The sequence below is a fragment of the Cornus florida genome, unplaced genomic scaffold, assembly GCF_030987335.1.
Source record: "Cornus florida cultivar Cherokee Brave unplaced genomic scaffold, ASM3098733v1 CherokeeBrave_3.0.0_Hap2_Chr08, whole genome shotgun sequence".
NCBI classification, from domain to species: Eukaryota; Viridiplantae; Streptophyta; class Magnoliopsida; order Cornales; family Cornaceae; genus Cornus; species Cornus florida.
The window spans coordinates 78,810,127-78,882,215 of NW_026775578.1; the positions used below are offsets into that span (position 1 = coordinate 78,810,127).

Here is a 72,089-nt window from a genome sequence, read left to right on the forward strand (position 1 = left end):
AGGTGTTTTGCACTGTCATACTACCGTGCTAGGCCTGCTATTGTACAGCTCAGACAAAGTCGGTGTAGGCTTTTGTTTTGATAGGCGTAGTCCTTTTGGTCGGTGATTGGTGGTCGTTTTGGGGATGATTCTTGAGATTGATTTAGTTGTCTGATTATATGGCTAGAGTAGCCATTTCGTTTGAGTTCTCCTTGCGTGATGATGTGTTTGGGATCAAGTAGATTGATTAATGTTTCGGATAGAGAGAGCATTACATTGTTAGTGTCACTTGTAATGTCACCTCTAGATTCAGAGATGGATTGTTAGAGTCTTACCGTTGTGGTAAGGGTTCATGTTTGTTTGGAGACAGGTTGTTGTCACATTAGTTTTTGGAGTCAGATTATGGCTAGGACTAGTCTTTTCTTTTACATTGACACTCTAAGACACGATGTCCATAGTTCATTATTGCATCATTTTTATCTTCTGCAGTTTCGTTTACTGTAATACCCTTAAATTCAAAAGGATAATTCTGGTATTTTATTAATTATTTTTATTGCATTTTTTTAAATTGTTTAAATGTGTATTTTCATTAATTGTTGAATTGTTTGATTTAATTTGAATTTTTTTGAATTAATTGTGATTATTTGAATTACTTGAATTAATTGTTTTTCTTTTTATTATTATTGCTTTAATTGAATTATTTTTAAGTTTAATATTTTCTTTAAATGCATTTATTAACCAGTTGGGAACTACCCTAACGACCACTATACAAATGGGAAGCCCGAGCTCACCCGTGAAAGCCAACCCTCACGTTCTCAAGTAATAATGTCCCAAGTATCTCCCAAAAATTGTTAAATAAATCCACAAAGTGTTACATATACATACAATATAATCAAGTTTAAACACTTCACAACCACACAAAAACCTCATGATCAAGCATCTCATGTGATGAGCACTGAAAAGTGCGTATTTAAACCACTTAAGCTTGAGTATTCTAGAACCATTATCTATCTTATTTTTTTGTTTTAGAATAATTTCATGTTATTGCCCTTTTCAGGTGCTTATCCCTAAAATAAGTCAATTCAGCCAAATTAAAGGATAAAAGAAGCAATCTCAAGTTGAATGGAAGAATGGAGCAAAATTGAAGCAAAGTGGTGGAAAACAGCAAGCTTCAATCGATCAGAAATACTTTCGATCGATCTCACATTGATCGATCTAGCCTCACCAAGATGGATCAAACCCCTTGTCCTTATCTTCAAGAAATTTCATCTTCGATTGATCTAACTTTCTTCAGATCGATCGAACTTCCTTGATCTTATCCCCACCTACCACTTTTGTCTTTTTCCCAAAATATTCCAAAAATATCTCAAATTTGTCTTATTCCAAAAGGAGCAGCCAAGGATTAATCGATATGGCCTTACTTTGATGGATCTAGCCACAGTTCGATCGATCTCATCTGAATTCGATCGATCGAACCTTTTCAAGTCCAAAATAAAACAGAGTCCAACTCATTAAAAGATGGCTCTTGGTGCAATCATTGAAGGGACCCTAGTGCACGAGACCTGACCATTGGATGTGACACTTAAGCTACCTATATAAGGGTTTTGAGCCATTTTTACATCATATCATATCATAACTCACATATCTCATATCATATACTATATGGGAGAGGAGGCTAGAGATTAAAGTGACATACACTATTTTGGGAGTTCTTCCATTCTTCGAGGGTTTCCATCAAGAAGAAGATCATTCCTACCATAGAGATGGCCCTTGAGGGTTGGACGACAACATCAATGAGTGGCTAAACATCTTCTTGGGGATAGAGTTAGCCCTAAGCATGCCTTTTAGACCTTGATATTTTGTATTTTGAGGGGATTTGTGTTATAATCTTGTCTTGACATTTGATTTATATATGAATCTTATTTTTACAATGATTTATGTTAATTAATACTTCCAATTGATCATTTCATTCTATCCATATATCTATGTATGCTAGAATAGATCTTCATGTGTTTATCTCTTGGTTTTGTGATATTGATGCACGTCTATGTGTATTGATGCAATAAATCTAGAAATTGTCAAGGCATAGTGCTTAAATAGTATACTCTTGTGATTTGTTTGATGGTTCATACTCATTTCTTGATGGATTGTGCCTCTACCTTAGTTTAATTAGTTTAATTTTTATGTCTTTAGCTTAGATGTAGTGTAGTTGCCTTATTTTCCTAGATGTAAGGACAATCCATGCTTGTTGTTTAATGTTCCATACTTATGAATGCAAGTAGTATAATTCTTTAACTTATTAGTGATAAACGCCAAATATTGCATATTCAAGCGCCCTTATTTGCATTAGTTAAGTCCATTAGTTGATCATAATATATAGTTTAGCTTTATTTGTTTGTTTTCTACTACTTTCAGGTTGGTTCCTCTAAATATGGTTAAAGGAACGGTTTTGACAATCTCTTGAAGAATCAAAGGAAGCCATTGCTGGGAACCATTTTTTGGGCCAAGTTTCTTTAGTCATCATCCATGTGAGTTTTGCAGCATTGTATTCAGAAAGACGATCATGTCATCGGGCCAATCCATGTGATTCAAAGAAAAGGTGATTTGTGTTGAAGATAAGTCTTCGAGGGCACCTGCGGTGGCGCGCGGGCGCCCACTAATCACCCCAGTAGCAAGCCTTCCTTCGCGGGGCCCCGCAGTGTCTCGCGGGCCCCCGTCGCATGCCTCCGCGGGCGCCCGTAGCACCACCGCGGGTGCCCGCCGTTTTGTCCAGTAAGCTCCCTCGGATGTTGAGAACCCGCCGGTGCCTCGCGGGCCCCCACCGATTTGCAGGTAGCAGATCACCTGCTCCTATTTTTGTGTTGAATCTTATTCCCTATGCAATTTTTGTGGTCCAGATTGCTTCTAAGGTGGTTGGAGCTCGAAATTGAGTGGTTGGAGGGAGGATTTTGCCTAGATAAGAGGTTGGAAGCTTGTATTATTGGATATCTCATATTTTTACTAAGTTTTAGAGAGAGAAAAGAGTGTTCTTGAGGGTTTTGAGTTCTAGCTTGCTCAAGGTGCGAAAATGGAGGAACTCTTCATCCTTTCTCTTTCCTCTAGTGCATCCATGAGCAACTAACTCCCTATCTAGGGAGGTGATGAAGCCCTCTCTAGTAAGTATGTTCTAGCTTTTGGTTTATTTTGGGGAAAATGATATATATATGTGGGTGTTCCATAATCTAGAGTCTACACTTGCTGTAATGAACTGAATTTAATATAAATGATCATGTTGAATTTATTTTCTTATCTTAGAATGTATGTTCTCATGGTTTTATTACTTGATTTTTCATAGTGACAATGAAAATGAGATTGTGGAATGGTTTTAATGGCATGTTGTGTGAGAACCTTGAGAACCTGAGAACGTGAGGGTTGATGGCTTGATAACGTGAGAACGTGAGAACGCAACATTGCTACATTCCTTTGATGGATTAATCTTGATTATTAACTTCATGTGCTCTTATCATGTGATTGATGGCTTGATAATCTCTAGCTTAGCAAGCATGTCTAAGTCTACACACTAGTTTAGGTAGTTCAAGCATGTGTAACTTTGATAGGTTATTCTTGCCATTGATTTCATGAATTTCTTGAAGGAATGTAGCAATGTTGCGTTGTAGCATTTCATGGTCACATATTTATGTTGTTTCCCCTAAATTTACCTCAACTAGCATGTTTATAGGGTAGGTAGTGGATTCACTTCCCTAGTCCCCTTTAAATTATCTTTATCTCTTTAATTCTTCACAAATTACCGTTTATGCATTTTTCAATCCCTAATTTTAGTGACAACCCAAACAAAACTCTATACCCCTTCATCATTCTAAAAGTGATTTTAGACACCTTGGTTGCTATAAACTAGCAGTCCCAGTGGTTCGACTTACCCGACCAATAGCCCTATTTTACAATGATTTGTGCTATTGCAAAGGTTGATATATAATTGACAACCGATCAATTAGTGTGTTGATTGTGAGCTTAAAGGAAGGAATAATAACTTAGTTTGATATATTGTGCTATTCACTAGGTTGTCTAGACAATGTATACTTAATTAGTCAATCCATACTTGTTGATTCAATCAATCACATATCTTTGTATTGCAACACATATTTCCCCTCATTCATTACACATTGAGTGTCTTGAAAGGTGGTGTTTAGTGGTGACCTTTAGATCCCAAGACCTTTCTCTTTTGTTCTCTACCCTTTATTTATTTTAATTGTTTTACATTGAATTTGTTTACATTATAGCTTGATTAACTAAACAAACAATCTTTTGATCACTCGACCTACTAATCCGACTTTGTTTCCATTCCAAGCATGCACCCAATCCCTTGGGACGATCCCTACTCACCCTAGCTATAGTAATAGTTAGAGGTAGTAGTGGCACTTTATAAATTTAAACTTGGCCACACTTTTATTGCAACTTTGGTGCACACATGACAACACACACCAAGTTTTGGCGCCGTTGCCTGGGATTGATTTGGCAACACCGTGTTTTGGAAACAATTAAGAATTAGTACTCTTTAGATCATGTTTTAACTTTATTTTTTTTTTAGTTACTTATTGTGTTTGTTCTTGATTAGCTAGGTGCATTGAGCCAAAAAAGGCAAAGCAAAGGGAATTAAAGAAGCAAAGAAGCCAAGTGAAGCTAAGAAAGAGCATAAAAAGCTCAAAAATAAAAAAATTTGCAAAGCAAACAAGGCATAGAAAAATTGAAAAATCATTTGAAGTTGCTTAAGGACCCTTTGTGAGCTTTTCTAAACTCAATCTCTAGTTAAATCGTGAGCCCGCGTGGAGGCAAGTTTTTCATTTCTTAGATAGATCGTGAGCCCGCATGGAGGCAATTTACTTTTCTTTGCATATTGTTCAAATATGGGAGTATGGGATCAATGTATGTGGAGGATATTTGTTGATTGATTTGTTGCGGGAGCGAAGTGCTTGCTTTGTTGATTTTGTTGTTGTGTTGCTTGATTTTTGTGTGGTCTTAATTAACCTTTCATCATTATAATGGAAAATCTATAGAGTCGTCTTGGTTATTTAGACCTGAATTTCATGGAACATCTGCCTTTCAACCAATTTCCTCCCGGAGTTCAAGCTCCAATTCCTCCAATGATCCTTCATGATCATTACAACCTTCATGAATATCATTCACCAACTTGCATCTTGCTTTCTAATTTTGGGGCCAATCATTATGAAATTAAGCCCAAGACTATTCAAATGTGTCCACTTTTCTATGGCTTAAATGATGAAGAGCCTTACAAACATCTTGATAAATTTCTTAAGATATGTTCCACCGTGAAATACATGAATGTCCCAAAGAAATTTTTTAGGTTACTTCTCTTCCCATTTACTCTTAAAAATAAGTTGAAACATTGGTTCAACAATTTGGGGGCAAATTCAATAACTTCTTGGATACAAATGCAAAATAAATTTTTGAAAAAACTTTACCCCATAAGTTTGACTAATTCAATGAGAACCGTTATTAGAAAATTTTCTCAAGGGGAAGAAGAACTTTTACATGAGGCTTGGGAAAGATTGAATGACTTGCTAAGGAAATGCCCACACCATAGCATTCCTAAATGGCAAGTAGTTCAATATTTCTATAAAAGTCTATCCGACACTCATAAAGACATTGTTGATACATCATGTGAAGGTTCATATTTCGGAAAACATGAGGATAATGTTTGGCACCTTTTTGAGAAAATGAGTGAAAATTCATTGCATAAGTTTCATACTTCTCGATTGAGTCATGATTTGATTAACAAAAAGAGAAATTTGAAAGTATGTCAAATAGAGAGTCTAATGGAGATTGTTGCCGAGGTTAAAACTCTTACTCAAAAACTTGATCAATTTTTATTAAGTCAAAATCGGTAACTCAATCATCTCCTCTTCTTAATCATCATTTTCATCATTCTTGTGAGCCATGCATGACTTGTTCAAGTGTATTGCACACTACTTCTAATTGTCCCCATGGACATGTGCTTGATGAACGCTATGAACAAGTCAATGCCGCATTTGCTCACCCTCTTCCAAATGCTTATGTTCCGGTGTAGAATGAACATTCAAATCCTTTTCAAACTAAAAATTTTCAAAATCGATATATTCCTCCTCATCAAAGAAATAAAGGTCCAAAATGATTTATTTCATCATCTTCTTATCATCAAAGAATGAATCATTTCTCTCATCCTCAAGTTTATTATTCTCAAAGTAGCTCTAATCATCCTCATGCACTTTCTAGCAATTCCACATTTGAAGATAAGGTCTTAGTGACTTTGAGTAGTTTGGAAATGAACACCAATTTGTTGCATTCTCATTCTCAATCGATATCAAAGCCTGAGTCTCAAATCGGGATGATAGCTAATGCATTGAATGCGAAAGAAATTGGTAAATTGCCTATCCAACCCGAAAGGAACCCAAAAGCCCAATATCTTGTGGAAGCAAACTCTACATCAGGGTGCCCCTCCCAAGAGCAAGTGCAAGTAATTACCACTTTGAGAAGTGGAAGGCAATTTGACAATAGGGTTAAACAACCAAGTGAAGATAGTGAACCGGTGCAATCAAAAGTTGACACCTGTCCCATTTCCAATCCTACTCTTACTTCCTTGGAGGAAAATGTTCCAAATAAGAATTTTCAACCCTCTTCATCATCCCCTCAAGTTGCAAGGTCTTATGAGCCAAAAGCTCAATTTCCTTATGCTTTGAACGAGACTTCACCTTTCGGAAGGCAAGAAGGAAAAATCCATGACATGATGGAAGTCTTTAAACAAGTAAACATAAATCTCCCTCTCTTGGATGCAATTAGGAAAATTCCGCCTTATGCAAAATTTTTGAAAGATCTTTACACGCAAAAGAGGAAGAGCAAGGGACAGGGCCCTAAAAAGTGTTCCTAATGGAGCAAGTGAGGTCTATCATTCAACATAACACTCCACCTAAGTTCAAAGATCCCGGTGCTCCGACCATCTCATGTGTAATTAAAAACCATGAAGTTCGTAGAGCTCTTCTTGACTTAGGGGCGAGTGTTAATTTGATTCCTTACTCCATGTATGTCCAACTAGGCTTGAATGAATTGAAGAAAACCTCGGTGGTGTGTCAATTAGCCGATAGATCCAACAAAACTCCTAAGGGCATGGTTGAGGACATTCTCATTAAGGTTGACAAGTTCTATTTCCCAGTTAATTTTGTGGTTCTTGATATTGAACTAGTTGCTAATCCTACCAATCACTTCCCAATCATCTTGGGAAGGCCATTTCTTGCCACCGCAAATGCAACTATCAATTGTAGATCTAGGGTTATGGACCTTTCTTCTGGTAATATGAAGGTTAAACTTAATGTATTCAATGCAAGTCGACATCCCATAGATGAAGACGAGTGTTGTCTCATAGATGTCTTGGATGAGATTGTGGAAGAGTCCATTCCTTCCATGGTTATAAAAAAACCAACTAAGGACAATCTTTCATTTCTTCTATCCAAGGATCCTCTTACATCTTGTCTCCTTGAAATGTATGAAAGTTGTGGGTTTGATAATGAAGGATCAATGAACAAGGTTGATGACCTAATGGAATCCGTAGCAAGTTTGGATTTCCCCCATTGGAAAGCTCTAAAAGAACCTCTTCCTCCACTCTTTAGCACTCCACCGGTCCCATCTTTAGTCTCTCCACCCACTCTTGAGCTAAAAACCCTTCCTTCCAATCTTAAGTATGCCTTTCTAGGCCCGAAAGAGACTCTTCCAGTCATCATCTCTTCAAATCTTGAAAAAGATCAAGAGAATGCTCTTTTGAATATGCTTAAAGAAAATAAGGAAGCTATTGGATGGAATGTGGCGGATCTAAAGGGAATTGACCCTTTCATTTGCATGTATCGCATTCTTATGGAAGAGGATGCAAAACCTTTTAGAGATGCCCAGAGGAGATTAAATCCAAACATGAAAGAAGTAGTTAAGAAAGAAGTTGTTAAGCTCTTAGATACCGATATCATTTATCCAATCTCTGATAGCAAATGGGTGAATCCAACTCAAGTAGTTCCCAAGAAATCAGGGATTACGGTGGTTGAAAATTTGAAAGGTGAGGCAATTTCTAAGCGTACCACCAATTTATGGCATGTATGTATTGATTACCGCAAATTAAATGCCGCCACTAGAAAAGATCACTTCCCTTTGCCATTTATTGATCAAATTCTAGAGATATTAGCCGGGCAACAATATTATTGCTTTCTTGATGGCTATTTGTGTTACAATCAAGTAGCCCTAGACCATTTAGACCAAGAGAAAACCACATTTACTTGTCCTTTTGGCAAATTTTCTTATAGATGGATGCCATTTGGTTTGTGCAATGCTCCCGCAACATTCCAACAGTGTATGATGTCAATTTTTTCAGATATGGTGGAAGAGTATCTAGAGGTCTTTATGAATGATTTTTTTGTCTTTGGGTCTTCATTTGATGCATGCCTTAAAAATATATATTTAGTGCTTAAAAGATGTCGTGAAACAAACCTTGTTCTTAGTTGGGAAAAGAGCCATTTTATGGTTCAAGAAGATATTGTTTTGGGTCATGTCATCTCGAAAAAAGGAATTAAGGTTGATAAAGCAAAAGTTGAGCTCATCTCTGGATTGCCTCCACCTTCTACGGTGCGAGAGGTTCGCTCCTTTTTAGGTCATGCTGGCTTCTATCGCTATTTCATCAAGGACTTTAGCAAAATTGCTAGACCCTTGTGCATTCTTCTTATCAAGGAAACTCCGGCCATTTGTCTTCAATCAAGCATGTCTTGATGCTTTTCATAAACTGCGTGACTTATTGTCATCTGCTCATATTATACAACCTCCCAATTGGTTATTACCGTTTGAAATCATGTATGATGCCTCTGATTATGCCATGGGAGCCTTTTTAGGGCAAAGGCTAGAAAAACTTCCATACACTGTATACTATGCAAGCAAGACCCTCTCGGGAGCTCAATTGAATTACTCCACTACCGAGAATGAATTACTTACTGTAGTGTATGCTGTTGATAAATTCTGATCTTATCTCTTAGGGTCAAAAGCCATTGTCTATTCTGATCATGCTACTTTGAGGCACCTTTTGACTAAGAAGGAAACAAAGCCTCATTTGATAAGATGGATTTTGCATTTTCAAAAATTTTATTTAATTTGAAATCAAAGATAAGAAAGGCACCGAAAATGTGGTTGCCAATCATCTTTCAAGGTTAGCGGTAGAATCTTCCCCGAGCCCACCAATTTATGATTCATTTCCGGATGAACAACTCTTCCAAGTTTCTAATGGACAAATGCCTTGGTTTACCGACATCGTGAATTTTCTTACAATTGGCAAGCTTCTAACTAATTGGTCAAAGCAAGCAAAGAATCGTTTCTTTACTAACATCTGGAATTACTATTGGGATGATCCTGTCTTGTTTCGATATTATCCAGATCAAATTGTGAGAAGATGCATTCCAGAGAGTGAAATTCCAAGTGTGCTTATGTTTTGCCATACCCCTGCATACGGTGGGCATTTTAGTGCAAAGAAAACTACTTTAAATGTGCTTCAAAGTGGGCTATTTTGGCCCACCATCCATAGTGCCTACAATTTTTGCAAGGAGTGTGAGAGATGTCAAAAAATGGGATCAATGTCGAGAAGAGACATGATGCCCTTGACAAATATTCTTGTTATTGAAATATTTGATATTTGGGGCATTGATTTTATGGGTCATTTTCCTATGTCTTATGGATTTCAATATATTTTGTTTGCCATTGATTATGTTTCTAAATGGGTGGAGGCTTGTGCTACTAAAACCAATTACCACTCTGTGGTTGTTCAATTCATTAAATCTAACATATTCACTTGTTTTGGTATGCCAAGAGCCATGATTAGTAATGGAGGAAAGCATTTTTGCAATCAATTCTTAAAGCAATTATTTCTTAAGTACTCCGTTACTCATAAATTCGTCACTCCTTACCATCCTCAAACAAGTGGGCAAGTAAAAGTTTCAAATCGAGAAATTAAACATATTCTTGAGAAAACGGTTAACACAACCCGGAAGGATTGGTCACATAAGTTGAATGATGCTTTGTGGGCTTACCGAACGGCATATAAGACTCCCATCGGCATGTCTCCTTATAAACTTGTTTATGGAAAGCCTTGCCATCTTCCGGTTGAGCTAGAACACAAAGCTATGTGGGCAATTAGAAAGCTCAATCTTGACCTTAACAAAGCCGGAGAGAATCGGTTACTCCAATTGAGTGAGTTGGAAGAGTTGAGACACAATACCTATGATAATGCCAAACTCTACAAAGAGAGAACTAAATTTTTTCATGACAAACACATTGTGAAGAAATCTTTTGAACCTAGTCAAAAAGCTTGGCTTTTTAACTCTAGATTAAAACTCTTTCCCAGAAAGTTGCAAACCAAATGGGAAGGTCCTCATAAAATCATTTCTGTTGCGCCTCATGGGGTGGTTGAAATTCAATAAAGAATGGCAACACATTCAAGGTTAATGAGTAAAGGTTGAAACCCTATATTAAGGGACAAGTGATGAGCACTGAAAAGTGCGCGTTTAAACACCTTAAGCTTGAGCATTCTAGGACCTTAATCTATCTTATTTCCCCGTTTTATTCTAATTTCGTGTTATTGCCCTTTTTAGGTGCTTATCCCAAAAATAAGTTAATTCAGCCAAATAAGAGCATTAAAGAAGTTAACTCAAGCTGAATGGAAGAAAGGAGCAAAGTGGGAGCAAAACGAAGTAAAGTGTGGAAATTCAGCATATTCGATCGATCTCAGTATTTCTTCGATCAATTGAAAGTTCATCGATCTAAACAGTTTAAGATGGATCCAAGCCTTTGTCCTTATCCAAAAGAATCCAACAAGTTTGATCGATCCAACATTTCCCAGATTGATCGAAATGATTCAATCTTATCCACACCTACCACCCACCTACCACTTTAGTCTTCTTCCCAAAAATATCCCAAAATATCTTAGAGATTTATCTTTATTCAAAAAGGCGCTGCCAAGGATGATCGATCTCTACAGCATTCAATGGATCTCAGCCAAGTTCGATCGACCTCAACATAGTTCGATCGATTGAACTTCCTCAAGTCCGAAAAAAGACAAATTCCAGCTCATTAAAAGTTGGTTGATGGTGCAATCATTGGAGGGACCTCGATGCACGAATCTAGACCATTGGTGTGACATTTGACCTACCTATATAAGGATTACGAGCCACTTTTAGAGCATAATTCATGTAGGTTAGATATTATTCATAATTCATCATATCTCATATCTTGGAAAGGAGGCTAGAGATTAGAGACCTTTACACATTTTGGGAGTTCTTCCATTCTTTTAGGGTTTCCATCAAGAAGGAGGTCATTCCTACCATGGAGATAGCCCTTGAGGGTTGGATGACTACTTCAATGAGTGGCTAGACATCTACTTGGGGCTAGAGTAGCCCCTAAGTTTGCTTCTTAGACTTAGTTCTTTGTATATTTTTGGGGATTTATTTGTAACAATGTTTTGATCTTGGATTTATATATATATCTTGTGGTTTCTACTTGATGTGTATGGATTAATGCTTTTAATTGATTATCTACTTCTAACCATATGTCTGTGTATGCTAGAATGGATGATTCATGTGCTTTTCTCTAGACTTAGTGAAGTTTATATATGCATGTCTATGTGTATGGATGAAGTTAATCTAGAGATGGTCAAAACATAGAGCTTAATTGAACACTTTTGCAATTTATTTAATGGTTCACACTTGTTTCTTGATGGATTATACCACACCTTTAGCTTACTAAGTTTAATTTCATGTCTTTAGTGTAGATGTAGTGTAATTGCTTTAAATTTATAAATAGGTGGACAGTCTACTTTTGTTCCTTGGTGTTCCATACTTATGAATGCATTAGGTGTATGTTTCTAGATAGTTGTGTGTGCATAAATTGTGGTTTCATTGAATGGATTTTGGTCTCATTTGATAGGTTGTGCTTTCCATTTGATTTAGCTTGATAATCTATGTTTATTTGCCATCCATGCCTAGTTTTAATTAATGTCACACACACACACACACATACACAAGTTACAAGTCAATCTCCCTATTAATATGCAATTGCTAGTGTCTAGTGAAATCAGGCTTAGTGGTGAGCTCTAATACCCTAAGTCCTCCTTTCTATATCTTTCTCTACTTTATTAATCATTGAATTTTGTTTACTTTAATTTCATTTGCTTAATAGCTTAATCAATCAATCCAACCAACCTTTGATCACTCGACCTACTAACCCTATATATTGTTTCCATTGCAAAGGCACCCACAATTCCTTGGGACGATCCCTACTCACCCTAGCTATATTTTTAGTTAGAGGTAGTAGTGGCTTTTATAAATTTAAAACTTAGTCACATTGCACACTTACACTCTTAGTTCATCTCTTTGCAAACTTTTGGTGCAACGCGACGGCAACCCACCAATAGGTTTTTCAAATACATATGGAAGCTGCTCTTTTGGTAGATCCAATCTAGGAAGAGATATAGTGATACACTCAATATTCTCAAGAAAAGTCCAATTTCCTGCATATTCCTGCATGTTCAATCGATTTCACAAGAAGTTTGATCGATCAAACAGTCATCTCTGCATCCAATCACCTCTATGTCCCATCGTGCGTAAATTTCCTGCATATTTCAGCTATCTGTGTATCGTTCGAACTTTATTCTCGATCGATCTAAAAATTCCTAGATCGATCCAGTTTCCCAATCGAAGTTCTATACTTAGAAAATTTTTGGATACCTGCATATTTTCTCTCTCTGTGCATCGTTCGAAACTGTTTGCAGAATTTCAGAGTTTGGATCAATCGAAGTTTGATCGATCATTCTCAGATTGATCAGGAATTTATCCACAAAAAAAAAAAAAAAAAAAAAAAAAAAAAAAAAAAAAAAACCTTCAAAACAGCATTCTGTTTTGCTAGAGACGTTAAACTTAACACCCATTTTGTTTATTACTTGCATTTTTTGCATTATATATATTCTTCCATTACATTTTACCTTCTTTATTTTTCTTTTTATATTTTTGTTTTTCTTGCATTTTGTCTATACATGTTTTAATAAAATGAAAAAAATAAAAACTTTTTACATTGTGCCCTTATATGTAGCCATGTTACTTTCTTATTTTCTATAGGACTTGATCTCATATCTCTCTTTTATCTTGTGTTATATTGCTTTAATGATGCTTGATTTACTTATCTTATCCCATTTGAAATTTGATGTGAGTTTGCTAGTGTGGTTATTCAAATAGGTTGTTGATTCTAAGTTTGGGGGAGACCCTTTTCATATTAGATCATTGCCGAGCTTCATGCTTTTGCCACCACGGTATACTCTTTCCATTTTTTCCATTGTTCTCATTGCACATTGAGGACAATGTGCAGTTTAAGTTTGGGGGTAAGGTGACTTTGTTGCATTCTGCTTAAAATTGAGTTTTAAATGCATGATTGAGAATGGAGATCCATGTTAGCTATGATTTTGATCTTTTGAGGACTATATTGCTTAAAATTTAAAATTTGCTTGACTTGAGAGTCCAATACTCCTTGTATGCCTTGTGAATGCTGTTTTGGAGTAAATTTTTCGAAAGATTGATGTCTTGCTTGCATTTGTGGTCCACATCATCCTGATTTTGTGATTGTTTTGAGATTCACTCTAGTATTCCACACTAGCACAGGCGCACACTAGCATTCATTTGTGGGGTACATGCTTTGTTAATTATTGAATTGGTTATATCCCAATTGGGCTAGTAGTGCATTGAAAGCTTTAATTTTTGATAAAGGTGGATAACAAACCCTTTTCATTGAGTAGCCGGGATTCTAGCCTCATCAAGCACTGAATTTCTCACGCCGAAAGGTGGAGGGCCCAAATTGTTAATAATTGAACTTGCTAAAAAGAAAATAAAAAAATAAAAAAAAAAGAAAAAAAGTTACAAAATAATAAAAAAAGTGAGGACTTCTCCCAAAAGGTGAGAAGTGGAAAATGATTAGATGGTAGTTGGTTTGATTTGTAGCCTAGTTGATTTGACCACGTAAGTCCTTAGGGGTGTTTGAACACCTAGTGCCTTAAAGTCGTCCGGTTTGGGAGTCATTGACCTAACGCTCGACCTCATGGATCAGCAGAAAGCTTAATAGATCAACACATTGCACCATGCTTCCATCTTTGATCCTTAGGATTATTTAAAAAATAAAAATAAAATAAAATTGAGTGAAAAGAATAAGCGCACTTAGTGAATAAAGTTTTAATAAAAGGTCCACTCTTTGTCTTGATGATCGGTACTAGATTTGTGTATTAGTTTGAGAGTAAGGATGTGATCATTTCTCTAGGTGGCTTAGATAGCAACACACTTGATGCCAGTCCACTCAAAAAGGATTCTAGAGTTGTTTTGATTTGCATGATCATTTTCTTGATGTGTGGAGGATCATACTTATTTGTTTAATGTTGAAATTTTGGGAGATTGCTTGGAAATGGTTGAAAAATTGCATACTTGAGGTAGTTTTCTCCCAATGTTTGTTTGCAATATTAGTGCCTCTTTTGAGAGAATGAGCTTAATGTTTGTGGGTATCATTTCTGGAAACCCTCACGAGACTTCACTTGTCTAATAGGGGTAACCTAGGGGTTTAAAAGGCTTGTTGCATGTGCTAAATGCAATCGTGTTCCCTATAAAAGTGGCGTTATCCATTTATTACTTTCTAGTTCATAGTTGTATAGATGTTCATTTCATTCCTTTACTTTGTAGTTCATTGCTAAAGACTAGCAATATTTAAGTTTGGGGGTGTGATGAGCACTGAAAAGTGCATATTTAAACCCCTTAATCTCGAGTATTCTAGAACTATTATCTATCTTATTTTTCCTTTTTAAATTAATTTCATGTTATTGCCCTTTTCAAGTGCTTATCCCCAAAATAAGTCAATTCAGCCAAATTAGAATATAAAAGAAGCAATCTCAAACTGAATGGAAGAATGGAACAACGTTGAAGCAAAGTGGTGAAAAATAGCAAGCTTCGATCGATCAAGAATACTTTTGATCGATCTCACATTGATCGATCTAGCCTTACCAAAATGGATCAAACCCCTTGTCCTTATCTTTAAGAAATTCCATCTTTGATCAATCCAACTTTCTTCAGATCGATCGAACTTCCTTGATCTTATCCCCACTTACCACTTTTATCTTTTTCCCAAAATATCCTAAAAATATCCCAGATTTGTCTTATTCCAAAAAGGCGCCACCAAAGATTGATTGATCTGGCCTCACTTCGATGGATCTGGTCACAGTTCGATCGATCTCATCTGAATTCGATCGATCGAACCTCTTCAAGTCCGAAATAAAATAGAGTCTAGCTCATTAAAAGATGGCTCGTGGTGCAATCATTGAAGGGACCCTAGTGCGCAAGACTTGACCATTGGGTGTGACACTTGAGCTACCTATATAAGGGTTTTGAGCCATTTTTACATCATATCATATCATAACTCACATATCTCATATCATATACTATCTTGGAGAGGAGGCTAGAGATTAAAGAGACATACACTATTTTGGGAGTTCTTCCATTCTTCTAGAATTTCCATCAAGAAGAAGATCATTCCTACCATAGAGATGGCCCTTGAGGTTTGGATGACAACATCAATGAGTGGCTAAACATCTTCTGGGGCTAGAGTTAGCCCTAAGCATGCCTTCTAGACCTTGATGTTTTGTATTTTAAGGGGATTTGTGTTATAATCTTGTCTTGACATTTGATTTATATATGAATCTTGTTTTTACAATGATTTGTGTTGATTAATACTTCCAATTGATCATTTCGTTCTATTTATATGTTTATGTATGCTAGAATAGATGTTCATGTGTTTATCTCTTGGTTTTGTAATATTGATGCACTTCTATGTGTATTGATGCTATGAATCTAGAGATTGTCAAGGCATAGTGCTTAAATAGTGTACTCTTGAGATTTGTTTGATGATTCATACTCATTTCTTGATGGATTGTGCCTTTAACCTTAGTTTAATTAGTTTAATTTTCATGTCATTAGCTTAGATGTAGTGTAGTTGCCTTATTTTCCTAGATGTGAGGACAATCCATACTTGTTGTTTGATGTTTCATACTTATGAATGCAAGTAGTATAATTCTCTAACTTGTTAGTGTGTTGATTGTGAGCTTAAAGAAAGGAATAATGACTTAGTTTGATATATTATGCTATTCACTAGGTTGTCTAGACAATGTATACTTAATTAGTCAATCCATGCGTGTTGATTCAATCAATCACACCTCTTTGTATTGCAACACATATTTCCCCTCATTCATTAAACATTGAGTGTCTAGAAAGGTGGTGTTTAGTGGTGACCTCTAGATCCCAAGACCTCTCTTTCTTGTTCTCTACCTTTTATTTATTTTAATTTTTTTACATTGAATTTGTTTACATTATAGCTTGATTAACCAAACAAACAATCTTTTGATCACTAGACCTACTAATCCGACTTTGTTTCTATTCGAAGCACGCACCCAATCCCTTGGGATGATCCCTACTTACCCTAACTATATTAGTAGTTAGACGTAGTTGTGGCACTTTATAAATTTAAACTTGACTATACTTTTATTGTAACTTTGGTGCACACGCGACGACACACACCATCATGCCCTATAGTCTCCAATACTAAAATGGCTTAGAAATATGTACAAATGGCATCAATGAATATATATGATATCAAAGCTAATGAAACTTACACATATTAGCATTTTATCCTCAACAACCTACTACAACTTAAACAATCATCTATTCATATATATGAATTCATATTCAAAGATTAAACAACACTTCCGTAAGATTAAATATGAATCATATACTAATCTCATGCAATAGGATATATAGATGAGGGTATAAATGTCAACTATTCCAAAAACACATTTTAATCTTATAACCACATAGATATATCAATGAGTATACCATTTATAAAGCTACGTCTACTCCTGTTAAAACATTAAAGTAGATCTAAGTTATAGCAAAATATGATGAAAACCCTCACAACTCACATTATACAAGCACAACATATATATACTCCAAAACACAAAGAAAACACTAGTTTAAAGTTATACTACACCCCCTACCTCACTCTAGGATAACAACCTAGGAAATTTGAAAATAAAGATGTTCCAAATCCAAAATAAAGTGGGGGTTATGTCGGCAATGGAGTCCTCGAGCTTTCTCCCTTCTATGGTAACACCAAAAGCTAGATGGAAGCTAGCCAAAATGAAGAGATAAGGTAAAAAGAAGATAAAAACAAAAATGGAGGAAGAAAGAGAAATGGAGAGAGATAGAGGAAAAAGATAGGATAGGATATTTATAGTTAACAAATATCCTAAAAGAATTCCAAAACTGCAAAATGACCCCTCTAAAATCTAAGAATCACATAAAAATCCCAAAATAGAAATATCTCCAAAACATAATCGCACTTTTTCCCCAAAAAAAAATATCTACAAAAAATAATTACATAAATACCCCAAGAATGAAAATAAAAGTAAAAAACACATAAAAGTGAATACAAGTGCAACACACATTCATGATGATATGAGGGTTAAACGTGCAAGTATGGAATGAATGAAGTGTCGGAAGTCATCCCCAAGCAATTGACTCGGTCTTGTGCCCAAATGACCCGAAGACGAAAAGAAATAAAATAAAATAAAAAACGTGAAAAAAAGAAAAGGATGGCACGGTCATCACATACAGAATTGGGGATGGTTCTTCAACCAAATTCTTCCTTGATCCTTGGTGTGAGGGCTTCCTCTCTCAGGAGTTTGACCACAGATTGCTGTGAAGGTTGTGTCCTAAGAAGAGTGCTGATTTGGCATTTTTTGTCTTATATCAGGCCTGGGATTATCTCAAGTTTCCTCCTGAAACAATTAAGTTTTTTAGTTCTCAAACTGTTTCAAAATTAATGGGGGTGAAGATAAGCTATTATGGTAGAAAATATAGTTCTATTTCAAACTTGTTTGGGAGGCCTGCAGAATGTCTAGACCTGTAGTGAATTAGGCTAAATTGTGTTGGAATGGGGGTAGACCTAGATGGTCTGTCCATACTATTTTTGTCTTTCAAGATGCCATCCTTACTAGTACCAATCTGTAAAGGAGAGGTGTGTCTTTAGTATTAGCCTGTGCTTTTTGCCATTGTCATGTGGAGACTAAAGATCATATCTTTTGTCAATGTTCTTATGTTACAAAGGTGTGGAGAGGTTTGAAAGAGACATTATTCATATTTGAGGTTAGGGTTTTGTCCCCTATGTTACCCTTCTTTCTCCTTGTGAATGTTGGTAGTTTTAGAGGCTAGGTCTCTTTTGTAATTGTACTCCATTGCTTTATTTATAAAATTTCCATCATTTAGAAAAAAAAAAAAAGTTACTTCATATTATTAAAATCCACATTAATTTGGGGAAGATGGGGACATATTGGTTGATTGGTTGGAAGAGTTTTTAAACAACTTTTAGGCTATTGTTGTCTTTTCATATAAAGAAGGGTAATATGGGCATTTTGAAAATTTTTGTTAACCGTGTTGACCGATTAAAAAACTGCGGGTGTAGTTTACGAAAAGGCTAATTGTAATTGTCAATTACAAAAGGGCTAATAGTCAAAATTTTGATAATTCAAGGGGAAAATTTAGGACTTTTGCAATTAGTATTATTTTTCCAATTGCTAGAGACATTGTTCTAATCGGACTGCAATTTAAGTTATTTAACCAGCCACCTCTCCGACTCTCTCTTAAGTATGTTTGTATGTCTTGTCTGGCGCCGATCGCCGACTCTCTCTTCAATTTCCATTAGACACTTTCGGCGACTCTGTGGCGGGCTCTGATCAGGTAATTTTCAGCATCCCATCCTTACTACGTCACTGGTTTGCATACCTTCAATTCGAATTTTACTTTCGAAGTTTGATTAATTACTGTACATAATAAGTTCGTTGCTTTCTTTACTCAAGTGTTTATCTTTAGACGGTTTTGATATTGTTGCAACGGTCAATTCGCTCATTTCTCGTTGATACTATCAGGATTCACAGCGATTAGGGTTTTGTTTGTTTTTTTTTTTTTTTTTTTAAATTTTAAATATTGTATATTTGAAGTTTGAATTAGAGAGGTGTTGTTAGTATTCATATTATTATCCAAGAAAAAACTGCAAAATCTGATATAATTTATCTTAATTGATTAGTTAACATGTTGGTTGCCCCCATTCTGAAACACGAAAAATAATCATTGGCTTATCAAATTCTCCTGCTTATACCTTTTTGCACTCCCCCCTCAAAACTACTAATTCACAATTTACAGGTTTTTTTTGCATGAGGTGGGTCCTTTTTTGTTGTTGTTATGCCTTATTCTGTAGTTATTTGTTTTCTTTTCCAGCTTCAGTCATAATGTTGAATTCTGATCATTATCTGTGCCACTCTGTGGTTATGTCTGATTTAGTCTATTAAGTATTATATCTATGCACACACAAATTACAAGATGCTTATAAACTTTTTTAAGAAATTAGTTGTGCTTTTGCCCAGTGCTACAGGCATATAGGATCTTTGCACTTTGAGGTCGCTTTGGGCTTTAGACAACATTGATCTTGTTGAAACATGATATAGTCATTCATAGAATAAATTATAAAACTTTTATGGATATGACAGGTAATTTTATACTGTGAACGAGGAAGGATGCGTGTAAAACAAGCATTAAAGAACCTCGATGCGTTCCCGCGTGCGGAGGAGCACTTGTTGCAGAAAACACAATCGGGAGCGCTTGGTACCAATGCTTGATTGGTTTATTGATTTTCTGTTAGAGTGGCATTCTTCTGTATTCATAAATAAGTGATACCTTACATGCATTGTTTAGTCTGCTGATTTAGGCACTTCCTGGTTTTATTATCAGATTTTTAATTTTATTTTATTATTATTATTTTTCCATCTTGTATATGGCACTGAAAGCTTGGAATCTACTGGATTATCTGATCTAAAATCTTTTAGGTTTTACCTTTCCAAAACCTTAGAACGTAATACTTCTTGAAATATGAAGGTTGACCAACTAAGTTTCTTAAGTTCTAGAAAATAACTAGGTCTGTCTTATTAATTTGGACAAGCATCACAAGCAGTTCTACACCATATCAGTAGCCATGAGCTTATCTGTGCTTTATTTTCTTGTGTATTTTTTTATATTAAAATATCGTTAAGAGTGCCTTGAAAAGGTTCATATTATTTGGGCCTCCTTATTCCATTTAGATGAGATCAGCTAGGAAGCCATTATAGGAATGCGTCAGAAAATATTAGCAACATGTATTCTTTCTATTTGGTGAGCCAATATTAATTGAACACTCTTTAGGTAATCGGCCAACATATTCTTTAACATTTTCAAGAGTGATAACATTAATAAGATTCTCATATATTTCTTTTGTTGTAATTTAGGCATGATAAGCAGACTACCAGTCATGCATCATGATATACATATTCACATCAAAGTAAGCTTGTGTATAGAGCATCATCCACTCCAACACAGCTAACAATGATGTATGAATAGGTGCCCTCCCTTGTGCTAGTAAGGATCAAATCATTCCATTCAGGAACCTAACATGTAAACAAAATGACAAATGTTATTTCTGACTAAAGTAACAGGAGAATATAAGCACTGAAGTGCAACTATCTACGCATAAATTTTCCTCAACCACCTAGTCAATTTCCCCTCTACTCGCTTTATAATGGCATATGAAATGACTGTGGCTATGAAAAAGAAGCCAAACATGAGTCTATTGCTGATGCGGATGTGATGTGGAGTAACATATACTTGAGGTAATGCATAGTTGTTAAAGGTGCGCCTAGGCTCTAAAAAAGCCCCAGGCTCATCAAGGCTCAGCTAGATCGCCTCAACCTACTACAGGTGAGACCCTTTCAATCAGGCTCACATAAAGCCCTTAGGCTTACGCTTTTTAGTAGGCTCTAGGCTCAAAAAAGGCGCGCCTTGTATTTTTTAATCATTTATTTGTATCATTTTCTTGTTTACTTAATGACTACTAAATTAAAAGGTTCTATATCATATATCGTATTGTTTTAAACTTATGAAATATTTGACAAAATTCTTAAATTTATGGTTCACTGCTTACATTAACTGCAATTAGTGCTTGATTATGAATATATATAATATTATATGTTTAAATATGCATTATTTTATACTCGCGCCCTACTTGGATCAGGCTCGCGCCTTATATTGCACCTTGCACTTAGGCTCTAGAAGGCGTTTGGCGCCTTAGTGCGCCTTGAGCCTTTTCCTAGAGTTATGTAAAGAAAGCGGCTGTTATGGTCATGAATTCTTTTAACCTCACCCTTGCTTGAAAAACATTATGAAAAAAGAAGCCAAAATTGAGTCTATTGCTGATGCGGATGTGATGTGGAGTATCAGTATTTTAATGTAATGGGAGTTATGTAAAGGAAGCGGATGTTATGGTCGTGAATTCTTTTAACCTCACACCCTAGTTTGAAACACATAATGTGCAATTTTTTTATTTTTTTATTTTTTTTCCTGATAAGTAAGATTTTTATAAAAGACGCTCAAAAGGGAGCATTCCCAAAGAAGACAAAAGCTGACCAAAATCGACACTATAGCTTTAAGCTATCCACAAAATCCAAAAGACAATCCATTGAATTTCAATCCCGCACATTTACCCAAAAGAATAAAGAAGTAAGAATATTGTATTTAATAGCCCAAATGGGAGACTCCTCTCCTTCAAAGTATCTCCTATTTATTTCGCGCCATACAGGGGCGGAGCCAGGATTTTGAGGTTGGGGGGGCCAAAATTATAAACAACAACCTAGCTAAAACTTTTGAAAAAAAAATAAATATATTATGTAGGATATTCATACAAAAATATATCTTATCTAAACTTTTCCTAATTTATTCATAAAAAAAAAACTAGTTATTTAAAGAAATTTTTTTTTTATCAAACTTTCTAACCAAACACAAATAAGATTTATGCCAAAATTATTAAAAAAAAATCAATTAAATAACTCTCTTTATTTGCCGGAAAAAAAAACACAAACAAATTAATAAAATAAGAATTTAGATTCTTAAATCATCGATTTTGTAAAAATTAATTTCTTATAGAATTCTTATAAAAACATTCCAATAAAAATAAAAAAAAAAAAAAAAAAGTGATGGAAAGAATCATGTATGAGATGGAATTTTAGGATAATAAAGTTATGGAAAGAATCGTGCTTGAGTTAGAAGGATTTATGATAGTCACATTATGGAACGATTTAAATCACGTTCTTTTACATTATATATAAACTATCTTTGTTAAATGCTAATTAAAGAAATAAAAAAAAAAAATCTGAGGGGGGCCAAGTATAGATTTTATATCATATATGTCATACTATTTTATTTTTAGTATATTTTTAGCTATACTAAAAAAAATTTCCAAAAAAATTAGGAGGGGCCATGGCCCCTGCCAGCCCCCCCTTCCCTCTGCCCCTGGCGCCATGGACTCCACCAAATACAGAGGGCAGTGACCCCTCCAAGAATCTTTGACTCGGCTCTCCACTGTACATCCTTTCCAAGTTTCTAACAAGTCAACCGTGGATTCTGAGAACACCCATGGAAGACCAAACGCAACCAAAAACATAGCCCAAAAGACCAATGAATAAGGAGATGGTTGACAGATTCCCCCATCTTCTTGCACATATAAAACCTGTTAACCACAATATGACTTCTTTTTCTAAGGTTATCAATAGTAAGGATGCTTCCCAAAGCATCTGTCTAAGAGAAGAATGCCACCTTCAGTGGAGCTTTCGTCCTCTAAATGGCTTTCCAAGGAAACATAGGCCAGGATGCTCCAACATACATTTGTAGAAGGACTTAAACTCGAACACCCTTCTCGAGGTACCCACCCACAGCATCTCATCCATGCCCAACCCGACCACCACTTGTCTATAAATGAAGGCCAGGAAGTCTGTAACCTCCAAAAGTTCCCAATCATGAATCTGTCTACTGAACTGCACATCCCAAGTCACCCTCCCATTATCGAGACGATAATAGTCAGCGACCACAGCATCTCTAAACACATCAATCTAGTAAATACGAGGGAATCTACTAGCTAAAGCCGAATCCCCACGCCATCTATCTTCCCAAAACTTGACATTACTCCCGTTTCTAACTTTGAACCGAATACGTTTAGAGAATTCATCCCAACCTCTACGGATTAGTTTCCAATAGCCCGGGGTTCTAGCCTCTTTAGAAATCCACCCTACATCACCCTCCCCGTAATGACAAGCTATAACACGCCTCCAAAGCTTGGACCTCTCTCCCCCGATCCTCCACAGCCACTTGCCCAACGCCTTACTAAACACATCCAGCCTTCGAATCCCCAAACCCCCCTTATTAATAGGGGAACACACCCTCTCCCAGTTAACCAAGTGGTAATTGAACTCATCTCCTAAACCGCCCCACATAATCTTCCTCCTTCCTCTGAATATCATCGAGTCTTCGAACTACTGTCTTAGGCATCGGAAAGAGCGACATATAGTAGGTCAGGAGATTTGAGAGTGTGCTTTTCATAAGAGTAACCCTCCCCCTTTTGGACAAGTATTGCTTCTTCCAACCTGCAAGCCTCCTCTCAAACTGCTCAACAATCGGATCCCACATAGAAACTCTCCTTGACGAGGCTCCCAAAGGGAGTCCCAAGTAGGAGATTGGAAGAGAGCCAACATCACATGCCAGAGTATCAACCAAGGCATGAATATCATCCACCTCCCCAATTGGTAGAGTCTCACTTTTAACAATGTTAATCTTCAACCCGGAAACAACTTGGAAGCAGGCCAATATGCACTGAAGGAGGCTAGCATCGCAAAAAAACAATGGTGTCATCTGCAAAGAGCAGGTTGGAGATGACCAATTGATTTGGAGCTCTACCTACCGAGAATACATGAATGAACCCTAGTTCTCCCGCCCTCCCCATCAGACGGCTAAAAGTCTCCATGACGATAATAAACAAGAATGGGGAAAGAGGGTCCCCCAACCTCAAGCCACGAGAACTAGCAAAAAAACCAGCTGCCCATTAACTAAAATAGAGAACCGAGAAGTTGAAATACATAAAAGAATCCACGCCCTCCACTTTTGCCTAGAATCCATTCTCTTCATCAGGTACATCAAAAAATTCAAACAAACATGATCATTAGCCTTTTCGATATCCAGCTTGCATACAACCCCCGGAATACCACTTCATGCCCTAGCCTCGATGCATTCACTAGCAATCAAAACTGATTTCAGAATTTGACGCCCTCCATTCCGGGAGTCCGAGATCACCTCATCGAGAACTCTCCTCAACCGAATGGCTAAGACTTTCGCAATAATTTTAAACACTGCCCCAACAAGGCTAATGGGTCTAAAGTCCTTCGCCTCACATGCTCCGCCCTTTTTGGGAATAAAAGTGATTAAGGAAGCATTGAGGCTCTTCTCAAAAGAACCATGCAGAAAAACAGAATCCAATGCCCCCATCAGCTCAGCCTTCACCACCTCCCAATTCTGTTGAGGAAAGCTAAAGTAAACCGGTTTGGCCCAGGAGCTTTATCCCCATCACAGCTCCTCAGAGCCGCCAACACCTCTTCCTCCCCAAAAGGCATTTCAAGCCCGTCTCTATCACCTTCCGAGATTGCTGCAAACTCAAGCCCATCAAGTAAAGGCCTCCAACTGGAAGTCTCCTCAAACAGCTGCTTGTAAAAAGACACGAACCCATCCTGGATCTCATCTTCTCTAGACACTGTAACCCCATTAAATCGCATTCTCCCAATGTGGTTACATCTTCTGTGTGCATTGGCCATTCGGTGAAAAAACTTCGTGTTCTGATCACCTTCCTTAAGCCAGAGTGCTCTAGACTTTTGTCTCCATGAGATCTCCTCCATCTTCACAATCTCCCCAAACTCAACCTTACACTCCTCCCTTCTACTAAATCCACTAAGGATGGTATATAAACATCCAATAATATGATTAGACTCAAAATAGGACCCCTGGACATCACTACTGCTTGTGTCTGCAAAATCCATAACTAGCCTTGGTTCTTAAATAGGTGAGAGAACACACATCACAATATTAACTTCAGAAAGAAACAAAGTGGGATTAGTTGTGAGACTACATTAAGTTAGAAAGATCCCAAGTGGAACTCTTTTCCGCACGTATACTTTTTGGATCTTGATTTACAACTTGAGCCTCACATGCACTGCATCATCTGCATTAGTGAAACCAGATTTTGAAACTTCATAACTACTTGAAGAGAAGGATGCTGAATTTTTCCAATATCTAGTTAGATTCTGCAATGGAGCGGTACACAGTTCATTATTTTGGAAAGGATATGCTAGATCTAGTTAGATTATAGTCATCTACAGTGGATTGGTATAAACTGCATTATTTGAAGGGTTTTACAAGATTGGATGGGGTATAAAGGGTTGGCTTTTCGACAAATCTGGAGTGGTCTTTGTCAAGTCCTATTGTGTTGCTTTGAAGGATAATGGCAATGTTTCTTTTCCGATACAGGATGCTTTCTGGTTTCTTTCATTGCAGGTTTCTTTAACTACTAGGAGGTTTTCTGATTTTTTTTTGTTGTTCAATGATGTGATGTTGGGAAGAAATGTGAACTGTTGTAGATTTCGCAAATGTCAATATGAAATTGTTAACACCTTTTTCTTTATCGTCCTTTCTATAATTATATATGGAAACAATTTGCCTTTTTTTTTTTTTTTTTAAATTTGGAACAGATGATGTTGGGGATCAGGATGGAGCTATAAAGTTTAGGGGAGAATAAGGAATAATTATATGGAATCCATATCTTTGATTGTGATTTAGGAGGAGAGATGGGAGGATTTGTGGAGGTAATGGGAAGAAGCGGAATAAGTGGTTAACTGCTTTTGTCTTGGTTGCTTTTTCCCGATCTCATTAACAATCAAGGGAGTTCATATGGGCCAAGTGTATGGAGTGTTCTTTGTCAAGTCCTATTGACGAAGAACCGGGCCTGGCCCGAGAGCTTGAAGTCCATACGGCCCATGCCTATTATTGGAGACGTGGGAAAGAAAGATAGAATTAGGGATTTTTGTTTATTTATTATTATTATGGGATATTTCATCAATTTACGGTTTTATTTATGGTAATAGGTTGATTAGGGTTTTCTTTGATGTCTATTTATATGTTGGTTCAGACATTGGGAAAGGGAGCTTTTTATGATTATTATTGATATTGAATTTGAGATTATCTGTGATTTCTTCTCCCTCTGAATTCTTCTTCTCTTCTGATTTCTTTCCCTCTATTCTTATTCCCTTTCTCTCTCAATCTCTTTCTTATTCTACTTGAATTCTGATTTCGAATCACCCCTACCCGCTGCTGCATCAATTGGTATCAGAGGAAAGGTCCATAGATTTCTCTACTGTTCACAACAACCAAACCGCACTCTACTGTTCACAGCAATCAAACCCATACTGTTCAACCCTAAAACCCAAGCAAACCCTAGCCACCACTGCCGCTGCCATCATCCATCACAACCATCATAGTATTTACCCACTGTTCACTGTAACCTTAACCAAATCAGTCATCAAACACAAGCCGTCTACAAACCCTAGCACCAATCCCAATCCCAACATCAACCCTAAACCCAACCAAGCCCAAAAAAAAAAAAAAAAAAAAAAAAAAGAGAGCACAGAATTCAATCTTCAACACTCGGAGCATTCAATTGGGATCTACACAGTACTTCGGAAAAGGTACACATTCTTCACTTGAAAATTGTTTTAGTACTTTTATCTTTTTGATTGGTTTAGAAATTGCAAAAGGTCCTAATTGAACCCATTTGATTATTGAACCAAATTATTTATTTCTTTTACTATTATTTTCCTTCGAGTGCTTTTCTTGCCAAAGGTTTTCCACCTTATTTTTGCACCTCAACACTTACAATCAGTGCATGAATTTTGACATAATCGATTTTATTGCATTATGATTTTCTTAGTTGTGCATTGTTCTAGTTTATAATTTAGTTTACTTAATTCAATTTGAGTTCTATGTTGGCATTATCCTCTACCATTCTTATGTCATACCTTTCCACCATAGCCATCAACAACCTTCTTTAAACTCTGTCCAGACCTAGCTGATGCATCTTCTTAACGATGTCAGAGGAGAACATCGTTTTGTGTCCCCAATGTCTTTGTTCTAAGCCAAGCAAGGTTAAGATTGTTGAGTCTAAACCAAGCTTCCCATCACACGGAAATATAATTAACTGGTGTGAAAATGAAAGGGAAACAAAAACAACACTGAAAATAAATTTGAAACAACAACTTCTGAAAATTGGAAATAGGCTTTTTCAACCTCCATCCTCAATCGGTCAGCTCCTTTGGTTGCTTACCAAAACTGATCACTTGCTTTGCAAAGTAAACTAGGACCCATGTGCTTCAATGCAAGCTGCACTCTCTCCAATAATGAAGGCTTTAATTGCTAAAGAATTTTTACAGCATTCAGATTGTGATGTTAGAGTTGCAGTGGCCTCATGCCTTAGTGAGTTAACAAGGATTACAGCACCAGATTTTCCCTACAATGATGATCAAATGGTAGAAGTATTTCAGATGACTGTATCATCTTTTGAAAATTTATCTGATACAACTAGTCCATCTTATGGTAAAAGGATCAAAATTATCCACACATTTGCAAATGTCAAGTCATGTTTGGTTATGCTTGATTTGGAATGTAATGAATTACTTGTTGAGATGTTTGAACACTTTTTAAGGGAAATAGGTTATTATCACTCCGATAGTGTCTTTTCATCCATGGAGAAAATTATGACTCTTGTCCTGGAAGAAAGCGACCATATATCAGTAGAGCTACTTCGTCCTCTTCTAACTAGTGTTAAGAGGGGAAATCAAACTATTTCACCTCAATCTTACAAGTTAGGAGAAAAAGTTTTGAACAATTGTGCCACAATTCTTAAGTCTTGTCTTTCAGCTCTACCATCCATGGTCCTTTTGTCCATTGATTTTGCTGAAGTAGTCACTTCTATTGGTCAAGATGTGTCTGAAAAAGAGTCTATTGTGTCAAACAAGGATGTCAAGTACAACAGTAATTTCTGGAAGACACTTTGGACATTCTTAGAAACAAATTTGAAGTTTCCTTTTGCATCTTGTCCTTTGAATGATAGAAAAATTGAGGTTGTGAAACAAGGTCTATGAAAGTTGGTCAGTTTTCTTACTAATGTGCACCTAGACACTTGGAATTTGTTATTGCCCATAATGGAATATGCCTATACAAGTTTAACAAATCAATTTACTGGCAATTATTTTTTCAAAATTGTCTATAATTCATTTCCATGCCAGTCCATTGATCATGTTCCTTCACCTCCATGTATGTATTCACTTGAGTTTGTTGATTTCTTCGTTCAGTTTGTTCATGATTTTTATGCCAATATGCGACAAGAAATTGTCTTGAGTAAAAAGAATTATGAACTCATTGCACATGCTCATCATAGGAATCATGAATTTATTGAAGGAGATTATGCTATAATTTGTGCACTACCTCAACCTTGTCATAAAAACTCCTTCCAGATGAAAGATGCCAAAATTGATAGACTTTGCCACATCATTCAAAAATCAGGACCTAATGCGTATTTCTTTAACTGGTCTTTGGATATAAGTACTAGTTCAAATTTTGATGTGGAGTATTTGTTACCTAACCGAGGCACCTTTGAGTCTCCTATTTTATTGGCATGTGTTCCTACAGGTGGATTTACATTTTCCTCAGCACCGACATTAGTTCATCTATCTTTTCAGTCGCATTATATGGCTTGGACAAAGGATATTGTTGATTATCAGAGTGATGGCCCTCATCTTGGAGATATTGACTATTACCTTGTTCGATGGAAGGGTTTTCCAGTTTTAAATACCAGACGGAGTATTGACCCCTACTTTTTGGAGATATACTTATGCATTTACTCTCCGGAGGAGAGTTCTTCTCAACCAGGAGGGAATGATGAAGAACCGGCCTGGCCCGAGAGCTTGAAGTCCATACGGCCCATGCCTATTATTGGAGACGTGGGAAAGAAAGATAGAATTAGGGATTTTTGTTTATTTATTATTATTATGGAATATTTCAGCAATTTAGGGTTTTATTTATGGTAATAGGTTGATTAGGGTTTTCTTTGATGTCTATTTATATGTTGGTTCAGACATTGGGAAAGGGAGCTTTTTATGATTATTATTGATATTGAATTTGAGATTATCTGTGATTTCTTCTCCCTCTGAATTCTTCTTCTCTTCTAAATTCTTCTTCTCTTCTGATTTCTTTCCCTCTATTCTTATTCCCTTTCTCTCTCAATCTCTTTCTTATTCTACTTGAATTCTGATTTTGAATCGCCCCTACCCGCTGCTGCATCACCTATTGTGTTGCTTTGAAGGACAATGGCAATGTTTCTTTTCCGATACAGGATGCTTTCTGGTTTCTTTCGTTGCAGCTTTCTTTAACTGCTAGGAGGTTTTCTGATTTTTTTTTTTTTGGTCAATGATGTGATTTTGGGAAGAAATGTGAACTGTTGTAGATTTCGCAAATGTCAATATGAAATTGTTAACACCTTCTTCTTTATCGTCCTTTCTCTAATTATATATGGAAACAGTATACTTGTAAAAAAAAAAATGGAAACAGTATGCCTTTTTTATTTTTATTTGGAACAGATGATGTTTGGGATCAGGATGGAGCTATAAAGTTTAGGGGAGAATAAGAAATAATTATATGGAAACCATATCTTTGATTGTGATTTAGAAGGAGAGATGGGAGGATTTATGGAGGTAATGGGAAGAAGTGGAATTAAGTGGTTAACTGCTTTTGTCTTGGTGGCTTTTTCCTGATCTCATTAACAATCAAGGGAGTTCATATGGGCCAAGTGTATAGGGATTGGGCACATCTGTGTAATGGTATAGTCCTTTTATAGAGTTTCTGTCATCCTTCCACCGCTTTTAGTAGAGCTGCAAAGGCTATTCAAGGTTAATTTAGTAGAATTTGGATCCAGCACGGACCAAACTCTGGCCTACTCAAATTGGATAACGTTGATTGACTGTTCTTATCATGACCCAGTTCCTTCGTCTGCTTGTGCGTGCGTTGCCTATTCAAAATACTAGATGAAAGGGGGACAGTTTATCTCAAACTCAAAATGCATGTTCAAGCTTGGTCCAATTGTATTTTTCTCAACTTAGTTCTTTTAGATGATCTGAATGGAGCTTGTTAAGATGGTTTATCCAATACGCTTCTATGTCTGAATCTTGTTCTTGTTGAGTAATGTAAAATAATGATTTAAGTTTATATTATACTTGAATAAGTCATATATTTTTTTATTTTTCGACGTATGATGGACCATGTTAAGAGATTTTTCTTGATGTCTGTACCAACGGTTAGATGCCTATGCAACTGAAGCTTGGTGTTGATCTAGCTTGGCTTATTAAGTAATCATGCCTGCGACATAAGCTTAAGCTTTTCTTGTCTAATTGGTATACAAATAAGCTTTCCAACAAGCCAAGCATGAGCTGTTCATGAGCAGCTTTGTTCAGTTGGAGTCTTACACTCTTTTATACGGAAACTTGTTCTTTCTTTCTGTTTCTTTTTCAGATATGATTTGAATCAGTTACCTGCTTTGTTTTCTTCAACAAAATGATTTTATTATATTTCAATTAAAAAACAAATGAAAAGCTTCAACGGATTTGTGAACATTCCTCTGAAACAAATTTTACCCAATGGAGAGGCTTGATGCCAAATTTAAAAATTCAAAATGACATGCACACATTGTATGGACATTTTGGAAATAGTTTATGTTAAATAAATTAACAATTCTATTCTTTAGTCTATTACTTAAAATATTGATTCTAGTTACTAACTTGAGCCTCTTCATGTCTTTTGATCCATGTAGTCTCTATTGTTGGTCTAGTCATAATGGCCACACTATTCTTGCATGAGCTGAGATATTATCTTTCCACGTACACAGTTCATCAGGTTTGTTATTAATTTACTGAGTTCCCTGCATGTAATCTGTTGTCTTCATTCTTTTTGAAGCCCAGGTTTTTTTCCTCATTCTCTTACTTTTGCTGGGGAGTTACACTGCAATTTACTTGCCGGATCTTTGTCAGTCTTTATCTCTTTTCAATTTTGGACTTTGAATTACTCATATTTCCAGATGGCTGTTGACTTAAAACGCGGTGAAACTCTTCCAATCCACATAAATATGACATTCCCTTCCTTACCTTGTGACGGTTAGCATGTTCCTTTATTATTTTTCACTGCCATGTTTTTCTTGTCCCTTATTTACCACTTTTTCTCATCTTCTTTGCCTCTATATATTTTTTAAATGCTCACATATACTTATTTTATATATGTATGTATTTATATATATATATATATATATATATATATATATATATATATTATTTTGCAGTGTTGAGTGTGGATGCCATTGATATGTCAGGCAATCATGAAGTGGATCTTGATACGAATATATGGAAAGTAAGACGATTGCTTTTCTTGTGAAGATAATATATATTATATTTGCATTTGAACTTGATTTACTATTTGATGCTGTATTTGTGTGAATGGAAAATAGGAGGTAATCATACTTATGTAGCAGCATTTTGTTAGGGCTTTAAAGAGATAATGATTTGGATTTTCGTCAGGTATCTATTCCTATCAAAATAGACAATCGATTGCAGACTGATATTGGAATATTGGGTCCCAAAATACATGTGAAGATGGCTTTATTTGAGTGTTTTGGAATTAACTATTATTGTTATTATTATTATTATTAATTTTTCCTGAAATAGGAATGTAAAAATGCATATATTTACATATCTTAGTTTAAAAGCCCGTGGAGAAAGCATGGGGAGAAAATCAACAAAGAAAGCAGAATGACATGCTGCACATCATCTGCTGAATTTTTCCCCTTAATGTCATTTTGCTATTAAAAAGTGAATGGATATGACGTAACATTTGATGCATGTGATGTAATTTATTATTCTTATGGCAATTCTATCCTTGTTTATAATTTGTTAAATAATCATCTGAATTATTACGATTTTTCAAATATTTTTCTACTGCCATGTTTTTGTTGAGAGGATGACAAAATGTAGTTGTGTGGGGCACCATTGTACATGATGCAGTATTTTATGGTTTTACCCTTTTTGAATATAAAGTGGTTTCTCTTTGTTCTCTCTGCGTTCCTTTGACCGTGAACAAAAATATGATCCATCCAACCAGTAAGGAACTTGAACTAATGCCATGATGGATCAGGGTTTTATTGTATGAGGAACCATTCACAAAAGTGTGATAATTAAGGAGTTTTTTATTTTTTATTTGAGTTTGCCATTTTCAATTTGTAAGGTCTAGTTATGTAATTCTCTTAGTGACAGTAAAGTTTTTATGATGTGGTGCGGTTATTTGCAAATGGCAGTTAATTTTTATTATTTTATTATTTTTCCTGGCCCTGTATTGTCATATCCATTTTTAGAACATCTCATCTATATGCATCATGTGGATTTTTTATTTTCTTTTTAATTTAAGTGTCCTCTCTTTGTTAGCTAAACAAAATTCTTTGATTTTCTTTCGTCTTTCGGATTCCTTTCCTCTGTGTCTTTGGCAAAGGCTTCATTGCTTTTTAGGGCTAGAGTTTAAATGAGTGTAATAAAGTTATTTGGGTTTCCTTAGTCATGTTTATATTTTGCTTGAGCTTGGCTGAGGTTTGATGCTAGCAAAGGTCATTGTGATTAAGATCAGGACATTACTATCAGTGAGTTGCTCATACTTGGCACTCCTTGACTTGAGGTGAATTTGAATTCTGTTTTTGTAATTCTCGAGTGACTTTTACTTATTATATGCTTGTGTGTATATAAGGGCTAGGACTAGCCCAGTGCACGAGGCTCTTGCCATTGCGGGATCTTAGATGTAAACAGCCTTACTTCCGCATGCAGAGAGATTGTTTTCTGTCTTTAACCCGTAAGCAAACTTGCCATTGCACCAAGGCCCGTCCTCATTTATGTATATCTTAAAGGAAAATTGATTTGACAAAAACTTTTCAGTTTTCTGATTGCCAAAGAACTATTTTCTTATGTATGAGTAAATTTCATTAAGGAGCACAAAGGGGGTGCACCCAAAAGGTATATACAATCCTATATAGTCACATAATTGTGTATAATGACAGTATATAAATTGAAGCATAAAAGAAAAAAGAAAATTTGAGGAGGGATTAACCCTTCCCGTAATCCAATGAAACATCACATCTGGAAATGCATAGTGTAATCTTATGTTTGCGACCTAATGAGCTGATAAGCCATAGGTGGCTGAGGCTCTGGTTGCTTACTAAATGAATTGTAAATTATAAGTCAGCGGTCTGTCTGAACTTCAAGGAACAGCTTACCATGTCAAGCATGAGCTCTTTGCAGCTTGTTCTCAGACCTACATGCATTGTACTTGATAGTATTTGTCTTCTAAAAATGAATTTTTTTAAAAAAAAAAATTAACATTCAGAATGTTAATTTATTTTTATATAGAAAATGAACTTAACTAAATGCAATGGAGGAAAATATGTGGGACACCAGGTTCAAAACGTTAGTGCTCAATTCGTAGAGTGGGAATGGAATTGGGAGAGCATCAAATTTATAATTTACCATTGGTTGATAGCTCCTCTAGAGCACATACATAATGCATTTGCAATATATTTTCTTTATACTTTTTTTAATATATATATTAGTATAATTATAAAATATGCCAATAATAAAGAAACAATAATTAGAATATCCAGTACCAACCCATTCAGTTGGTATCAAAGCAAGGGTGACAATGAACTAGGATACCATGTCACGGTGGTAGTGTGATCTGATTGATTGGTGCATTCTGGTGTGTTGTAGTTTCACATAAGTGCTAAATGTGACAATCGCTCGTTAAAACTGTTAAGGATCAATGGATGCAGAAAACTAATTTGGAGAACTAATCCCAGATTCACTCTCAACTTGTTTTTCTGCACGCTGATAGCTCTTCTGGCCACCTGGATGGTCGAAATAGGGCACTTAGGTTCAAGCTGAATTCCTTCAGTGTTGGAAGAAATTCATGTGTTTCAGTGTATTGCATGCTTTTTCTTGTTAACTACCAATTTTGGAGTCAAATGATAGTTGAAACTTTGACCTGAAAAGGAATCTTGTCTTATTGCTTGCACCAATCGCAGGTGCTCCTCTGAATTTTCTCTGAATAACAATTTCATATAAATCTTTTAGAGAATTTATTTTGAGAACTACCGGGTAGTGGTAATTTTGAAAGTATCCTTTTCCGTTTTCTATTCCAAGCTTTCTATGCTTCTTTCATGTTTTCTTTTAACCCCAGAATCACCATTGGCATATTTTTTTTATGTTGCTCTCTCTCTCTCTCATAGATGCAAGTCACTATTGTTATTGTATATCATTCTGATAACAAGTAGAGAATTTCTGCAGCTTCGCCTGAATAGAGATGGCTATATCATTGGCACTGAATATTTGTCGGACCTTGTGGAAAAGGAACACACTGCTCATAAGCATGGTAAAGTTATCGGTGAATTTTTTTTATTTATTTTTGGTCTGGAAGAAATTAGTTATGCTTCTATTTTTCTCCTCTTTAGTGATTTGTAGTGTAAGTGCTATCCCTGTATGTTTTGTGCAATCCCAACTGAATTTTGATGGCTAAACCCGAGTTTCTGGAATTAGAAATGCATGCTTGTAGTTGTTAATTTATTAAAATGGACCTTTATCGGTGCAGTGTGACAGCTTCTTGAGCATCGTGTCTGGTATTGTAAATTTGAATCTAAAGTCAGGAAACTTAGTCCTCCAGTTCTTATGATGAAGATTAATTGCTGGTTGACTTTTAAATCTACTTGTTCTTATTGTTTAATCAATTTGATAATTGTTGTCCTTCGTAGATTTCTTTGAGGGCACATCATATTGAATAGTTAGTCAACTGGCTATCATGCAGGTGGAAAAATACTAAAACACTTTTTTTTTGGTGGTTGGGGGGAGATTTTCATGAGTGGATATGAGTGCTTGGTTTGAGGAACTAGTGCAAGTGTAAGCATGCTAGTGGGTCTTTTGATATGAATATGGGGTGCTTACCAGGTGAAGTTTTGAAATAAACAAAATGACTTTTTGAGCTAGGAAGTTGAAGTTGTGTGGGGATAGGGTCGCCTTGCCCTGGTGAGTGTCCCCCTACTGGAGAATATTCAAAGTGGATTTTGGATTCTGTGAGTGCTGTTCTATAAAGATGTTTAATGTTGGGAACTTTTATGATAGTTTTTACTTCCCAGAAGGCCATGTGAAATGGACTAATATGTTAGATTCCCAACTTTTAGGCGGTGATTACACCCATGATTACCTTTGGCCGTAATTCTTCTTGAGACCATCATTTTTGTCCTTTTGTGCAAGATTTGGTCCCACTTGGTCTGTATACCCAAAAGGTTTATACAGTCCTATATAGTCAAATAATTCTGTTTACTATTTGATCTGATAGTCTGGTCAATCAACATAAAACAAATCCAAATCCAAATCCAAATCCAATTTGTTGTTACTGGGACATCTGATCTATTATTCTTGTTGAAATATATAAATATTTTTTTATAATTATGGAGCAAAATCCTCAACCAATCATGGTGATCTGGTCAATTTCCTTCCAATTATAAATATTTCTATATAATGGTGGAGTAAAATCCTCCACCAATCATGGTGCCTCTTTTGACTATTGTACAACTTCCATATTTTCTTATCTTTACCGTGCCTATATATAGGCTCTTTGTACTCAAGCAATATACATATATGAATAATAGAAATGTAGCCCTTAGTGGCTCTTTGTCCATGGATGTAGGCCTTAGTGCGGAACCATGTATATGCCTGTGTTCTCCATATTTCTCTCTTCCCTTTTCCTATTTGCATTTCTTATTTCCGCATCCAAATTTTAACAATTCTAATTTCATTAAAAAAAAGGTATAGATTGTATAGAACAAATCCAAATCCTATTTGATCTGATAGTCTGGTCATCCAATATAGATTGCATATCCACTGGGGCATGAACCATCTTGTTTGTTCTTCATTTTTTTTTTTTTTGATAAGTGTTTGTTCTTCATTCTCTTTCTAGTATTCTAATATAGCGGCCATTGCTTGGTGTCTTGGGAAAGTCAGCTGCCAAGCATGGAATTATGATCTAAGCTTGGGAGTATCAACTTTATACAAATAATCCCAAATGTTAGTTGTTTATCTAGTCCACTGCTCTTAGTAATCTGCAACAACTGAAAAAACATGCATAATGACCTTTTTTTTTTTTTTTTCATGTATTGTACTTTATTGGTCAGAATTTTCTATTTAATTTTCTTGAGCTTTATAGTTATTTAAATTCATTTAGGATGTTGTGCCGGAATGGTTTTTGTTTAATAAACTAGTTCTCGTGGAAAACAGATGACAACAAAGACAATCTTGAGAATTCAGATCAGAAACATCATCTGCATGGTTTTGATCAAGATGCTGAAAATATGATTAAGAAGGTGAAGCAAGCACTTTCCGTTGGAGAAGGATGTCGGGTATGTCTTTTATTTGGTCCCACTTTGGAATTTGAACATATTTCATATTAATGAAATAACTAATGGTATAGAATTTTCTTGCAGATTTATGGTGTTTTAGATGTCCAAAGGGTTGCTGGGAACTTTCATATATCGGTTCATGGGTTAAACATTTTCGTAGCACAAGCGGTCAGTTTTCTCGAACTTCATTTATTTTTATATAATTCAATTTCATTTATAAAAAAAATTACACACAGCTCAAGACACTCCTGAATTTTTTGAGCCCTTCAGTTCTTCTAGGAGTTGGATAAAGTTTTTGTCTTGGGTAATGGTTTATGCACTTTTTGAATGTAACTAGAGGAAAGCCAATGAGGAAGTTTAAAGGAAGAGAATTATTTTATGTTATCTTTTTATATCACTGTTTATGTATTTTTGTTACATTTAATGAAAATGAAACTAATGATTACTGAAATTTGTATGATAGGAGTAAGTAGAAAAGATAAGATTAATAATGAACGTGTGAGTGGAACATTAGGTATAGTGCCTATAAATTATAAAATTAGAGAAAGTAGACTTGGGTGGTATGGCCATATTCATCGTAGACTTGATGATGCGTCAGTTAGAAGAGGAAGAGTTGTTTGCCTAGAAGGTAAATGACAAAGAGGCCGACCATAGGCTTACATGGGCAGAAGGAATAAAAAACTATTTAAAAAAATTAAATCTAAGAGAAGACATGGTATATAATAGGAAACAATGGAAAAAGAGAATTCATGTGGCTGGTCCCTTTCATACAGGATAAAGGCAATGAGGAAGGTAAATGACAAAGAGGCCGACCATAGGCTTACATGGGCAGAAGGAATAAAAAACTATTTTAAAAAATTAAATCTAAGAGAAGACATGGTATATAATAGGAAACAATGGAAAAAGAGAATTCATGTGGCCGGTCCCTTTCATACAGGATAAAGGCAAGGAGGATGATGATGACGACGACACGACAATGATGATGATGATTACTGAAATTTGTAATGTATGTTCTATTAAAAATAAAGCGAGTTAAGGATGTAAAGATCAGGTGGATGTGTCTAGTTTATGCACCTAAACTTAAAGAGGAATATGCGAAACTATGGTCCTTTATTTAACCTAAATGTTATTTAATTTAATTATTATTTATTTATTTTTGTGTTGAGTTGCATTAGCTATTTGATTGGTTTTATATTTTTTATTTTTTCGATTGAGTACCATGCAAATCTTTTCAAATTGAGGTCTGAATCCTAACTTAACAAATAAAAACCCTTTACGCTGTGTTTGGAATAATGGATTTGATGGGATTTGGATTTGGAAACAAGATTTACGTTGTTTGGAATCATCGGATTATAAATGGGATTTAAAAATGATGGGATTTCAAATACCGTTTTTAATGCGTTTCAAATCCCGTCTAAAAAGCTAGGATTTGACGGGATTTGAAACATAAATATTATTTAATGATGATATTTCCGTAATTAACCTTGTTGAATATTACTATCTCTGTCCCAAAAAGAAAGTCTTTTGGGAACTGTGACTCACAACAAAAGACTTTCTTTTTGGGACAGGGGGAGTAATTAACCTATCAACTCTAACCTATTAAATGTCGTTGTAATATATATGTATCTTTATCTCTGAGTCTTGAGAATATAAGCATGTACAAGTTAGTAATCAAATATAATCATTAGCAATCATATGTCATCGTTTTTTGTTTGGTATTCTCCAATATCTCAAATTGCGTTCTGCAGATTGATCCACCATCAGTTTTGTACTTTTGTACCTAAAAAATTGATCCACCATCAGTTTTATATTTTTGTACCTAAAAAATATATACAAGTATGACATAATAAAATTCATGTAATCCGATCATTCACAATTCACAATGTGCAACAAAACTTATATTTACACAGTACAGATTGAATGAATAAAGATTACACTTTTATAAGCCAAGTTCATAAGCCTTTTATATAAAAAAAGTAATAAATATAGTAATATTTAAAAATTTATTCTATAAGCAAAAGTATAGTTATCAATTAATATACTCGTTAATTTTTTAGTGTATAAATTGTTGTGTATCAATTTCTAAGTAGCATACTTTTTAATTACTAGTAATTGATATGTTGAGTAATTTATATACTAATCAGTTATCAATATATATTTATATAAATTTATGTTAATATACATATTATTTTTGTTACAAAGTAATTAATATACTTTAATAAATGAACTTATTAATTAAATCAATGCTTAGGTTTAAGTTTACATTTTAGTATTCTTTTTTTAAATATGTTGGTTTAAGTATGTTGGTGATGGTAGTTGAATAAGTTAGTTTTTTTTTTTTTTTTTTTTTTTTTAAATAAATAAATAAATAATTGTTCTTTTTTTAATTGATTTGTTAAATAAATTTTATGTTTTAGTTCTATCATGTAGTCATTTACGTTGTTTGTCTATTTGATGCAACTCTGGAATATAATTTATAATAAAATAAATATTTCATTTATCATTTAAACAAGGACAAAAATGGTATGATATTATTTTTATTCCAATTCCCATTTTAAATCCAACTTTAAATCCAATTTGTTCCAAACATATAAATGGAATTTCATTTTAATTCCAATTCCTATTCCTTTTCCAAATCCCAAAATAATTGGCTCCAAACAAAGCCTTAGTTTGCAAATCGAAATAGCTTAATGCAATTCATGTGAATTTAATTGACTTTGACCTTTTCTTCAGCACTTCTAACATCTTCTTTACCAATGGAATCATACCATCCAAATAATTTAGTTTAGACATTTTATATGGTTCTTCCCTTTTCGTGTTTACGGTGCCAGTATTGAAACCATTGTGAGGCTCATAGTATCAGTTTGGAGCCTGATCTGCTTATGTTACCTGAACTCATTGTGTTAGGTGCTAATTACTTCTCTGAATACTAGTCCTTTCTTTCCAAGTCCAGAGCTCGTTCTCGAATGAGACTATCTTAGAGACCATTTCCCACTTAATGTCTTCCAATAGTTGGGTTCATCAGCTTAGACTTCATAATAACATAATTTAATTTACAACCACATGTTATTTATTTATTGTAAATGTTTTTCAGATAAAATTGTATGTTATATTACCATTTCCTTGATGTATGGACGTCTTCCTAAAAAATTTCATGTCCATGTCTCACATCCATATCCGTGTTTCTTATGTTAAAGATTTAGTGGATGAATTTTAAGATAGTACAATACTGGGGTCAAACATAGAGTGTGAAAATGAATGATTTAAAATTGGGTAAATTACACTGACATCTCCTTTAGTTAAGCAACATTACAATGACCTCCCCTAGGTATTTAAAAATTACAGTGACCGTCACTGTCAGATTTTGCCGTTGGGTATTAATGGAAGTTATAGTTTTACTAATTTTGCTTTCATTTATATTAGTTTTTTATTGTCTTCACACACATTTCCAAGGTTAAAAATGATATTCTAAACAAATATTTTGCTGACATAAGTAACTTTTGACGCTGATCAGCATTAATCATTCATGAAACGGGTATTTGTTAAAGACACACAATCTCAAGGACAGTTTTGACTATAATTTTAGTATACATTCAGGAGGGACGTCTCAGTATTTTCGCCTAACTTCAGGGGAGGTCAGTCACACTAGTAAGGCCTAGGCAATTGGGCATCATAATTACAGAAGATTGCAGTGTTTGTGGATCACTCACAAGACTCTGTAAGGTTTTGTCATTATCAGTATTTGCTCCCCCTTTAAGCTCTTTAATAAAATTTTATTTACCAAAAAAAAGAAAAAAGTTATGTCATAATGAAGGGAATCCATAACTTATTAAAGTTTTAATCATGATTTCTATACTTCTAATCTTTTAACCCATTATCATAAAATAAATAAAAGCGCTTAAAAGACTCAAGGCTGACTGCTTCAGGACTCCACATGTGAAGACCCATAAATGGACCAACTTGACTTAACTCAATTATACAATGGTCCAAGTGGGTCCATGTCATTTGACATATCTCAAATCATGGCTCGAGCCTTAAAATCCTCCTTTTATACAAATTTAAAGGTTTCTGCCTCTGTTCTCCAACTCTTAAGCGTGGGAAAATTTGAACCTAATGAGTTAAAAACGTGGTATCACTCATAAATGTCAGGGTCTAGGCCAACCTCTTTCCCAAAATGAACCTAATTTCCATGTTACATTTATCTCAAAGGTGCTTGAACCACAAACCCATTGCTCCACTCCTAATGATAGCCATTGCCCAATGGTTTTTGTAGATGTGAACTTCAGGGGATTCTTGAATGAGGCATTCAACAATGTTCACTCAGTCTTGCTAGCTTTCAACTTTTCACAAGATATTATTTATATATTTATTTTTCTTTTTCCCTAAGTGATCGTATTAGAAAAAACCAAGAAATCAAATTCAAATCAAAGTGAGGGCATACCCTCACATTACAAGAAGGCTAGAATAAACCTATTTCCAAAATCCAGAAATAATGAAAAATAACAAAAGAAACCGGTTGCTGTACCCTACACTTGTCCCGATGCAATTTGAGGGGATGCTCTCACTTGTTCTTTGTACATATTGCTTTTGTATTAATGTCATACAACCCGTTAAAAAAATGAAAAAGGAAACCAGTGGCTGTACCCAACAAAAACCAGCAACAGCCTCTGCCTCAGCAAAAAATAACAAAGAAAATTAACCACTTCAAAAAAACAAAAAAATTGAAACTGTACTCTCAGATATCAATTAAAGTCTTAACACTTTTTTGTTTTTTCGATGAGTAATATTTGAATAAAAAGGCGCTCAAAAGGGGAACGCATCCCTCAAAAACTACACAAGGCCAAATAGGGCCTCTAAACTCTCAGCGAGTCCAAAAGACTAACACTTTAATCCCATGGAATCATACACTTCCAAAGCCACCATTCTAGCTAGCTGAACAGCACTAGTAGCCTGAGGCAGCTTCTGATGTCTGCTCCTCCATAAATTCCAGATTACAGCAGTAAAATCAGTCTTAAAGTTTTATGCCTTTTAGAATCTTCTCTGAACTGGGCTTGGAACCAGGGAGTCACCTGATTGAATGAGTTTGTCTGTCCCAAATTCCAATTAAAAAGATCAACTAACAATCTTTAAGTCAACTGAGCATACTCAGCCAAAAAAACAGATGCTCAACTGAATCTCCAGCCTTCATGCAATTGTACCAGGCTTCCATATGCTCTCATAAGCCCCTTGATGGATTTGGGTAGCTGAAATTAAATTCCAAACAGGTTCTGCCCCTGGGTTCAACTATACAGGTATGCTCCATCTCCCATTATGAATTGAAGACTCACATTATTTTGGTGAGGTCAAAATGCCCAATGACTATGACCAAAAGCCTGTGCCAAAGTGTTTCGATGTGACCAAGGATTTAGGAATAACTTAAATGGCTGTCCATTCTCATCTTATTATTTTTTATTATATATTTTTCTGTGGATAAGTAGACTGTCCGTTCCAACTTTGAACTGTACATTAGCGGCAATGGTTTCTCTAACTTTCAATAATTTTTTCCAAACAAAGAATACTTAGATTTAGGCACACAGCTTCAGATAGAAGAGGTTGCAGCATCAATAGCTTTGAACCAATCAATCCAAAGTCTATCCTTGCTCTGAATAGACTCCCAGAACATCATATATTTAGCAGCTCTGTCAATTTTAGTAACTCTTCCAACCCCAAAACCACCCTCTGCCCTGCATCTGGTCACATGGTTCCATTTCAAAGATGCATAGTTTTACAGTTTTCTTTGCTTTCCCGGATGAAAGATTTTAATAGTCTATCAACAGCAGCAGTGGTGAAAGCAGGCAATTTTAAGTCAATACATGAGTGATAAAAGAATGAAGGAATAACAGTTTTCACCAACTCCGCTCTTCCAGCCAAAGAGAGGTTAAGAGAAATCCAATGTTGAGTCTGAAAGATATATATATTTTTTCCTTGGGTAAGATGGAAATTTTTTTTCCTGAGTTTGTAAGATATTTTATCCGTAAGAGTTTTACAGTCACAGTGCTTCGAGCTCTTATCCAACATCGGCAGCCCCAAATAGACCATTGGATAGAATCCAACCTTCACATTAAGCTTCTGATCAGACTTCTTTTTCCTTCTAACAGACTTGCAAAAAAATACTTGGCTCTTTTCATAGTTAATTGTAAGACCAGAAAATGATTGGAACTGCTGCAACAATGAGGATATACCATCCTTGGCAGTACCAATATGAGCTCACTAAAATCAGGTCATCTGCTGTGATTACCCCCAATTTCCGAACGCAGGTTAATCAAGTCCTCGCCCAAAAACCGGGGGATATCAAACAATTAATATTTTAAAACAAGCACATAATACAAAATGAAATAAAAAGAAATAAATATATGCTGAAAGGAAAACTAAATAATAAATAATTAAACTCCTCTGATAATAATCTTCAAGAAATAATCCTATGATAATGAATAGCCATAAATAACCATAAATAAAAATCCTCCAAAGTTCAACTCGGGAATCCGTACAACATGGACCCTTAAATAAATCCCAAAACTGAAATACTAATAAAGTTTAAACAATAAATGAAATTTAAAGTAGTGTCCTACATCTACAATCCGGAGGAGTGAATATGAATGCTCTCTGGTCAGCACAAACTAAATAATAAATAATTAAACTCCTCTGATAATAATCTTCGAGAAATAATCCTATGATAATGAATCTCCATAAATAACCATAAATAAAAATCTTCCAAAGTACAACTCGGGAATCCGTACAACATGGACCCCTAAATAAATCCCAAAACTGAAATACTAATAAAGTTTAAACAATAATTGAAATTTTAAGTAATGTCCTACATCGACAATTCGGAGGAGTGAATATGAATGCTCTTTGATTAGCACGAATGAACTCTAAGTTTGGAACTCACGTGGACCTGAAAAATAAATAGTGGGTCAGACCCACGAACAAGTTCTTTCTACTATAACCCAATTAGAGAACCGATAAACGATACATCCCTAGCCAAACTCATGCAATATCTACATAGTCGATGAATACACACACACACACACACACACTAAAGACTCTCATTGGACTATAGGGAATTCTCAACCGTGTAGTGGGTATTTCATAAAAAAGCACACACATGGTGGTCAAGAGTCCTCCTTCTACCAGGGTACACACATCTCCTATATCCAGCTACCCATCTGAACCGGCAATATACGCTTCAATCCTAACACTAATCTCGAGACCTTAGGCTCGTATCAGGGCACACATAAATATATATCTAGCTATATCCCGACAATGGCACACCAACATATAAACTACTGTAACCATATCTTGACAATGGCACGGCAACATATAAGATATTGTAGCCATATCCTGACAATGGCACAATAAAATGTCATAGTCATATCCTGACATTGGCATAATATAGAGTGAATACACATATCACATAGCCATGTCCTGACAATGGCATAAAATAGAATGGATCTAACTTATTAGCCAGTCCACCTATACTCATTAATATAACAAAGCCATATCTTGACAATGGCTCCAATAGAACAATCAATCAAACCAGATAATAAAAGCGAGTCTAAGCTTATTAGCCAACCCACATGTTCTCCACAATGCACACAACTCATATATGAATGATTATTATCATTTACAACTTATAAGTTAAATAAGCTTGTCCTTGTGCATAGTACAAATCATTAATATCATAATCATCATTTAAGAATAGAAAGACATGATTAATATCATCTATTACAATATCCTATAGTACTCCAATATGATTAGTATCATATACACAACTACAATCTCATTATGATTAATCATCATAAGTAACATGATTAATATCATAAATCCCTTTAAATCCGATTATGATAAATATCATTTATAATATAGTTAATATCATAAATCACAATAAATCACATTATGATTAAAATCATTTAAAATATGATCAACAAAAACAATCAAATTTAAAATATGAGGACAATCGGACTTCGTTTCATCCTCCAACAAAAATCAAAAAAATATTCTTATACCTCCTAACAGATGGAAACGCAATTTTGGAACACTAAACGATGGTTTTCGGCCAAAAACTGACATGGGCCACAAGTGAAAGCTAGTGGGTTTTTCTCAATTGGTCATTTCCACCCAAAAAACACTATTATCTGGTCGAAAACGGATTTAACGAACTGCTGTTTAGACAGAATTATGCCATACATCGTCTAAAGATTATTTCTTAATAATTGTACAGAACAGTTTAATCATTTAATTATAGTTAATCTTTAAAGTCAAGCATAAGGTGTCTAATTTATAAGAACTAAGGGGAGGAGTAAAATATAGAACTTGCCTCTTTGATTTTTGATCTGGTCGTCTTCCTCAACTCTGACAATGATTCCGGTCACCTTCTTCCCTCTCTCTCCCCTTATGCAAAACCCCCTTTTCTTCTTTTTTCAAAACTCGCGTAGAAAACAAAACCCTTATTTTCTAACTAATACACATATATAAGCTACTCACAAATCCTAACCTAAATCTAACTAATATAATAATAATAATACTCCTAATATATATATATATATATACAGACAAATATACAAACATATATATATCATGACAATATGATAATTTAATTTAAATAAAACAATAATTAAATTATATATATATATATATAACTAACACATTCCTCATGACCCAAATCCTTCTCAACACAACTAGGCCTCCTCTAACTAGCCGAAACCGTTACTTTGGGTTCTACTAACTCTAAGCCCAATCCTTACTAAATTAAAATAAAACAAATAATTAAATTAACATATCAATTAAACAATTAACTCACATCAAGCAAGTAAGCACACATGTAAAGAAAATATACATAGATCATTTAAATTAAGCAATCATAACAATTTAATTAGACAATTAAACCAACAAATAATCTTAGTCAAAATTAAACAATTTAAATCAAATAAAACAAATAATGAAATAACAGATCCTCATTGTGTCTGGTGGTGTTTGTGGCGTGAGAGAAATAACAGATCCTTTGAAGGAAAAGAATCGTCCTTAGCTAATTTAAAAATTCATATTCTTCGTTCTTTATTCTTTTATGTTAGAGGAAGTACATGCTCCTCGATTGATGATTTCTTTGATCTCTTGGATTCTATTGGTCCTTAGATCTTTTCTCTTGTATTAGGGATGCGTTCCCCTTTTGAACGTTTTTCTAATATATTTTTACTTATCAAAAAAAAAAAAAAAAGTAAAAACAAATAATGAAATAAATTCAAATAATGCAAACATTTTAATTAAAATAAACCTTTAAAATATAGGGTTATTATATCTCCCACCAAAAAAAAGGTGAAAAGCTAATGCCAACTTTTGAACAGAATGACAGCACTTCAGATTAGCATTATGCACCTCCTTCTGAACCATATTTGAATACAACTCTGTCAACATGGTAAAAAGTATGTGGGAAAGTGGACAACCTTGTCTCAATCCTTTTGAGGTTGAAAGTAGCCAGCGGGGGAGCCAGTTACCAACGTTGAATACCAGAAATTAAGCATTTTTTTGAGCCAACCTATCCATCTATTTCCTAACTGATAGATTGAAGGAGATTGAATAAAAAAGACCAAAAAATTGAATCATGTGCCTCTTTCAGATCAATCTTAATAGCCATAGTGGGTTGAACTTTGGAAGACTTGAATCCACTAACCAGCTCATTGACCATGATTACATCATCATGCAACCTCCTTCCTCTAATGACGGCATTCTGCTCCTTACCAACCAGCTTGTCAAGAGTCGAATGCAATCTATTGGCCATTAGCACAATAATGACTTTGTAAATGGTTGAACGCAGGCTCACAGCGAGATAGGTCTGAAATTCATAGCTCTAATGCTATTACTCTTCTTACGAATTAAACAAGTGAATGAGGAATTAATAACATGACTCATTTTGAACCCGCATAGGTGGCCCAAGGGTTAAAGGGTCATGGGGCGAACCATAAACTCGGACATCTTGGGTTCGACTCTGACAGGGAGCAAAAACACTTGGGTTTAAATAATGTGTTGTTTGCAGGTAATTGTACATATCTGGGGTTTATCTTGCAGTCTCGTGTACCAAAGGTCAGGAGGTTGGAAGGGTTCCACATTACCCAGAAAAAAAACGTAAAGCATGGTTCATTTTGAAGGGGGCAAAGAAGAATTGAATAGCATTAATTACCTCTTGACTGATCACAGACCAGAACTGTTGAAATAACCTGGGGCAGGGCCGCAGGGTGAAACCTTCAGTCCCAGGGCTTTTGTCAGCTTGAAGTTGATAAACCACTGATCTCATCTGCAGTGAAATGAGCCTGCAGCATTTGGGAATCCAATTGAGAGAGGCAACTCCCAGGAGGCATAAGAGTATTGGCTGAGTACCAGTTTGGTTTAAGCTAAAGAGATGCTGATAATGCTCCACCAACTCGTTCCTTATTTAATCCATGTCTGTAGACCACTCCCTTTCATTATTTTGCTGAGCTGAGATAGTATTGATTTGTCTGTGTTGGGAAATCTTTTGATTAAAAAACTTTGAGCATATGTCATTCTCTTGAAGCCACCTTATGTTAGATTTCCGAACTAAGAGAGATTCTTCATTAGACGGGCATGTTCCTATTCTCATATAGCTTCACTCTCTGCCTTAATTATTACTTCCTTCTCTGGATCATTAAGAAATTTCACCTGAATATTCTCCAGCCTGGATCTGGACTCTTTAAACTGAACATTAATATGTTTGAAGACTTTGTTGTTCCATTCTAACTTTCAACTTCACATTTTGTGGTATTTTAGTGAGAACATGGGTTGGATTTCCCTCCACCTTGGTATCCTAGGTCTGCTTTACATATCAATAAACCCTTCTTGCAATCACCAACCTTCAAAAACTTGAATGGCTTAGGCTTTGTAGCTATTTGATCAGAGGTATGAACCGCCATTGCATAGTGATCTGAGAGCTTAGCTGAATTTAAAATAGTTTGTAATTTGGAAATTACATAAGCTAACCTTGAGAGACCAATCATCTATCCAGCCTAGCAAAAATTCATCTTACCATGGCTTGCCTATTGCACCAAGTCCGATAACCATTTGCAGTTGGCAACTCAACAAGGTGAACATCATTTAGAAGTGCTAAATTCTTCCAGAACCCCGTTAAGGACATGATTACTACCCTTCTTCTCCTGTTCGTACCTAACCATATTCCAATCCCCTAGAACAATCCAAGGTCTGTTCACGAAGCTACAACAGTGAGCCTAGCCGTTCCACAAATGACTTCTTTGAGAGACTGTATTAGCTGCATAATTGGGAGACAAAAGGAAAACCTTCTGGTTAGCCACCTGAATTATTCTAAGCAACACCCATTCATCCCCTTCCTCAAGCAATTTGGCATTAACAATGTTTGGATTCCAAGCCACTTAGATTCTCCCCAAGGAATGGAACTGATAGTTGTTAACCCGTGGCCAGCTAGAGTTAAACCTACCAGTAATCAACTTCATTTTATGTTCATTAACTCAGGTTTCTAGCAAACAAATTGACCCAAATAAACAAGAGCTTATCCACTCGCTAACCTTTTTGGCATCTAGGGTTTATTGAGCCCCTAACATTCCAGCATCCCAGCGTATTAAAAGCTGCTACTGGGTTGTGGGGCATCCCCTCTTGTGATAGCTTTGGTCACCCTATCAGAGACTACTACCTTCTTCATCCCCTTGGACTTCTTTAGGATTTTAGCTTTACCATTTCATTTGGCTGAGTTAATACTAATTTTTGTTTGTTGACCCCCATCTAGAGTAACACCAACATAAGGCTTTACAGTAGTAGCATTTATCACAGGAGAAGCAATGCCTTCTTCCACAAAATTTCCAAAATCACCCTCACAGGCTCAGTAAGAGGAACAATTATTTGATCACTATCATCCATATTAGACGCAAACAAATCTGTGGTTTTCAGTGCGCGCAGAATGTTATGATCAAAATCCTCCAGCTAGCCCCATGAAACTCAGAAGCAGAGTGCAACTCTTGAAATTGAGATGTATGAATCTCAACTCCTGTGCTTTCTTCCTCATTCAGATTAGAGCAACTTTCCAACACCTGAAATATGTTAGCAAAACCAGTGGTTTGTTGAATTTGCTGAACTGCAGAGTTAACCAATCTAATGGTAGGACCACAACTAATATCCTTACAGTATAAATTACTGAGAACTGAGAAGGGTTAGGTGAGAAGTCAGGGGGGAGAGGAAGAGAAAGTGATTAGATAAAAGGTTTAGGGCACACCGCAAAATTAGTTTGTCCCTTCACCTGGCCATGTATTTATATTAGAATGGGGACAACTACAATAATACCCCTAGGGTAATATAACCTAAGAAAATTACAACTTACTCTAAAATATAATTTTTCTTACACTCCCCCTCAAGCTAAAGCGAATAAATCAAACATGCCCAGCTTGGAAGACAAATGTGGAAAGGAAGCATGAGCTAATGGCTTCATGAGAATATCACCCAGTTCAGCATTAGAGCAGACATAAGGAGTGACAATCTGTTTCTTCATCAGCAAATCCCGAATAAAATGGCAATCAACCTTTATATGTTTAGTACATTCATGCAACACAGGATTGCTAGCAATAAAGATAGCGGCCTGATTGTCACAATGCATCTGCGTAGGAGTGGAAACATTGACACCAAGATCTTGAAGGAGAGAACGAATCCATAACATTTTAGAGGCAGTATGAGCCATAGCAGGACACTTGGCTTCAGCACTAGAATAGGCAACAACATTTTACTTTTTACTATGCCAACTAACTAGATTCCCACCAACAAAGGTATAATAGCTGGAAGTAGACCACCGATCAGAACGACTTCCAGCCCAGTCAACATCACTAAAAGCGGTCACAGGTAGGGAAGTTGAAGGCTTATACAAAAGCCTTTCTCAGGTGCTCTCTCTTCATATAACGTAAAATACAACAAACAACATCAAAATGGGGTTGACGAGGAGCATGCATGTACTGACTCACCACGCCAACGGCATAAGTAATGTTCGGCCATGTGACAATAAGATAAATCGGCTTTCCAGCCAACCTTCGGTATCTACTGATATCACCCACCACACCCATTGCATTAACAACGATTGGATCATTGATAGTTAACGGTGATTATTGAGATTGTATTGAACTAGATGATGACACACGTCATAATGAAGTAAAATGTGTAGTAACTCATGTGGGCCCAATTTGTTAATGGAAGCTGTCTCTGTATGTGCCAAATTGTCACGCTCCACCATAAACATCATCATCATCCTTGCCTTGTCTTATGGATGGGGTTGCCCACATGAATTATCTGTCTCCATTCCTTTCTATTACCCGCCATATCACCTATTATGTTTAACTTTTAAAAGTAATTTCTATTAACTTATCCACGTTATTTTTGGTCCTCCGTGTCTTGCCTTTTATGGACATTAAACTTCCTCTTCTCACTAGTGCATCTATAGGTCTCCGGTGTATGTGCCCAAACCATCTAAGTCTACTCTTATTTTCTTGTTAATGGGTGCCGCGCTCCACCATAAACTTAAGCGCTCCACCATAAACTTTTGATCTTCTAGTCACTCCAACCATCCATCTTAAGCGCTCCACCATAAACTTTTGATCAGAATTCCAAGCAATGCTGTTCCAGCTACCATATTAGCGATCAACATAGCCACACCCACTGTGAAGGTTTCCTTCAGTACGACTCTCAAATTTCCCACCACGGCTGCCATGGCCACCATTGGTAGTTTGGGTGTCATAACCATGTTCTCCAACCCGTTGACAAATACCCGCCCAACAAAATCATGGCTACCGATTTCACGGCCACCCACACTATGTTTGCCATTTATTCCATGGCCACCTGTAAATTGACTCCTCATTGCATAACCTGCCTTCCATTTCTGCTGTTCGCAGCTTCAACATTTCTGTTTGAAGATCTTTGTGCTCGTCATTCAGACTTCCAGTGAACTGACCTTCCATGGCATGTTTCAGATCCTTCACTGTTTCATGTGAAATCAACTCTGATTCTACTACCCTCGCTTTTTCAATAACCTCCATACTTTCACCAGGAAAGCGTCGGCAGCAGAGCTGAAATCACACCAGTGACCAGTCAGTCGTCACCAGAAAAGCGATAAAAAGTAACAATTGTATTGCAAGAATCTTTGGGAAAATCCTAAAGCACCTTCAACTTCAACCTATGCAAGTCATCAAAGATGGACTGATGATGGTCGATGAACAAATTCAGATTAGGGTAGGTCAAATTCACACTAGAATCTAGAGAGGGAAAGTTTTAGTGAGAGAACCACACAACACTGCCCCTTCTCACAAAGTCAGTTTAAAATATTGCAAGAATCTTTGGGAAAATCCTAAAGCACCTTCAACTTCAACCTATACAAGTCATCAATTGTATTGCAAGAATCTTTGGGAAAATCCTAAAGCAGCTTCAACTTCAACCTACACAAGTCATCAAGGATGGACTGATGATGGTCGATGAACAAATTCAGATTAGGGTAGGTCAAAATCACACTAGAATCTAGAGAGGGAAAGTTTTAGTGAGAGAACCACACAACACTGCCCCTTCTAACAAAGTCAGTTTAAAATATTCACAAGAACTTTTGTGCAAGCCTGCAAGGTAAGCACTATATTTAATGCGGACTGTCAAATTAAAATCCTTTTCAAAGTGCTAGAAAATTGTATAATACACATTACTTCATAAATTAATTAATTTTAATCATTTTAGTTAAACGTATTAAAAATTATTTTTGTTTTTTCACAAAAATGATAAATAAAAGATTATATAATTAAAAAATATTACTTAATATCAAATTATTTAGTTTTAGTTTTTGTGCTATAAAGAAAATTAAAATATTACAAAAAGATGCTTATAAATCAAGTGACTTTGGCTCACTTAAGGGAAATTTCATGGATCCACCATTGAGGGGTGTCAAATAGTGTCATTATCTAGATGCCTTGTTGACAAACTCCAATTGTGCATCCAATTAAAATCCCCCACCAATCATGGTGTTCCGGTCAATTTCTTTCCAATTATAAATATTTCTTTATAACGGTGGAACAAAATCCTCCACCAATCATGGTGCCTCTTTTGGCTATTGTACACCTTTCATATTTTCTTATCTTTATCGTGCTTATATATAACCTCTTTGTACTCGGGCAAAATATATCTGAATAATAAAAATGTAGCCCCTAGTGGCTCTCTGTCCATGGATGTAGGCCTTAGTGCCGAACCATGTATATGTCTGTGTTCTCCATCTTTCTCTCTTCCCTTTTCTTAGGTTCGGACCCCTATTTTGGGTTATTCCTTTAGCATCTGAAATGTTCTTGGTGCTATTTGTGACTTGTTTGGGCTGCCGGTTTGTTCGGCATTAATGTTCTTCGCCTTTGCCGAGTCTCCGGCAGTTTTTATCATCTTGTTTGGGTTGTTGGTGTGCTCGGTAGCATTGTCCTCGCCTTTATCATGTATCCGGCAGTTTTTTGTTGACTTGTTTGGACTGTCGATGTATTCGGTAGCATTGTTTTTCGTCTTCTCTCTTCTCTCATTATCATTCACACTTGTTTAGTCATCTCAATGGCAAGTTGAGCATTCATGCTCCAACTTGAGGGGGAGTATTGAAGATTTAATGGAGGAATCAGTAGAGGAAAATCTTTTAGTATTGATGTTGTTTCCTATTATTGAAGATTTGGTGTTACTAGAGGAATCAGTGGAGAAAAATCCTCCTTGTTTCCTATTTTCTAATTTTTTCCATCCTCACAATTTCTTCTCCTATATAAAGGAGCCTCCACCATTGTATTGTGTATAAGTTGAGAGTATTATAAAATTGATGTAGCTCTCTTTAGGCTCTTTATGCGGTGGATGTAGGCCCTAGTGGCTAAACCACGTAATATCTTTATGTTCTACTTTTTTTATTTATCTCTTCGTTTCCGTTTTATTTTTCCCAGCAAGATCTAGTCAATTTTCTCAGCAAGATCTGGTCAATTTCCTGGCTTTGTTCCGGATACATTCTCATCATCTTTCGGGGCATTTCTTTAGCAAGTTGGGCATTCATGATATTCATGCTCCAACTTGAGGGGGAGTGTTGAAATATATAAATATTTATAATTGGAAGGAAATTGACCAGATCACCGTGATTGGTGGAGGATTTTGCTCCACAATTGTATAGAAATATTTATATATTTCAACAGTATTACTATGTAGTCATTACTTTACATTGGATGGTTCTTTGATTTTGTTCTTACTCCACTTCTCTACCTTATGAAGCCAAGAGCCCACTTAGTCTGACAACCAGTTTTGGTACAGAACAGTTTTGGTTTTGCAATAAGTTTTTTCTATAAATTTTTGGAAATTGGCAATATAAGAGAGAAATTGAAAACAACTGAATTTATGGAGACATGCAAAGAGTGAAGGATTACCCCCCTCCCCAAAGTGTTAATTTACAAGAAAATGCTAGATTAATTTATATTTTGATCCTTCTAAGGAGCTTCTTGGATCTGCCTTCCAGAGGCATCTTCTAGATTTGATTTTGGATTTTTCTTTATTGGCTCTTAACCAGTTTTGTATGTGTGACACTTTTGTGTAGAAATAAACTTCCTTCTTTTTTTCTGTCTGTTTGGTCTTTGTTCTCTCTTTCATATCAAGTACTGTTTCTTGTCCCCGACAGATTTTTGAAGGAGCTACTCATGTCAATGTTAGTCATACTATTCATGACTTGTCATTTGGGCCAAAATATCCAGGAATTCATAATCCACTTGATGGAACAGTTCGAATTCTGCATGATGCAAGTGGTACATTCAAATATTACATAAAGGTATTTATCCTGAGCTCTCTTTTAGATACTTATAGTTCTTCCATCCAGTGTTTCTATATTTGGCCTTCCAAGATACAATGGACACAATGAACAAATTATGCACTTGTGCTTGAAATTTTCTGTTCATGTTCTCAAATTTAGCGCTTAAATGATCTTTAATTTTGTACCTCAACACTGATAGAGCAAAGAAAATAGAACTGTTTTTTTGAGTTGGAGCACTCTTGGAGAGATTATTACTATGACTTTTACTAGTTTAGTGGTTCATTTGCACTCTTTGTCATGCAAATTCATTGACTGTGTGAGCCTGACAAATTTTTTTTTTTTTTTTTTTTTTTTTAATGTTTTTCATTAAAATTATGCTTTGTGAATTATTTTGTTGGTATTTCCTTCAATAATTTTTATTTTATTTTATTTTTTTATGGAGAGTTTATCTCAAGCCTCTAATGATCCAATCGTACCATGTAGGATGTATGTAATGCTAATTAATTGTGGCAGGAGGATCCTATATTTTGTACCAAACCTTGTACTGATTCAACTCCCCCTTGTTAATGATCCTAGTTGTTCAATTGCACTCTTTATCTAGTGTAGCTAGCTTATGTCAGGGGCCCAACATTGGCACCAAACAAGTAGTCAAAGGAATGGCACACAATTATGAAACTGAGTATACCTTCTTCTCTAGAATGAATATCCTGTTTTGATGATTCACCAATGCATCATTTTTCAAGAGTTCTTTGCTCTCTTCAACTGTCCATGATTTTCTTTTCACTGTCAAATGGATAATCTAGAGAAGAGGGGTGATACTCTTTGTATTCTTAACTCTATGGGCTGAGTCAATTTGAAGATGCCTTTACTGAAACTTTATGGGGAGAACGTCACATGAAAATTGAATCAGTTCATTATGAATACCAATCGGCAACCGAGTCTATAGTGTAATATAGAGATCACAGTAAACAGTGAAGGAAATCAGGAATCAACTTTGTATTGGAATCCTAATATTTACACCAAGTGACTAATCTTACATTTAAACCTGTTTTCTCATGCTTGGCTACTTGAGCATTTGACATTTTCTACAAGCAATGGCCCTTAAATACAAATACGAGTCAAATCATGTAAAATAAATGGAAGGCACAGTTGATCTATTCATACTAGTTGCCTCATTCTATTTGCTTGAGACTTCCACAGCCTCAATTTCTTTCCTTTTTTTAAAAAAAATAAAAAAATAAAAAAAATAGAAAAAGGGACAATAACATTTAATTTATTCCACTTCCCTCTTTGAAATCGAGGCTTTTGTTTAATGTTTTAGCATTACCCTTATGGTTCTACATTATGAACTCTGTTAATTGTGATGTAGATTGTTCCAACTGAATACAAATATCGCTCGAAAGAAGTTTTGCCAACTAATCAATTCTCTGTTACGGAATACTTTTCCCCTATGAACGAGTATGATAGGACATGGCCAGGTTTGTCTTTACAATATTCTGTGTGGAATTTATTTCAATCTTCTCAGTTCCTACTTTTTAATTGGTAGTAAACACAACAACTAAGATCTTACTTTACTATTTGATACAGCTGTCTATTTTTTGTATGATTTGTCGCCAATTACTGTGACTATCAAAGAAGAACGTCGCAATTTTCTTCACTTCATCACTCGGCTTTGTGCAGTATTAGGTGGTACTTTTGCTGTAACAGGTTTGTATCTTGCCCTTTTGCCATGGTCTTTGATATTGAAATAAATTGAACAGAGTGAGTAAAACAAACTGAGGATTTGGACAGGTTCTAAACTTTGGGCTGCTAACCAATTCATTTGGCAGAAATAAATCTACTTCTGGCCAAAATGGTGAAAATTTCAAACTAATTCTAAAATGTGGCTGCATGTTTTTGCTTTCCAATTACTTGGGTAGATGTCTCGGCTCAAAAATTGATTAAATGGAGAAATAAAATTGTAAATTTGACAATTTCTACAAATTCAGTTTGGCCTTAGAAATTCGCATAGTTTCTTTGATACTGAACTTTGAAAATAAAAAATTAAAGTTTTTAGAGAACAATAAAATGTTGTTACATGGAAAAAGTCTTTTCTAACTCCATTTTCAGAAAAAAGTTGTTAGAAAACGGACAGTTATTAGAAAACTGTGAATCTCTTCTTGGAAAACATGTCTTTTTTTTTTTTTTTAACTTGTATAAAAATATATATGTGTTTTTTTTCCCCTTCAAACTGAATTTTCAGAAAATTTAGAGATCTGTCAATCCAATCAATGTTCAAACTCTTTTTAGTTCTCTGAAATGGAAAACTGTTCTCATAAAGTGAATTGAGGAGGCGTGATGTTCTACTTGCTAAGGGTATGCTTGGCAACGTTTTTGTTTAGTGTTTTTTGTTGACAAATTAGTGAAAAATGTAAACAAGTTGTGGAAGCATGTTTAATAATGTCTGATACTGGATGTGCTTCAGCAAAAGACCCAAATTTTAAAGGAATAAAAAAAACATGTTTTTAATTGTTTTTGCTAGTGTAGCTAAGCAACAGTAGTGGGAATTTTTATTTTTTTACCTCCTTTTTTTTATTTTTTAGTCTTTTCTTTTGCCTTGTAACTTTTGCGACAAATTTAATTACCAAATGTGTTTGTGTTTCAAAATAAATCGCAGAACAAAAACATTGCTTTCGCTTTATATGAAATGGAAAATGCAAAATGAAAGTGTCAAGAAGTTGATGGTTGGTGTTATTGGATGAAATCTGCTGATTACTTTCCTTGCTGCTTTCTTGAATAAAGGCTGCTTTGCCATGGATGAGAAATAATTAATACCTACTGTTGACTGTTATATTGACAGGAATGTTAGATCGTTGGATGTACAAATTTGTTGAAATGCTGACAAAACCGAACACAAGAAGTTCATATCGGTAAAAAGTTGAGGCAAGCTTCTACAACTGCCATGAATCAAGAATATATGAAAGCAAGTGAGAATCATCAGAGAATGTATAATTCCCCAAAGCATTTTGATCACTTTGAGGACGTTCTTCGAAATACTGGGAAAGATTATAGTAGTAAATTGTGGTTTAACTTATTGTTTCTCTTTTAGGCAATGAACTTGAAAAATTGCATTCCTATTATAGTGCATGATCATTAAAATATTTTTTTTATTTATATTTTTCAATATCAATTTTCCCCTTTGGTTTGGATATTGCGGTACGGGTTTGCCACTTTGTTCCGAGTTTTTTTTGGTAGTTGTGGAGCTCGGGTTCAGAAATATTAATGTGGTGTTTGGAAGCATATACTTGCGTCTTTAAATTGGAATCAAGAAAAAATTAGTCGATTTAATTTTCTTCTGATTTTAATTTTAAAGCATTAATTTATGGATAATATTTAGATTCTCACTAGTGAGATCTATACTATCCTCACCACTTATGTAGTTCAATTAAAAAAAAACGTTTTCTATTATTAAAGAGGCGAGAAAAATAAAATAAAGTCGATCCTATTCGAATGTGATCGGGGAATTATTATTATTATTATTATTATTTTTCAAGGGAGTTCAACGTCACTCCCTGCTTCTCTATTTTTGGCACTGCCTTCAGCCCTCCCTCTCAACCATTGTCTTCCTCTCAAGCGTCTAATTCTGGACATTATTATTCAATTGGCCAGAATATTTGAAGGAGGTATGATGGTTTTTTTTCTTTTTTGTTAGGGTTCTTTTTCTAGAAGGCGGCTTTTCGTGAAAGATTACGTATTAGATTTAAGGATGCACTTACATTTTAACACAAAACTCAAACCTGATTTCACCTGAGATTTTGTCCCTTAGGGTTTTTTTTTTTTTTTTTTTTTTTTTTTTTTTTTTTTTTACTCCCAAAAATCTGATATGTTTCTCTCTCATTTTCCCTTTTTTTTTTTTTTTTTTTAAATGCTGATTTTTGATCCAGTAAAAAAAATAAAAATCAATGGAATTAGCAAAAAGCTGAACAGAGAGGCCAAGAATTAGCTTGCTGCTTTTGATTGTCACAACTGTTTCTATCTCTCTTTTTTGTTTTTTTAATTGTTATTTAAATACTAATTTTTTATTCAGAGAAAAATGAATGATGATGACGTGTGGAATAAAATAAATAAATAAATCATACTTCCTTTAAATATTTTTGCCAATTGAATAATGATGTTCAGAATTAAAAGCACGAGAGGAATAAGATGGTGGAGAGAGAGAGCCGAAGGCGGTGCCGTAGAGAGATATAACCAGAGAGCGGCAGTGAGCCCCGGCCAAAAAAAAAAAAAAAAAGTCTCACTTTACTCAATCTCATTTGGATAGGATTGGCTTTATTTTATTTTTCTATAAGACATATCTTTTTTTCATTGGACTACACAAGCGGTGAAGATAATATAAATCCTCCTACATATTGTCCTTTATTTAATGTTATAAAACAAATTGAGAATTAAGCAAAATATATATAGATGTAGATATCGACAGTAGCTATAAGAGTGGGCCGCTCTGAAAAAAACACTCATGGTGTTCAGTAGTGGCCCTAAAGAGTTCTAAAAGTATTTCATCTTTGATGTGCACGATACAAAAATTATAACTAGACAACGTAACAACTTAAAATCGTTAAATGGAATAACTTTACATTAATAATGGAAAAATACGTAAAAGTGTTAAAATTCTCAAATACATCCTTACTTCACAGTCCTTTAGACACACTCTATTTTCCACTATAGTGCATTTTCCTCAAATGGTTTTGTGAACGTGGGACCGGGACTGCAAAGTGCCGAGTGAGACGAAAAAAGAAATGCATTTTTAATTTTTGTAAAAGATACTGATTATGATGTACTAAAAATAATTTCAATAGAATTCAATTATTTTGTTCTGTACATGGGAACGGGAAATATATATTAATGGACAAAGTGCAGAAAACAACTCCTATGCTATACTTACAGTGCATAAAACAACCCCTATGCTTACGGTGCAAATAGGTCTTACTTAGAAATTTAAGATAGAGTTTACCTAAAATGCCCATATTACCTGACATTTCTGTGGATTAAAATTTAGCCACGTTTTTTACCCTCTCACCCCACCCACCCAACACCCACCCCAACACTTCGGCCCCATTTGGATTGGCTTTTTAAGTGTTGCTTTTGACTTTTGAACTAAAAAACTATTTTCAGCGGTGTTTAGCAAATTTTTTAAAAGAGCTTTGGATTCTTAGAAAAGCATTTTAAAGAAGTTGGGGGCCAACTTTTTCAAAACGCTCTTTTGAAACAATACGGGAAGAGTTTCAGTATTTTAATAAAACTTTTTAAATGACAAGCGCCCCCTTTTTATTACCTAACAAAAAATATATATATATAATTCCAAGCGTATCCCTATAAAAGTTCATTTATTTTTCTTTCCAAACCCTAGTATTACAGATCTTGCCCCTGCATTCTCGCCTCTCCTCTTTCAAAAAGAAAAAAATAAAAATAAATTATCATTACATATCGGGATTATTACATATAAATGGACTTAGTGGTCCATATTTACTCATACATTGAGTCAAAGTCAATAATTTCTCTAAAATGTCTTTGACCCAAAAGTTGAGGTGGCACATGAAAAAAATACTATTTTATATTTCTGTTGCCTAAAATACCCTTCTTCCTATTTTATGTGTTGCTTAAAATGCCCTTTTGCGAAGGTACCACTCTTTTTCCAAAGGTACCACATTTTTGGACTAAAGGTACTACTTTTTGGCGTCCAAGTATCATGTTTTCTAAACACTCGTTTAGCTAGATTGGAGAATATTTTGTGTTATTCATGGCGTTAATGGAGCTGTTTATGGATGTAATGTGCAACCTAATTAGTGGTGTGGGGTTTAATACCATTTTCAATTGCAAAAATAAGTCCATTTTTTTGGTGTCGAGGTACCATGTTTTCTAAACACTCTAGCTAGCTTGAAGAATATTTTGTGTTAGTCATGGCTCTAATGGAGCTATTTATTGATCCACTGTACAACCTAATTAGCAGTGTAGGGTGTAATACCATTTTCAATTGCAAAAATAAGTCCTTTTTGCGAAGGTACCACTTTTTTTCCAAAGGTACCACGTTTTTGGATTGAAGGTACCACTTTTTGGCGTCCAGGTACCATATTTTCTAAACACTCGTTTAGCTAGATTGGAGAATATTTTGTGTTATTCATGACATTAATAGAGCTGTTTATAAATGTAATGTGCAACCTCATTAGCGGTGTGGGGTTTAATACCATTTTCAATTGTAAAAATAAGTCATTTTTTTTGGTGTCGAGATACCATGTTTTCTAAACACTCTAGCTAGCTTGGAGAATATTTTGTGTTATTCATGGCCCTAATAGATCTATTTATTAATCCACTGTGCAATCCAGCGGTGTAGGGTGTTATACCATACGTATCAACTTACCCCCTGCCTTTAAGTAACAGACTTTTAGTGCTGATGTCAGGATGGATAAATGGGTAGAAGGTCGATTTTGCCCTTTCCAATGGCTGAAATGACATTTTTAACTTTATTGACCATTGCAGAGTTACAAAACTACCCTTATTCATTCAACTGCTTCAATTTTGGAATGAAATATTTTTGATACTACATTTATGTAATAGTCAAAGAAAATTCAGTGAGGCTCTAATATAATAAGCCATACAATACTAATTCATAAAAACCCAATACAAAAGAGAACTTCATTTCATTCCATTTAAGGTAGATGTCAGTATAATACGCCATACAATGGTTGCTAAAACATACCAACCTAATCCACAATAAAAAGTTGCATAGCTATTCTTCTTTAAAAGTAGAAAAATAGCTCACACCAACAGATTGCAAAATAGCAGCAAAAAAAATGACACTATTCAACATTACATATGTCCCATATCCCACATCATTTCAAGTACTTTTTGGATTTTGAGATCCTCCTATCCCACTTCCTCTAGCTCCCAATTGGGTAAATATAGGTATGTATTTCCTTGTTATGTGGTAAACCATTTTGTGGCCCTTTTCCTTTGTGTGGTCCTAGTGAGAGTCCTCCTGTTTGTGTATTTGATGGACATGCATTCTCTGTGTGTAGTTGGAACAAAAGAACCACTTTGTCTCTGTGACTGTCACATGCAATAAAAATTAAGGTATTAAAGCATTGTATAATAATAATAAGGAACAAAAGTAATATAAAAATAGACAATTCGAAACTTTGAATAATAATAATTTTAAAAAGAATCATCAAAATTAAAAAAGAATTTATAATTCGCCTAAAAAGACAGCACTATTATGGGTAACACAAAAAAAAAAAAAATTTGCCCAATTAATACAACTATGAAAGAATTCACAGATTTGTACCAGATATATATATATATATATATATATATATATATATATATATATTTGATATTAAGAGGCAAAAGACAACTTCAAAAAATAATAATAATAAAAATCACTGATTCCTACCAACAAATGGCCTTTGGAAAATTTTCACTAACCGTGCAGAATATATAACATGGAAAAGTGCAAATGAACATTGAGTTATAATACTAACAACTAAGTTATACTAAGAATTACTCTATAGCAAAAATTATATCAAAAGTCGAGGAAATTACATCTTATAAGCCTTGATGGATTAAGATGGAAATAGTGAGGTTCCATGAGGTGAATGGTAGCTTGTTGGCTAATTAAGTTGCACATTGGATCAATAAATAGCTCCATTAGAGCCATGAATAACACAAAATATTCTCACAGCTAGTTAGAGTATTTAAAAAACATGGTACCTCGACGCCAAAAAAAGAGACTTATTTTTGGAATTGAAAATTGTATTAGACCCTACACCACTAATTAGGTTGCACATTATATCCATAAACAGCTCCATTAACGCAATGAATAATACAAAATATTCTCCAATCTAGCTAAGCGAGTGTTTAGAAAACATGGTACCTGGTAGCTTGTTGGCTAATTAAGTTGCACATTGGATTAATAAATAGCTCCATTAGGGCCATGAATAACACAAAATATTCTCAAAGCTAGCTAGAGTGTTTAGAAAATAAGATACCTCGACGCCAAAAAAAAGAGACTTATTTTTGTAATTGAAAATGGTATTAAACCCTACATTGCTAATTAGGTTGCACATTACATCCATAAATAGCTCCATTAACGCAATGGATAACACAAAATATTCTCCAATCTAGCTAAGCGAGTATTTAGAAAACATGATACCTGGACACCAAAAAGTGGTACCTTCAATTCAAAAACGTGGTACCTTTGGAAAAAAAGTGGTACCTTCTCAAAAGGGACTTATTTTTGCAATTGAAAATGGTATTACACCACACACCGCTAATTAGGTTGCACATTGGATCAATAAATAGCTCCATTAGGGCCATGAATAACACAAAATATTCTCTAAGCTAGTTAGAATGTTTAGAAAACATGGTACCTCGATGCCAAAAAAATGGACTTTTTTTTTGTGATTGAAAATGGTATTAAACCCCACACCACTATTGAGGTTGCACATCACATCCATAAACAACTCCATTAATGTCATGAATAACACAAAATATTCTCCAATCTAGCTAAACCAGTGTTTAGAAAACATGGTACCTGGACGCCAAAAAGTGGTACCTTCAGTCTAAAAACGTGGTACCTTTGTAAAAAAAGTGGTACTTTCGCAAAAGGGACTTATTTTTGCAATTAAAAATGGTATTACACCCTACACGGCTAATTAGGTTGCATAGTGGATCAATAAATAGCTCCATTAGGGCCATGAATAACACAAAATATTCTCCAAGATAGCTAGAGTGTTTAGAAAACATGGTACCTCGACGCCAAAAAAAAGTATTTTTGCAATTGAAAATGGTATTAAACCCCACACCGCTTATTAGGTTGCACATTACATCCATAAACAGCTCCGTTAACGCCATGAATAACACAAAATATTCTCCAATCTAGCTAAACGAGTGTTTAGAAAACATGGTACCTAAACGCCAAAAAGTGGTACCTTCAGTCCAAAAATGTAGTACCTTTGGAAAAAAAGTGGTACCTTCGCAAAAGGGCATTTTAAGCAATACATAAAATAGGAAGAAGGGTATTTTAGGCAACAGAAATATGAAACAGTATTTTTTTATGTGCCACCTCAACTTTTGGGTTAGACACATTTTAGAGAAATTATTAACTTTGACTCAATGTATGGGTAAATATGGGCCACTAAGTTCATTTATATGTAATAATCCTTTACATATCCCTTCATACTCAAAAGACCGATTTGATAGAGCATTCAACCGGAGCGAAACCAGAAGAAGATTCTTGTTTGGCTTCTCTTCTTTGTTGTTCAAGCTAGAATAAATTATTAAATTGCAGAATCCTAAGTAAGCTACTAAAGGATGAGAACAATATATATATATATATATATATATATATATACCTGTTGCAATCTGTAATTCGATTATTATTATTATTATTATTATTTTGTGTCTATTCTCAAATTCATTACCATCCATCATATGCTTTTTCCCTTCAATTTTATTTTGTCTCAATTTTGCTTGTGAAGTTGTGGGTGTATATATCGATAATATATGTGTATATATATTATATGATTTACTTGATGATGGTTATGAAAAAAATCTTCAAGGCTGAGACATAATAAAAGACGTAATACTAATCAATGACGATCACTGCCAACAAAATAAAGAAAATAAAATTACTTCTTTAGTTTTGTTTTTTCATCTCAAAATTGAATTGGGAAAAAGTGAACTTATATGGAAAACATTGTTTTTTTTTTTTTTTTTTTTTTTTTTTTTTATAATTTATCAAAACACTATAGAAGAAAACAATTACAAAATAAGTTAAATATATATTATGTTGAAAGAAAATAAGGAAAGAAAAATAATTAAATAATTGATTGTAGGAATAATTTCTTTCGAGTAGAATTAATTTTGTTATTTAGATCATTTTATGGGCATCAACATGTGAAAAAAATAACTTGGTAAAAATGGTTTACATGGTAAAAAATAACTTAATTTTGTTATTTAGACCATTGTTTTGGACTTGTTTTATTGGTTTACACGGTAAAAATGCTCATTTGATTGATTTTTTAATGGCATATTGAATCACAGTTACTAAATTTCTTAAAACGCAAAATAGTTTTTGTAATTTATTATTATTATTATTATTATATATTTGGCTTGTTATAAATAAATTTGATAAATTGAATGAAGGGCAAAATAGTTAGGTTGTGTTTGGAGGAGCTTTCAAAATAAAAAAGTCCTTTTATTATAAAGGACTTATAGGAATGACTTTGTTGGAAGGAATTTGATAATAATAATAATAATAAAAAGTCGTTTGGTGAACATGACTTTTGAGAAGTTGTTTTAGCTGCAAAAATTATTTTACTCATTTGGAAACAAAATGACCAAAGTCCTTCTGGTATAAAATAAACATAAGTTTACAATAATACCCTTAAATAATTATTTAACTGTATTTGAGTAGGACTTCTCTTTCTTTTGGTCTTAATTGGGCATTACACCTTTCCAAGGTCCTCTTTTATTGTTTGTTGGTGACATTTGCAATAAGATTTAAGAGTGCTAAAAAAATTGTGTATCTACCATGCTCCGAATACATGGAAAAATTTTAGCCTTGCTGGGTGGGAGTATTGCTCTCTTATCTTTCTTTCCTATAGCTATGGGCTAAAAATGATCCTCCTTGTTATTTTGTCATTAAAGAAAAAACCACATAAAAATATTTATACTAATAAAATTGCATAATAATTATATTAACAAATAAATAATGTAAATTTATTTAAAGAAGATAATAAATTTCTAATGACAAATGTGAATTTGCCAAATTGGATAAATAATTTAACTACTAATTCCAAAATAAACAATAATTGACTCAAAGAAAAATTAAACAAAAATTCAGACCACTATTTAATGGCATTTAAAATACTTTGAAATGATTTATCTACTAATTTGCCACACTAAATTAGCAATCCCACCATGTATAATGCTCATTTCTCCATGAATTTGCTGGTCCCTGTAGTATGGTTGTCAAGATCGTCGTTGTCACTAACATAACCTTCATCGTTGTTGTATCGTCGAAATTCGGCATCAACTATTGCTTCTTGTCATATAAAGTTGTGCAATACCATTGATGCAACTACAATCTATCTTTGCGTTGGGAATGGAAAAGGAGCCATGTGTTTTAAAATTGGCCAGGGCCTTCCAAACACCAATACAATATTCAACTAAATTTCTTAGCGAGGAATGAACATAGTTCCTTATATCCTCTTGGTTGGCAATTTCTTTGAAATTCTGGTAAATGATAACGTACTCCTTTATATGATGCCAAATATCCCACCATATTAGGGTATCCAACATCAACAACATAGTATTTACCTACAAAGAAAATGTCACAAGTAATAAGTTACTATAAAAATGTAAATTAAAAGCAATAATATGAACCACTTGGAGGTTTCGGAAAGTTCAAATGTCGGTTATGAATAGCTCGTGAAGTGAATCATGAGCCGATCCCTCCAATTTGGGCCAAACAAATGTCAATTTCATATCAAATGAGCAAACAACCATCACATTTTGTGTGCAATCTCCTTTACGTCCACGATATGGAAGTTGTTGATCCACTGGTATCACTGCATCAACATGTGTTCCATCAATTGCACCAATACAACCCGAGAATAAAATTTGTTATAAAGTCAATAATAAAATAATTATTAAATATGTAGTAAAACATAATAATATAATTAATTATGAAAGAAGTATAAAAATTACCTTAAAATGAGGCCAATACTTGAGATTGTTGCGTATATGGTTGGGGACATCATCGAACGAAGGAGACACAATAATTGACATTGAGAAGGTTACTAGTGCCTTTAGAACTATGTTAAAATGCCTACTAATCGTCTCACCAGAGTGTTGAAATCGTTCTTGTAGCATCCTATTTCTTTTATTATGCCCAATTGTCATAAGGAATATGGCCATTTGCTCCTCAACAGAAATTTCACGACTATCCTCTAATAGATCCCTTATTTTGAGCTCTTGACAAGCCGTAAAAATACATGTTTTTCCATGCAAAATAATTCATAAAAAATAATTGGATTTCTATTTAATATATCCATTACAAATTGATGTCCTATGTTTTTTTTTTTTGATAAGTAATGTCCTATGTAACTTGAATTTCTGCATGGTTCTTTCACAATAGAGGTCTTGTGATGATTATTCGCAACACAAATTGCAACAACCACTAATGCATCAGATTGAAATTCTTCATCAAATTCATCATCAGATTGAAATTCTTCATCTAAATCCATACCGAATTGTCACAAAAAATGTCATTTGTCAAAACCAATACAATATATTAATTACTGATATGATAAAAAAGGAACAGCACATTAACAAAATCTAAAAGAAAGCACTGCTATTGAAAACAAAAATAACACATATGAATATTCTCTCAAAATAACTTTGAGTAGTTAACACTATTCATCTCTAAATAAATAAATAAATAAAATTGCATAATGATAATTTCAAAATAGAAAACTAAAATAATTATAAATAAGGGGTATTATAAGATGCGTGTCGATTTTGAAGCCAAGTAAAGTGTAACTCATGCTCTCCAAGTGCAACAAATAACTCTCGTAAATCTTTTTGCAAGAACAAGGTGTCACAAGCAAACATGTATAGATTGTAAAAAATAATGGTCTTATTATAATTAATCTTTAACTTTTATTTAAATGGTTTTATAATTATCTATATTTAAGAGAGGTGATATTGTATAATATAACTACAGTTTAGTATAACTGTTATTTATTTACAGAGGGGTGTGTTAGTTGATGGAAGCAACATGTCTTTTTTTTGGTAAGGTTTAGGAAACGGTCCCAACCCTCTATATACATACGTGAAAGAAAGGTCTAAATCCATTGTTCAGTTTCACAGATAAAGGTAGAGGGTTGAAGAGTGTTTATGTATTGAAGAGTGTTTATGTAATAGTTGTTCTCAAACGCAAACGGCTAAAAATGGCAGGTATATTTATCTAAACAACGTTTATGCATTGGAACCATGTATTTATTATCGATGAATTTCTTACATGTGGTATCAGAGCCAGACATGGACTCTGATGCATAAATCTATTTTATTTTCATCAATATATTGTTAGTTGAGTTTATATGAAATTTATATACTACATTTAACCATAAAGTACTCTGTCTCTCAATATATATATGAATCTATAAAAGTGACAGAAACAGTAAATGTATTGTATGTACGGCACTATGTATAAATTTGATGTCTTATATATATATATATATATATATGTTTGTGTTTGGAATGAAACAGAATATTAATATACATATCACGTATATATGTATATTTTCATATGGGCTGTACAAATTTATATGAATGTATATATTGTCAGTAAACAAGTACATATTGTTTGTATGATGTGGACTAGATTGTTGTGTTTTCTTTTCATGCTTTTAGCCTTGTTGGCTTTGGTTTTGCTACTGCATGGTGCAGTCTGTTGTCCCTACACTTTTGGGGCTATTATGTACATTCTTTTCTTCTTTATAAAAGCTTACGTTTAACTAAAAAAAAAAAAAAAAAAAAAAAAAATGGGAATCACGTATCAAAGGGATTTAACACCAAAGCATACAAGGCAAGATTGTCCAGATTGTCTACTTGACGAAATAGAATTATTCAATGTGAAAATCTTTGATCTGGACAATTCTCATGCCTAGGTGGTTGTGCGAGATATAGTATTACTGGTGTTATAAATGATTTGTAAAATGATGCAATTTTGAATTTGATATATGCCATTTCTTTTGCCTTTTGTTATCACCAATCCAGTTATAAATAGATATAATGGATTATTTAAATGGTATTATTATTCTGTAAATGTATTGAAATTAGCATAATATATGTAATTATGCATATTGCCTCATGTTTAATATTGATGCATATTTGTATATCAGGCAGATTCATTTGGGAAAATGGAATCATTTTAAAATCCTAAGCACAAATATTAATGAAATTAAATTGGGTGTTTATTTGCCAAAGTGGCACACTCATGATAATTTCAATAGTATGCTAGTGGTAAAATTATGTTTTTTGCTAAAGTTAAAGGATTGGAATTGCGTTTAGTTGAGATGAGCAATAATCAAACCCAAAGGTGGATAATTGAAATTTGTACAATTAAATGGATTGAGATAATTAATGTAGAATATATAATAGATAATATATATTCCCAAAGGAATTTATTTTTTGATATTGTATTATCTATGATTAATTAGTCTCAAAGGTGAAATTTGTTTCACTAGTGGGAGACTAACATTTAATAATATTGGCCCAAAAGAAATATTGTTGAATGTGAAGTTGATCCCATTCGGAATCAATTATTTTGAGGCATAACTTATTGATTCTGAAAAGTTTGATTGTTTTTCCCATCAATTAAACTATATAATTGTGGCCTTAATTATTTTGATTTTATGTGAATTATATTTTATATTGTTATTACATGGTAGTTGGTTCATTACTGTGTGTGAAGGCCCAGGGTCTAATTTCTCGGATTGGAAAGATGAAATAATTTTTAATTTGGGACTTGGGGATTTAGACTTAACCATTAGGTCAGATGAACAACCTAAGCCTACAGCCACGGTGAAAAGGGAATGGGATAAATGGGATAGGTCTAATAGACTTAGTCTAATGTATATTAAGAACAATATTTCTAAATATATTAGGGGCGCCATTCCTGATAAACCATTAGCTAAGGACTACCTCAAGGCTCTAGAAGAGCACTTTACTATTTTGACTAAGTCACTGGCTAGCACTCTTATGACCTAATTAGTAACTGCCAAATATGATGATATTAGTGGTGTGCGTGAGCATATTATGAAAATGACTAATATTACATGTCAATTGAAAAATCTGGATATGGAAGTTGGTGGCTCATTTCTAATCTACTTTATTATGACTTCTCTTCCTGCGCAATTCGATATTTTTAAAACTACTTATAATGCACAGAAAGATAAGTGTAAATTAACAGAATTAATTAGTATGTGTGCACAAGAAAAAGAGTGAACCTGACACAATAAGCCCAATATGGCACACATTGTGGATCAGAAAATAGTCAAGAAAAATAATTAGAAAACTAGGGAAAAGGGTATAAAGGTTAATGATGTTAGACTCAGTCAGGCACATAAAGTGGGGAAAAAGAAAGTTCAATGCTTCTGGTGTCACAAGCAAGGCCATGTCAAAAAGGAATGCTTTAGTTACAAAAACTGGTTAGCAAAGAAAGGTAGCACCCATTGTCTAGTGTGTTCAGAATCTAATTTAGCCATTGTTCTGCCAAATACTTGGTGGATTGATTCCTAGGCTACTATTCACATTTCTAATTCCTTGCAGGGATTCATAAGGAGCCGAAAAATCAATCTCAACCAAAGGACACTCACCATGGGTAATGGGGTAGAAGCACAAGTTAAAGCTGTGGGAGTTGTTCGTCTTGTCCTTAGTAGTGGTTTTATATTAGAATTAGAAGATGTTTTGTATGTTCCTTTAATGTCCAGAAATTTAATCTCTGTACCTAAACTTGATATGTTGAACTATGAATTTCATTTTAGTAATCGCAATATCAATATCTTTTATGATTCCAAATTTATCGGTTCTAGTTCATTAGTTGACAATCTTTATCTTCTAAATCTTGACCCAAATTTTTCATAATCTCTTTTGTCTTTCAATGTGATTACCAAATGTTGTCTTACCAATGATTCTTCTTCTATGTTGCGGCATAGGCGTGTAGGTCATATCTCTAGAGAGAGATTAGAAAGATTGGTTAGAGAAAGTGTTCTGAACACATTAGATTTTCAGACTATGGCATATGCATTAATTGTGTGATGAGCGCTGAAAAGTGCGTATTTAAACCCCTTAAGCTTAGGCATTCTAGTACCTTTATCTATCTTACTTTACCGTTTTAGATTGATTTCGAATTATTTCCATTTTTAGGCACTTATCTCGAAAATAAGCTAATTCAGCCAAATAAGAGCTTAATTGAAGCAATTCTGGGATTACACAAAGAAATGAGCAAAGTGGAAAAATAAAGAAGCAAATGAAGCCAAAGGTGGAAAGCAACAAAGTTCGATCGATCCAACTTCAAGGTTCGATCGATCAAACACTGATCGATCTCAGTACTTCAAGATAGATCCAAACCTTGACCCAAAGCAGAAAGTCTAAAGTTCGATCGATCCAACACCACCCTTCGATCGATCGAACACTTTTGTCCTTATTCAAATTATTGATCTTATCCACAGCTGTACCACCCACTAACCACTTTTGTCCTTTTCCTAAAAATATCTCGGATTTGTCTTTTCCCAAAAAGCTCAACCAGTTGGATAGATCCAGCCTAAGTTCGATGGATCTCAGCCAAGTTCGATCGATTCAAGTCCAAGGTTCGATCGATCGAACTTCCTCCAGTGCGAAAAAGTTAAATTTCCAGCTCATTGAAGGTTGTCCTTTATCCAATCATTAGGGAATATTGTGTGCACGACCCCAACTCATTTTGTGTGTCACTTGACCTACCTATAAAAGGAATATGATGCACTTTTTGAGACATATACAATTATAGGGATTATTCTAAAAGGAGGCAAGCTTTAGGGAGGAAGAAGAGGAGGAGGAGGAAGCTGGAGACATAAAGGGGTGAGTTCTTCACCAACAAGGAGCAGATTTCTTCTATGGAGTTAGCCCTTGAGGGTTGGAGGAGCACTACCATGAGTGGCTAGACATCCTCTTGGGGCTAGAGTTAGCCCCAAGCATGCTTTTTATATTTTAATCTTATGTATTATTGAGGGATTAGTGTTGTAATTAATGTTTTGACACTTTGATATATGTAGATCTTGATTGTTCAATGATTTATGTGGTTTAATGCTTCCAATTGATCATTTCATTCTATCCCTATGTTTATGTATGCTACAATAGATGTTCATGTGTTTGCCTCTATTTCTTGTGTTATTGATGCATGTTTATATGTATTAAAGCTATAGATTTAGAGATTCTTAAAACATTGTGCTTAAAAGAATGCTCTTGTGATTTTCTAGATGGTTCATGCTCATTTCTTGATGGATTGTGCCTCTCCCTTTGCTTAATTAGTTTAATTTCATGTCATTAGCTTAATTGTATTGTAGTGGTAGTATAGTTATTAGATGAGAGGACAATCCATGCTAGTTGTTTGATGTTCCATACTTTTGAATGCAAGTAGCATATGTCTCTAACCTTGTGGTGTATTTGGCTTGTGAGCTCAATAAAAGGATTAATGATTTGCTAGATATGTTGTGCTTTTCACATGCTATTTAGACAATATATACTTAATTGCTAAATATATTGTGCTTTTCACATGTTGATTAGACAATATATGCTTAATTGGTCACCCTTGCTAATTGAATTAACCAAACACACACACACACACACCAATATTGCAATACACATTACCCTCATTAGTCACTAGTTAGAGGTGTAGAAAAGCATTGCTTGGTGGTGACCTCTAAACTCCAAGATCTCTCTCTCTCTTATTTACTCTTTATTTCATTCAATTATTTAGTTTAATTTGCTCTTTAGTTTAATCAACCAACCAACCATTTGTTTGATCACTCGACCTACGAACCCTAATTGCGATTCCACAACCAAGTACGACTCCAATCCCTTGGGACGATCCTTATTCACTCTTGCTACTTTGGTAGTAGTGTTGGTAGTGGTTTTTATAAATTTAAACTTGACCCAAAAGGCTTTTCTTGAACCGCACATTCACTACATCAATTTGGCATGTAGGAACGGCCATACCGTCAAATTTTGGCGCCGTTGCTGGGGATTAGGCAACGTCGTATTTGTGGAATTCATTAGGAATTAGTACTCTTTTGATCGTGTCTTTACTTTATTTTTATTTTTCTTTAGATTACTTATTGTATTTGTTCATCTTTGACAAGGAGCATTGGGCTAGGAGGTAAGCAAATGAGCCATCAAGTAAAGGAGCTAAGCAAGCAAGGAAAAGTGCTAAAAATGTAAAAAAAATTGTTAAGCTAAGCTTTAAATTTGGAGTTGAAGTACTAAAGGACCTTTGTGAGACTTTCTTACTCAATCCTTTAGTTAAATCGTCAGCCCGCGTGGAGGCTAGTTTTTAATTTCTTAGATAAACCGTGAGCCCGCGTGGAGACAATTTACTTTTCTTGCATATTGTTTGAGCATGGGAGTGTGGGAACATTGTATGTGGAGGAAGCTTGTTGATTGTTGATTTGTTGGGAAGGAGGAGTGCTTGCTTGTTTTGTGGTGATTTGTGTGTCATTTATAGCCTTGTATAGACCTTGTCATATCATATATTCTAGGCATTCACATGGAAAATCTAGAGGGTAATCTTGGCTACTTAGACCCACATTTCATGCACAACCTACCTCTTAATCAACATGGCCCCAGAGTTTAAGCTCCAATTCCTCCAATGGTCCTTCGTGATCATTATAATCTTCATGCATACCATGCACCTACTTGCATTGTGTTGCCTAATTTTGAGGCTAATCAATATGAAATCAAGCCCGAGACCATTCAAATGTGTCCACTCTTTTATGGCTTGGATGAAGAGGAACCATATAGGCATCTTGATGAATTTCTTGAACTATGTTCCACCGTGAGGTACATGGATGTCCTCGAGGAAGTT

At 34.8% G+C, this 72,089-nt stretch overlaps 1 protein-coding gene across 2 annotated transcripts; it reads left to right on the top strand.

Annotated features, from left to right (window-relative positions):
• Positions 1–18,659: 18,659 nt before the first annotated feature.
• On the top strand, positions 18,660–56,618 carry LOC132268172 (uncharacterized). Of its 2 annotated transcripts, XM_059768950.1 has the most exons (12): positions 18,661–18,854; positions 19,661–19,775; positions 30,928–31,010; positions 31,192–31,267; positions 31,450–31,517; positions 34,487–34,571; positions 36,470–36,591; positions 36,676–36,759; positions 53,300–53,446; positions 54,798–54,906; positions 55,016–55,135; positions 56,268–56,618. In XM_059768950.1, the coding sequence occupies exons 2-12, from the start codon at positions 19,688–19,690 to the stop codon at positions 56,339–56,341; spliced, it is 1,056 nt and encodes a 351-aa protein (XP_059624933.1). In that variant the 5' UTR covers positions 18,661–18,854; positions 19,661–19,687; the 3' UTR covers positions 56,342–56,618. The 2 variants fall into 2 exon arrangements, with proteins under 2 accessions (XP_059624934.1, XP_059624933.1); XM_059768951.1 differs by lacking the exon at positions 30,928–31,010 and having other exon boundaries at positions 18,660–18,854.
• The last annotated feature ends 15,471 nt before the right edge of the window (positions 56,619–72,089 follow it).

Bases quoted from the DNA above. Each gene is read 5' to 3' on its own strand.
- LOC132268172 (XM_059768950.1), top strand. From the start codon at position 19,688: ATGCGTGTAAAACAAGCATTAAAGAACCTCGATGCGTTCCCGCGTGCG. The intron at 19,776-30,927 runs GTACCAATGCTT...TGATCCATGTAG, and splicing joins AACACAATCGGGAGCGCTTG to TCTCTATTGTTGGTCTAGTC. The intron at 31,268-31,449 runs GTTAGCATGTTC...ATTATTTTGCAG, and splicing joins CCCTTCCTTACCTTGTGACG to TGTTGAGTGTGGATGCCATT.